The sequence below is a fragment of the Amia ocellicauda genome, chromosome 2 (assembly GCF_036373705.1).
Source record: "Amia ocellicauda isolate fAmiCal2 chromosome 2, fAmiCal2.hap1, whole genome shotgun sequence".
Taxonomy (NCBI): domain Eukaryota; kingdom Metazoa; phylum Chordata; class Actinopteri; order Amiiformes; family Amiidae; genus Amia; species Amia ocellicauda.
Window position 1 is genome coordinate 3,890,098 of NC_089851.1, and position 72,089 is coordinate 3,962,186.

Genomic DNA, 72,089 nt, shown 5'->3' on the forward strand with positions numbered 1-72,089 from the left:
TGTCGTGTGATTTGTTAGTTATATATATATAATGTGTGTGTGTTTGTGTACCTAGGTATACATACCTATCCTGACATTAAAACTAACTTTAAATTAGGACCATGGCCCTTTAAGTTAATGACCTGAGCACCACGTTAAATTGTTTAACAGAAGGTTGTGTTGTAAGTCGAGGGTATAGTCCATGATTATTAGAATAATAAGGTACTCAAAAAGTACTCAATTTAAAACAAAAATTGAGACAAATTAAAGGCACAAACTACAGATGCATATAAAGCGCTTTTAAGCAATTGCTTATCCCTAGTGCTGGTTCTGGGTCTTACACTAAATATTACTATGAATAACACTTACAGGTAGCTTAAAATATCTATTATTGATGCAAAGAAAATGCCAATATTATGACTTGTCATTTTCCCAGGAGTTCTAACCATGCTTCGATGATCTGGATTAAGTCTTAAATCAGACCATGCTGTTCAGATGTGTATTTTGACCCTTTTTATTTATACCGTAAAAGATTAATCGAATGATCCTGAATACAGTGACCTCATGGCATTTTGATTTTAATTTGAATACTCTTACACCTACTACAGTTTAATTACATTCATACAGACATTTTAAGAATAATATTTACAAAAACGCAACTGAATTATCCATCAAAAAGCTTGCACCCAACAGTCCTACTGGCAATATTACAGACAGCTCGATGAGTGGCGTCCTCATCCTGCACGCTCAGAGGTGGTTACCCACGAATACCTCCCATTGTGCTTGAAAAATTAATACACCGATTTGGAGCATAATCTGGTGGCTTGTTATTTTCCTGCACGGACAACCAGCACCAAAATATCTCGGCGATGTCAGGATGGAAGGCGTGCCTGAGTGAGTAAGAATAGCCCACAATGGGTGGCATGACTCCTGGACTCTTTTATCTGGTAGCAGTTGTCACTGTAAGAGGGGCAGACAAAGAGGTAAGAAAAGAAGCAGCATCTTTTCATGGGGGTGGGGGGCTTCCAGTAAGTAAGCCAATACTTATAGCCCAGGTTAGAAATAATGAAACTAGGCCAAAATACATACAGCACCTCTCTGCGTTTCTGCTACCTTGTGATTTTTAACCATCTTTTCATATGCACTCTTTGATTGTTCACCGGAAGTAAATTAATATTTGCACAGAGACCTAAAAAGCTCGGCTTGGGTGAACATCAAAGTCCGTCACCATGGGGCGATGGGACGCTCTGGATTTGATCTTCCTCACTCTCAACCGCAACATCACAATAGTAGGTATGTATTCGGATTGTGTTACACTGGTTGTATTTCATAATACTTTCTCCCGTCTAGATTTATTTTATTGATTGTATGATTCATCAAAAGAGAAAATAGTGGGGCTTATTTAAAGATAAAACTTACTAAAACAGTTATGAAAACACTATAGATAATAATTAAATTATTATAATTAAAGTACTTTAGAACTATATCTTAAAAGTACAATCTGATCCAGAGTTATTTATCTCACTCCTAGACAGACAGACATATATTTTAATCTTTCCAATAAACTGGAGCTAAATTATATACAAGCCTAATAGTTCTTTGTAGATCTTTTGGCATATTTTATACTTTATGGATATGCCTGTCCTTATATTTTATAATGGATTGGGTATCTCTGTCTTGACTAATTATATAACTTCTTACTTATAGTTGATCAAAAGCAGATAATTAGTTAAATGAATAATGTATAATTTTCAGATTTCATCAGGTCTGTACAGGTCTATAAAATGCTCAAAGTGAACATTGGTTGTGCAGAATGCTATTGACAAGAATAGTCATTTATATTAATTTGCATGTAAATAAATGCACACTCCTAGCAATAATAAGAAAAAGGAAAATTAGAGTAATTTTAAAAACATTATTGCTTTTTATAGTCATTATTTATACTCAAACAAGCAGCAAGCTCGGATTATTGTATTTTATTGCATTGTCTTTTGCAATAAAACTGAATGTTACAAAAACATACATAATCAATTGTGTGCTTTTATCAGTTTATTTGACATAAGAGACTGCTGAACCAAAGAAAATGTATAAACAGTCTCCTTTAGCATGGAAATGCATTATGAATGTACAATTCTGTTTTATTAAAAGTGGCATTTGAACCTTTTAAATGCTATAAATAGGGATAATTAAGCATGTGTTTATTTCCCAACTAAATGCAGAGTTGGCATTTATTTAAAGATTTCTGTTGTCTAGGAGCAGCAAATGTTTCGGTAATTAAATATGCAAAGTACCTTTGGAGGTCACTGGATATGTTCAGCTCATCTAGTTTGTTAATACGTGTAAAAGTACAGACCACGTGTCTCAATGCGGTAGGTAATGAATTATGCGTTTGTTTTTATTAGGTAATTGTTCCCTTTATGGATGATTACTGTAGAAGGTCTTTCCTCTTTATGATAGTGGCTGTCGGTTGGTGATACATATATTTTGGATCTGAGATGCAGAATATAATATAGAAATGCATTACAAATTACCATCTCCGTGGGCTTTGAAGGACACAATGACAAATTAAAATAGTGCCCCTCAAACTCCAAAAAGTATTAATTTTGAAGTCCTAAAATTGCAAATATAATGCTACCAAGTGGTTCTGCTTACATACTGTTCCAACCAGCATTCAACCCCTGCCCCCCCCCCCCCCAATGAAAATGTAGCTGTATCACTGCTGATTAGGAGAATGTTTAAAAGATTGTTGTTCTGATTTTGTTTAAATTATTGCTGTACCAAGTTCCCCAGGGGCAAAGATAAGAAGATCCATGCAACCTACAAAAAACAAACGCACAGGCTGTTTACATACAGAGAAACATTGCACGCAAATCCCAATTACTTCAATTATCTTTGTGACCGTGACACATCCAAAGCTCCATTGGAGTGTTTATGTGATATCACCACCTGCAGATCTATCAAATATTGTTATAATATTGTATATATGAATTCGTTCATGTTAATCAATTGTATTGCCTGGCTTTGACAAAAGATTTGTATTTTTATGTTATTTGAGGAAAGATCTGGTTAACCCTCATCCTCTTGCTGCGGCTCCTCTTTCTCCTGCTGGCTGGATATCCTCTGTACCAGGACGAGCAGGAGAGATTCGTCTGCAACACCATCCAGCCCGGCTGCTCCAACGTGTGCTACGACGTTTTCTCCCCTCTTTCCCACTTCAGATTCTGGGTGGTTCAGCTGATCGCCCTCTGTCTGCTGTATGTGATATTTGTTGTCTATGTGATCCACAAAGTAGCGGCAGCTGCCACCGATGAAAGCTGTGCTTCAAACCGAGCGACAGCCTCCTCCCTTTGTAAAATACATCAGGAACCAATCAGGAATGCCCCCAAGACTGCTTTTGAGGCCAAGCTACAGAAGATCCCCAACTTCTCAGGTGCTTACATCTTCCACTTGCTGCTGAGGATCATATTTGAAGCCGGCTTTGGTGCTGGTCAGTACTACCTATTTGGGTTTCTCATTCCAAAGAGATTCCTCTGCTATGAGACGCCGTGTACTAGCATGGTTGATTGCTATATCTCCAGACCCACGGAGAAGACCTTGATGCTCAATTTCATGTTCGGGGTCAGCGCCTGGTCTTTCTTGCTGAACATTGCTGACTTGATCTGTGTGATCAAGAGGTCTCTGAGGCAAAAGCGGCGGGATAAAGTGCTGATGGAGAAAATGTATGAGGAAGAGGAGTACTACCTCTCTCCGGCCAGCATAAACGTAGACTCGTGTGCCTCCGCTGCTTTCCACAAAAGGAGGAACAGTAAAGCCAGTGCAGACGAGGCAACGTCCATGCGCTTGGACGAGGCGGATCGGTTATCGACGCGCTCTGATGTTCTGTCCCCACACAGCGCTGAGTCCAACACGAACGGGAACAATGTCTACACCCAGGCCCAAGAGGAGCAGGTCGACCGGGAAGGCAGTGAAGTCGCTCTTTGCTTGAGTGAGTCGGCGGCGACGCCACGCCTGACCGGCAAATACTACAAACACAGATGCCTGAGAGCGCAGACGTCCTTGCTACGGGAAAAAGTCCCAGCAGGGGAAACGGAAGCCTCCGCGGGACTGTGTAGCAGGAGGATAGGGCAGTACACACTCGTGGAAATGACCGACCCCGATTTAAAGTCGAACTGTAGTGAGACTCGAGAGCGGAGATCCGAGTGGGTGTGAAAATGATCTCTTGACGTGGTTGACTCGGAGAAGCACGTCACCGGTGTAGATGTTCTGTGACGGGAGCACTGAGAGGTGCATTAAAACATAAGGACAGATGAACAAAATGACAGACTTTCGATCGCTTTCGTCGTTGGTCACATGTTTTGGAAGAAAGTCCCTTTAAGTTCAGATATTGTGTTACTTTCTGACATAGTAGTATAAGAGAGAGATTTCACAAATCCTGACATTCATTGTACTGTGCAAGTTAGAAACCCTGTCAGTACGTGGCTTAAGGAAGGGGGGTGTCCATTATTCTCAAGGACGAACTATAATTTACTAAGAACCAGAGAGAGAGCCATTTAAATTCCAGTGTAATGATTATTTGTGGGAATTGTTGGCCACGGACAAAAGGGGATTCAAATATACTGTTCAGACCTGTGTAATACCCAAAATAGTGTAAGAGGAGCCAGTGTGTTTTCTGGCCTTTAGTCTTTGGGATGCCAGTCATTTCAGAGTCAGATTACATTTGCATAAATTTAAACAGTCATTTTCTTAAATGGTTTTGCATTCAAAAATAAATCAACCATTACTTCTAGTTTCAGAATTCACAGATGGTGCTTCAATTAAGAGTTCCTTCATGTTTACCATTGTTTTTTTTAATGAGGGGGAAAAAAACTTTTACAACCCACTCAGTGAGGACAAAGTCTAGACATCATACTGAAGACAAATGACACTGAGTGAAGGACTAAATGACCTCCCTATCAGTACATCTTTTAAAATTGTTGTGTGAGTTAGTAACCTCATTTTGAGAGTGAGAAACAGCGTTAAGGATGAACGTGGTACGACGGCAATCTGCATATTTTTGGTGTATTCGATTTCAAAGCTTCCTTGGTGCCACATCAGTTTAATGTCTATACCAAATGCAAGCTGGTATGCAGTCTGGGACAAAGTAAATGCAATTTCTGACATCGGAGTGACTACTTAAAAGAGACGGATTTGTTTCTCCAGTATATCTATCTGGTGGTAATTGGTAAAGCAGGAAGATCAGTTTTCCCATTTATCTGCGTTTGTTCAAGAATGGAAACACGGTTCTTACATTCTTCCTTTGATAGCCCAAGCCTTTAATGTCAGAGTTTAAGCGTTGGCATTGAATGAGTGATATTTTTTGAAATTCTTGGCCGTGGTTTCTTTTTTAATGCCTTATAAAATTACAAATATCACAGCAGATGTGTAAAGTTACATTTGGGTTTGAATAGCTTTAATTTTGGAAGATTTATTCAATATGATAAGTTAAGCTAAAGGTCAAACTTTGATATAAAATATTCCCCGTTTCAAAACCTTTGTGATGTTTTGTGTGTTCAGGGTCTAACAGAGATTCAATCTCGAGCCGTTGATCACGCCTGTTGTAAGCTCAGGAGCACCACAGATTCGATCAGTGTGGCGATTGTGACGATGATTAAAGTCAAACACTTGTGAATTGTTCTTGTCTGTAAGGGGGTTTGATGTTGGTCTGGTGAATGTTGGCTTTAGTTTGTGTCCTTTAAAAATGTCACCATTCTGCGCCAAATCTAATAGTGACAATAATTATTTTGTAACTTATGATAATACTACATCGTAAAGTATGAATGAAAAACAGATCACTGATGCATCCTAAAGGACAAACTCTCTCAATATTGCTTGTTCTGCTGTTATACTGTATGATCATGTGGAGGTGGGACGGTAAACCTCTGGAAGTGTTAATGCTGTGCATTGGCTTCATATATTTGTAAACCAAGGTTTACCAACCTGTATACATTATACTTATGTAGTCGAATGCTGCCATCTGCTTATTCCATTTCAGTTTAAGTGTTTACATATACATAAATCATGACAAAATAGTCTCATGTTTTGTTTTTTCCTGGTAAGCAGAGAGATTTTGACCTTACATAGAAAGAGTGGCTGATTTGTGATGTATTTGCAGTGGTTACTTGAAAAACTATTATTTTCACCTGAGAAAGTGTTACTCTTGTTTTCATTTGATCAATGGAAGGGATTATTTTTTGTGTTTATGATGCCTTTCATCTGTTGGTTTTAACACACGGAAGTCTTCTAAGCAGTTTGTATTCATTATATGTGTGTATTGAAAGTGTATCTTGGTTAATAAAATTGTACATTCTTGGACAATAAGTAATATGAACTTATATCTGAACTTATTTTCTTGGTAACTGTTTCTGGTTATTATTATTATGATGTTAATTCTGCAGCTCTGAACTTTAAATTATCTCATGAGTGTGTGTATATGAAATATTGCATCGAAAAGTTATTTGTGCATAAACCCTAATAATAATTGTATTTGTGTTATATCAAGGTGACAATGTACTTTTAAATAAAAACCTCTAAAAAACAACAATACAACTAATCTATACATTCACGACAACAATATTTTTTTAAGGTGCTGGTTGAATTTAAAAGGACCTAATATGTGTAATTTAGGTGTCATCTATTTTTGTAGTAAAATGCTTCACAGTTCCTTTATTTTCATCCCTTCACAGTCTCTTCTTTGTCCATTTTTTTTTCTTGAAACTTGTGGATGTTATGTTGATGTCTCAGAATCCCTGCTTTGTAATTCATAGGACTGGTTTCCAGTTAAGGCAAACAGGAATGGCTTTTCATCCTCAGCTATATAGATCTGTTTAACTAAATGTTTAAATGAAAAAGGGTCAATTGAAAGATGCATAATACCACCTTTGTGACAAGTGCATATGATCTTCCTCACTGTATGATTTGTGCATTTTCATTTGTAAGAATAGCATGTTTTATATTTATTTCACATTCCCTCTTAAAGAAATCCATTCATTTGTATCGTTTTCTGGCAAAAGACATTTTGTGTTTCATTGCAGCTGCACTGCCGTCTCCGGGGAAAGTGTCGAAATTGCGCTCACCTTTGCTTTTCCACGCTTTATGTAAATTTGATTGACTTTACAAGATAAGTGAACACATGCTCGCATGAATACATATGATTTTATTCGCTATGTAATTATTTCTGACATGCATTTACACACAAGCAGAGATTTATGAAAACGCATTTCTTTAGGCTGGGACACAAGACCTTAATTTCAAGGTACACTGGCTGTGGAGGGATTTTATTGTTCTTTCATGTCTGTGACGCTTCTTATATTAGATCCACAGATTAAAAGCAAAAAGCGAGGCAGCGCATTTCTCCTGCATTGACAGCATTGATTGCATTGTATCATTCGTGATAAAATACCGGAGGGTTTATTTAACTCCCTGGAAAGAGAAGTTGCTGTAAAGGATGTTGTTAAGAGGATGATACCGCCATCTGTGTAGGATGCACAGGGCTGCACGAAGAAAGAGTAAAATTTATTAGGAATAGTACATCATAGTATCCATCCTATTACAAATACAATGATTGTTATGATTATTGGTTCTAAGAATGGTAGAAGTATGTTTAAAAAAATGACATTATTGCTATACACTCACCTAAAGGAATATTAGGAACACCTGTTCAATTTCTCATTAATGCAATTATCTAACCAACCAATCACATGGCAGTTGCTTCAATGCATTTAGGGGTGAGGTCCTGGTCAAGACAATCTCCTGAACTCCAAACTGAATGTCTGAATGGGAAAGAAAGGTGATTTAAGCAATTTTGAGCGTGGCATGGTTGTTGGTGCCAGACGGGCCGCTCTGAGTATTTCACAATGTGCTCAGTTACTGGGATTTTCACGCACAACCATTTCTAGGGTTTACAAAGAATGGTGTGAAAAGGGAAAAACATCCAGTATGCGGCAGTCCTGTGGGCGAAAATGCCTTGTTGATGCTAGAGGTCAGAGGAGAATGGGCCGACTGATTCAAGCTGATAGAAGAGCAACTTTGACTGAAATAACCACTCGTTACAACCGAGGTATGCAGCAAAGCATTTGTGAAGCCACAACACGTACAACCTTGAGGCGGATGGGCTACAACAGCAGAAGACCCCACCGGGTACCACTCATCTCCACTACAAATAGGAAAAAGAGGCTACAATTTGCACAAGCTCACCAAAATTGGACAGTTGAAGACTGGAAAAATGTTGCCTGGTCTGATGAGTCTCGATTTCTGTTGAGACATTCAGATGGTAGAGTCAGAATTTGGTGTAAACAGAATGAGAACATGGATCCATCATGCCTTGTTACCACTGTGCAGGCTGGTGGTGGTGGTGTAATGGTATGGGGGATGTTTTCTTGGCACACTTTAGGCCCCTTAGTGCCAATTGGGCATCGTTTAAATGCCACGGCCTACCTGAGCATTGTTTCTGACCATGTCCATCCCTTTATGACCACCATGTACCCATCCTCTGATGGCTACTTCCAGCAGGATAATGCACCATGTCACAAAGGTCCAATCATTTCAAATTGGTTTCTTGAACATGACAATGAGTTCACTGTACTAAACTGGCCCCCACAGTCACCAGATCTCAACCCAATAGAGCATCTTTGGGATGTGGTGGAACGGGAGCTTCGTGCCCTGGATGTGCATCCCACAAATCTCCATCAACTGCAAGATGCTATCCTATCAATATGGGCCAACATTTCTAAAGAATGCTTTCCGCACCTTGTTGAATCAATGCCACGTAGAATTAAGGCAGTTCTGAAGGCGAAAGGGGGTCAAACACAGTATTAGTATGGTGTTCCTAATAATCCTTTAGGTGAGTGTATAAGTGTAATGATGTACTTTTCATATTATCACTAATTCTATTCATTTTCGAATTGTTATGTTTGGAAGCATCGCTAAGACCAGTGCAATGGCTTTGTGATCTGTATGATTGTGCTAGTTCTGAGTTACACACTAGAAATGAGACCTGGTTTGCACTGAAATCTGTCCTGTCCTCCTCCGGCAGCTGCAGGGATGAGCGCGGGGTGGGAGACCCGGCAGGTCGGTCCTTTTGCTGGGAAAGTGGCGCTGGTGAGCCGGTAGGGGGCAGTATTTCCACTCGACAAGAAATGCAAACCCGAGTCTCAGATCCGCACTGAGGAAGCGGATACAGTCGCAGAAGCTGCCTTTTGTATGAGATATTAAGCCGCAGTTATATCCATCGTGTGGACTTTAAATGTAGCTTGTTTGCTGGGAACAGGAGTGTAAACCCTGCTGTCCTACCCAAATTCAACAAACCGGTCTCTATACATGTTATATTTATAGTATATGGTTTATGTTATGAATTCTATATTATCTGATCCTTAATTACAAATCACTTAAACACCTTAATAGGCATGTATCACTATTTTAACTTCTGCACAAATTAGTTTTAAAGTGTTGAACTTTTCCTTAATAATGCCTTTAAATAAGTTCCCCCGCCACCCAAACAAATGCACATAAAACCGATCTCCATTTATTAATAAGCACCTACATTAGAAACAAACATAACGATACACTTTAAATTCATTGATTTTATTTCCCTGTTTAAGGTTTTATTTATATATCTTGCTAACGTCGGTTTACTGCCCCCTTGTGGAGAATCTATGAAATACATTTTTTTAAATGAAGGTTTCATATTGTTATTTAATGTCAATTGAAATGCTAAAAGGTTGCTTAACCAATTCCCTCAGTGATAGAAATCACAGAAGTGTCCACCATCAGTGTCATTTCTTACTCCAGCCAAACCCCATGCCATCAAGGAATAATTATAGCACATTTACTACATACCTTTACTTTACACGTCATAGGATGTCAAGTCAGTGAGATCATCCAATGCCTATTAAAAATGTATCTGATGAAAATGAAGGAATATAAAAAAAAATGAATACATATATGTGTATATATATATATAATTGGTGAGTGATACACAACCACTTCCATCTTCTACTTAACTTTTTACTTTTACATATAATTTCACCAGGAGCAAAAGCATTACACATTGTTATCCACTGCAATTTAAAACAAATCTTCACGGGTTAGTGGCCGTTCTTATCTTCACAAAGGTATGCTGGGGGTAAATCTTAGACGATGATGGGGAGAAGTCTTTTCATTGTGTTCTTTAATGGCAAATTCGGAGCAGACAGTTTTATATTTCCTTTCAGTTGTTTTGCTCCTTTCACCTTGGCCATTGTTCTTGATTTTGTATGTATTAATTTCTTGGCAGACACCCTTCTCCAGCTTACACAAGCGTTACAAATGTACAGCAACACAGTTCAATACCAAATTCAAATTAGCATTAATCCCAAGTACAAAAGTACAGCTAATATAAAATACAAAGCATACATCCTAGTTCAAAGAGGTGACAAGTGCAGACTTGATGCAGGGAAGTCCTAGATCAGAGATGAAGGGAGGAGGCAGAGGAGAAATCACAGCGAACAGCAGGAGATCTAACAATGAACAAGTAAGCAGGAGCAAAGTGAAGCATAGTTATATAAAGTACAAAAATTACAAGAGCGCTGTAGCTCCGGGGAATAAGCTGCTATACTGCAAGTTCACTGTGAACAGATGTGTCAGGGTGGGAGGTGGTTTTTGCATAAAACTAAAAAATGTATTGATTTGTGGTCTGTAAAGCATTGGCTTTTCTTATATTTCCCCCACAAAAAGTACCTCTCCTTGTAAAGCACAGTACAGATATTTGATCAAAAGAGTTCATCTTGTTCTGTGGAAATGTGGCAACTTGCCATACAAGCCTAAAATACATTTTCATTGGGCAAACTAAGGTAAAATGTCAGTCAGCATCCCCACTATTATTTCTAATTTGGGCATTATAATCAGTTATAAGCAAATGTTGTAGGTATATTTTCCCCTCACAGTAATATTTAAGAACCCGTACTTTTCTCAGTCTGGGTGCACATACATCAATAAAGCCCTTTGATTTGATATTGACTTGTTGTTGAAATTCCACACCACGGCTCTCAGACTCGCTCAAGTCAATTTCCATCAATAAATGCTCGGCTGGAGTCTCTCTGCACTGGCGTGCGGCGTGTGGGCCCGTGTGCGAGTGCAGCTCATCGGCCTGTTCTCTGTGGCTACCCCTAAACGCAAGACCTTCGCATAATCCACAAGGACTCGTGTTGCTGTAAAACACTCTAATCATGTTCAGCGCAGGGTTGAAGGGGTGTGTTTATGATTTCCCAGTGGGTAATAGCTGATCAAAGAGACAGTTAGTCTTCTAAAGCACAGAACATGGTTTAAAAAGGCTTAGATGGGGAACAGAGTACACAGACTTTCAAATCCCTTTATAAATATAAATAGGCTTCCTGTGTGAGGTCTGAAGGGCTCTTTTCAGGGCTGCATTCCCCGCTGCATCACAGACTATTTCTTGTATCGATCTGTATAATGAATTCTCCATCATATGATGACATCGTAAATAGACAGCACATCCAAATACTTGTCGGAAGTTTTTAAACCAGGACTTCACTTCATATGTACCGAATTACGTTGTCATTCCAAACCGTTTTGCGCACCTTGGAACATCTAACTGCATAACCAGAAAGATTGACAAAACATGATCAGTCTGTTAGTAGCAAATAACCGATTATATATATATATATATCAATCCAAGTTCAATGACCGATACCACCCCTTCAAAAATGTATATTTCATGTTCACCTACACTTTATTTGCTAAATGTACAATTATGCACACTGAATCAAGGGCCTGATTACATTCGGAGGCCGTTATATATTTGAGTGCACCTTTCACAGAATTCCCTTGAAAACTGGTTATTAAGTGCAAGTTATTTGTTACACATTAGAGAATAACAAACATTTACACTGCATGAGCAAGATTTTCATGATAACATCCACAATGCACACATTTACTAGGTCAACACAGAATACACTCGCACCGCTGCTCATTCCACCGTGAGGCTCATTCCAGGGCCAGTTGTGTTACTGCCTTTAACGTCTCTTTGGGAATCTCTAATTAACCAATATAGCCTAATGTCACAGCCTGAACACAATCGGTAAAACATACATGATTTAATAATCGAAACACATTGAAGGGGTGTGTTTGTGACAAACCACGAGAGCAACCCACAGAATCACTTCTGTTCAACTTCCAAAGGCACAGATTCCCCTCAAATATCCACCAAATATAAAGAATCTCACATTACAAACGATACGACACCTGCATATATTTCCAGGTCGATATACATAAAAACAGATACCCACCCTATAGCACTTATACTCAAAACGGATGAAAGAGAGCTCAACACCCTGACGCCTAATCTCATTATGCATTCACCTGCCTATATAATGATCAGAGACCCAGTTGGCGCGTTTTCCTTTACTTGGCCTTCTAGCACTGTGCATAATATGATCTTCTCTCCCGAGCCTTCGGAGATGAAAACCACACGGGGCAGATGAATCAATAAAATGAATAGGCATAAACTACTGCCCCCGTCTCCAGGATTTCACTCCATCACATGTATTAATAATGGATGGCCAGCAATATCAGAACCTGTTTCTTAAAGTGAAAATATATATATGCTTCACTGCAAGGCTTGCTGCTTTGTAAAGACGAATCAATCGGCGCAATACAGGAGGAAGACACGGGCACTGCTGCAGACATCAGTCCACAAGTGAAACATGCCCAGCACACCGGCTACAGATGGACGCACTAGTTTACCCCCCTGCTCTGGGTCAACTTTAAATATCTTCCCTCACATCTGTCTGTCATGATCTTGGTTTTACAGTTTCTTAATTTGAATTGGGTTGTAGTCAGGTGTTTACACCCCTTTCATTCGGTGGAAATTGTGCTGTACATGTCTAATCAATGTGCTAATTACACCACCAGAGATGTGTTGAGTTGCCAGCTAAGGATCCATGGCTGATAAAAGCTTCCCTGGGCCAACAAGCGAACATCATGTCTGTAACAGCTGCCACAGAGCAGCCACACCTGTGGGGGAAAACTGCAGGATGCTACCTGGGTCAAGATCATTAGTTAGACGAGAATGTGAACACATACGCTTGCAGTTTACACGCCTTCTTTGATCCTCTGTGTTCTTCAGCAAGTTGTCACAACAGAATGGAGTGATTCAGGCGTTTTTAAACCGGAGAACAAACACAGGGAGAAAGGGATTTGCACACAGCGAGGAACGGAGTTAAACTAGAGTAATCTGAAAGCTCAGTCCAAAGAGATTTCAATTCATAATAATTAGAGTCCGACTAATAACTGACAAGTATTTGGACAACTGAAAGGTTGGTTAAATGTTTATAAATAGTGCTGGGGAGAGGAAGTCAGTGGGGGACGGTAATGAATGACACAGTTTTGTACTGTAGCACTGCTCTGTGCTTTCTGTTTACTGACCCCAGCCTCGCCTCCCTGGATGCTCGTTCAGTTGCTGTCACTGTGATGTAGTGAAGATTATTATCCTTTGCAGCTGATTTCCTCTATGAGCCAAATCCCGATTCTGCCAATAGGTTTCCCTGTGGGTCAAAACCACCGCAGCTGCCCGGGACAATACTTCACAGCCTGCAAGACTTACTTTGGCAATTATATGGTTATGGATGTGCTTTATACAGGGAGATGAGGATTTCCACTTTCACATTTTGCCTTTAAGAGTATTCCTCCTATCAGTAAGAGCCCTGGAGAAAACAACATGACGTATTACTGGTTCAGATTCATTACTTTCTGTGACGTCGATAAATCAACCATCAGATTAGTTTGACTATAAACTTCCCTGTGAAGGCTTTATTCTGAAGAAACTTAGAAATGCATAACAATAAACATAAATTGTAGCTTTTATCACAAAACAAATAGTCCAAGCCAAACAATGTTGTTTAGAATACATATAAAAGGATGACTATGTTACAATGTTCTGTTACATTCTTTTCAGCAGCTATAGTTTAATTATAGTCAAGACAAAATATAACATTGTATTATCGACTAGTTTAGATCTCTTTCGACATGGCCATAGTAAGATCTATAAGCACTTCTTAAATAACATTCAAAAGTACATGTCATATAGCCGTGGCCGCTAGGTGGCAGCCGTGACTACACTTTGCCCCGGCGGTGTGTTTGGTTATCACATTGTGAACAGTCTTCCTTCAGGCAACCTCTAGGCATACTGTACAGATGTGTTTGGATTTTAACACATGCAGTGTAATGAATCTAAACTTCTAATTAAACTCCCGTTGTCCCCAGTGGTGGGCCTGCAAGAACACAATGCTGACTTTCTTAGAGCCCCAGCTATAACCACACAAAGTCTACAATAAAGTGTGCAAGTCTGTAAAGAAATACAAAGGTTCTCCTCTCATTTTCTTTTTACCGCAGTGAGAAAAGTGTTGCAGTGAAACAAGGGTAAGACTCACATAGACTTCTAATTTAGGAAAAACGTCACATCCATGCTGCCCCGACCGTTTGTGCACAGAATGAAGGGATGAAAGTGCATTTGTTTTATTTAACGCAGCAACTCAGACACATGAACATGACGACGGTTGTAGTGAAAGGTTTACACAAGGACTGCAGTTACTGAGGAGCCAGTCGGAGTTTATGCTCCACATGAGAAGTTAACCTCACTGGTGAAGTGCTGAAGACAAGGGGATTACATCAGCGGATGTAAATCATAACACCCCAACCACATTCCCATTGTTTCTTTAAATCAGTGTTTTTGATGCCATTTATAACAGCTAAGACTGATCAAAAGCAAACAGAGTGCACTGGAACCCTCGCCTTTGTCTTTACACAGCCATTGTTCCTTTAATTGTATCTTCCAGAAGGAAAACACTGAATTAGGAGCTGAAGATTAAAGAAAAAGCTTTTGAAGAGGATTAGTACCAGAACCCAGTGAAATTAGTATCACAAACCCAGTGAAAGAGTTTTGTCCTCATCAATTTACAGCACAAAAAGCTGCCTGCCCAAGCCCAGGTGCATACGATCAAATTAAATCAATAAACAAGCCAGAAAGGATTTCATTAGAATGATTTACAGATCTGCTTACGTTGATGGAGGTTGTAGATCAACACTTTACACAAGCTATTTATTAAGTGCATCTAATATTAGTAATAGCTGGTCTACAAACAAGACATTTTGTGTGAGTTTACATCCTTATAGGCAACAAAATTACAGTTGGTTGCTTGATTTAAACAACTGTTGAACCAGAAAATTGGTAAACTCTTACACAGGAAAGAAACTCAACCAGAGAGCGATATTTATCTTTCCGAATCAGGACAGCGGACACGAATGTACTGGAACATGATACGTTAAGTAACAAAGACCAAGCGTTTTGTATACATTGCAGATCTTGTCATTGTTTGACTTGAACAGAACTGGATCACTTTGCATGGCTTCCGGTTTGCAGTCTTACATCTTTGAGGAGTTAAATCCAGTTGTGAAAAAGCCAATAAGCATCTGTTTTCTTATTTATGCACATTGTGGGAAAGACAACTAAAGCTAGGAACAGTACACTATCTGAATTAAACCCAGGAACAAAAGGAACAGAAAATCCCATATTGAAAAGACTAGGTGAGGGAAAAATAACAGCAATGCTCTGCTGCACTGGGTTTGAACGTGGTTCTCTCTTGCAAGAAAATAGTTGATTTTGGATGAAGCCTTTAATTACTCCAGACACACTATTAAATACTTCTGACACCTCAAGAAATAATCGCATATTTTCTGTCTTTTTGAGGTTGTTGAAACTGATGACTTCAGAACAACTGAAACCCATTTCAAAAATGTCCCTCGTGTGTTTTCTTCTAGGAAACAAGCATTTAGCACCGCAATCTCACACTGCAGGAGAATAATTACCCATTAGTAGGGGGTAACTGTCCACTTATCTTGACTGACACGTTAATAATCCTCCCTTGGGCATCTGTTGACAATCCTAGCCCAATCTCCACCATTACTTTTATAATGTTATCTTGGTTCAATTAAAAGACTGAAAGAAAATGAATCAAGGAGCCGAAATGGAAAGGAGAACAAACGCAGATAACGGCCCAGCTGGTACTATTTGTGTTTTATATGAACATATTGTAATATTCTGAAAGGAAAATGTATTATATTGCAGTTATTCATCAGTTTAATTAGGAGCAAAAAGACGACAGCTTTGTAATACAATTGTCTTGCAAAAGGGCTCCTTAAACGGTGGATTATGTGAACGGACCACCTGTAGGGCATTCATTGCCATTTCAATCATGTCCAGTCCCTGCCCTGCTGCCTGCAGTCTGGCCAACAATACTGAAAAAGCTGCTTAAAAGACCGGTCCCTGCTCTCCTCCCCTGTTCACTAACAGTTACAAGTGTCTCTCCCCTCCAAACCTTGCTGAAGGTCCCCAGGCCTCTTTATTCAGCACCGCACAGCTCCACGGTGGTCAATTGGGGCAAAAAATAAAAAGATGTGGAGCCAGCAAGAAGGAAAAAAAAAAAACACTACACGTCACATTTTGGGTTTTGTTTTGTTGTTAAAAGAAAAGATCAAAGCTGTGCAGATGAAAAGCCCATGCTGGCCACAGACGCACCCTATTCACTTCAAGACATTATGGAGTGAAGCCCTGGGCACAGATAGGTAAAAAGTTCAACCTTTAGCGCATTTTCTCCCACTTCAACCCATCTCCTGTGCATATAAAACAAAGCCTTTCTGGGCAATAAGAGACAACTGAACTCGCTGATAAATCCCTTCAACTTAAGCCACGGGTCTGAATAATTCAAAAGTAGTACAAAAATATAAATGTATCAAAAAGTTGTTTTATTGTCAAAATAAAGGTCCAATATTTCGCTCTCGCCAAGTGAAATCTACACTTTATACAAAAATGTACACTTGTTTATAAATTTCGATATATACACACATTTACAACTTTGTACACGGTATCAATAATTATATAAATACATTTTCTTTTGCAATAAAAAACCCGTAATAATAATAATAATAATATTTGGGTACTAAGACATTTAAGGCTTATTTTAAACCATCTTTGAGATTGTGATTGCAGTCAAATCACTCCCTGGCACAAAGTTTAGGTTAAACAATTAACTTAAATATAGGCCAAATCTCCTGCTAGGGACATTGAGATTGAAATCGGTTTAGGTTTCTTTGCTTGAAAGAATAAAAGACATGCCCAGTCTATACCTACAGCCTCCCATTGTGGGCCATGTGCATATATGCATATAAATAGGTAGGATTTAGCGGTGTTAATGCCAGGTACATTGTTTTTCCAACTCCTATCTAATAGAAGTGATTAGGAAGTCATTAAGATGCTAATGAAGAGCGCTGCCCCGTCAGTCCTTTCAGACCTGCGAGAGGGGCATCTGCTTGGGGCAGGACACCGAGCTGGCAGTGCCCGACCTCCACGTCAGGCCGGTGCTCACGTCGCTGTACATGGACCCGCTGGTGCCCTTACTGCCCCAGCAGCAGCGGGTACAGAAAGTCCGCCACGTCTCCAACGTTTTGCCCGACCAGATCCACACCCCCGAGGTGATGCCCACCAAAAGGCACATGAAGTATTTGAGCATGAACACGGCGTAGTCCGGCTTCTGGGGCTGCTGCTCCAGCAGGCAGGCGCAGTTGTGCGAGGTCTCCCAGCTCTGGCGGTTGTGCTGCTCGTAGAAGTAACAGGCCACGATGATGGTGGCCGGCACCGTGTAGAGCACCGTGAAGATGCCGATCCGGATCATCAGCTTCTCCAGCTTGTCCGTTTTCGTGCCCCCTTGCTTGATCACACTGCGGATCCTGAAGAGGGACACGAAGCCCGCCAGCAGGAACATGGTCCCGATGAACAGGTAGATCACCAGCGGCGCCAGCACGAAGCCCCGCAGGTTGTCCAGGTTCTGGTTGCCCACATAGCAGATCCCGGCCACCGGGTCGCCGTCCACCGAGCTCAGGGCCAGCACGGCGATGGACTTCATGCTGGGGATGAGCCAGGCGGCCAGGTGGAAGTACTGCGAGTAGCTGGCGATGGCCTCGTTGCCCCACTTCATGCCCGCGGCGAGGAACCAGGTCAGGGACAGGATGACCCACCAGATGGAGCTGGCCATGCCGAAGAAGTAGATGAGCAGGAAGACCACCGTGCACAGCGCGGGCCCGGTGGTCTCGTAGTGGATGTGCTCCAGGTCGTACTCCCGGTTGCAGGCGACTTTCTCATGCCCGGCGATGAGGCGCACGATGTAGCCCACCGACACGAACATGTAGCAGGCGGAGAGGAAGATGATGGGCCGCTCGGGGTACTTGAACCGCTCCATGTCGATGAGGAAAGTGGCCACCGTGGCGAAAGTGGACACAAAGCACAGCACCGACCACAGCCCTATCCAGAAGGCGGTGAAGGTCCTCTCGTCCGGGCTGAAGTAGGGGTTGTGGCAGGGCATGGCGCAGTTGGGCATCTGCCCCGTCCGCACCCGGTTGTACAGCGGGTGCCGCTCGCTGCTCACCTGCAGCATGGGCGGCCGGCACTGGCAGCCCGGCTCGCAGGGGGACCCGGGGGGCTTGTGCTTGCTGCCCGGCACGGCGGGGCGCAGGTGCCCGTTCTTGTTCTTGTGCGGCTTGCCCGGGTAGTGCGTGGGCTTGGGGAAGACCGGCGACACGGTGGTGGAGTCGGTCCTGTTGTAGTCCATGCAGAGGGTGTCCGGGTTGCCCTGCACCGGCAGCAGGTCGCACTTCATGCGGTCCGGCCAGGGGAAGCCGTACTGCCGCATGAGGGGCGCACAGCCGGCCCGGGCTCGCTCGCACACGCTCCGGCACGGCGGCAGCGGCTTCTTGTAGTCCTCCAGGCAGATGGGGGTGTACATGCTGCACAGGAAGAACTTCAGGTCCGGGGAGCACTGGATCTCCACCAGCGGCCAGAACTGGTGCACCTCCAGGCCGGCCTCGTCCTGCGTGTCGTGGTTGAACTGGTTGGGCATGTAGGTGTAGTTGTAGCCGATGCCTCGGCACAGGGGCACGGCGATCTCCTGGCAGGTGAGCTCCTTGGCGGTGGTGCAGCTGGATCTCTGCAGGGCGGCGAGGGCGAGGAGCAGGTAGACCTCCAACAGGTAGCCCCCCATCCTTCCCCGCAGACGAGACCTCCCTGCCGGGGCTGAAGTAGCGCCTCCTGGAAGAACGCGGTCCGATCAGAGCCCGACGTGCGACCTCATCCCGCCGCCTCTCCGGCTCGGAGTTGCAGCCAATTTGCAGACTTACAGCGGAGGGAGGGGAGCCTCCAGGCGGGCAGGCAAAATGGCTGAGGAAGTACCGGCGCCTCTTGTCGCCGGGGAGTTGTCCTGGTGTGGGGGGTCTTCGGCGGGGTAGCGGCGCTGCTCTCCCGGCCACCTGTCCCTCCGCGCTGGGGCTCAATCCGCTTTGAAGACGCAGCCGAAGTTGCACGTTTCTCCGCTGTTCAGCCGCCTCCGCAGCCCGTCCTGCGCTGCTGGAAATGCTCTGCCTGCTCCGGCGCTGGGGGGTATTTATGCGCCGGGCGCTGGAGTCCCGCCCCCGGCCCGCTGCTCCAATCGCCGGGCGGCAGGGCGGGGCGCTGGGACAAGTCAATCCGGTTCTCTTAAGGTGTTTTGTTACCCGGGCAGTTTGTGTTGCATTTGGTCGCTAATCTTTAATTGATTGATTGATTCTTTGCATTTTTATATCGTCCCCTAACGAGGTCAGGTTTAAGATGCCTCACTGTAATGACATCAATCACTTGGAGAATAAGGAGGCAATTGCATTAAGTCCACAGTACTGTGTATTAACCTTATTATATATAAAAAATACATTCATGGCAAAATGCATGTAAAACCAGTGAATTTTAGGACTGTTAGACATGTTTAATTGAAATATATGAAGCAGCCGAATAGACCTACAGTATATGTATTCAGTTGTGCGCAATTGTTATTATAACAAGGATGTATGACTTATATTTTCTTTTAACTGTATATTTTACAAACTGTGATTGTTGTATGCTTGATTTGTAATTTTGCACTGTATTATTGCACTCCTGTGTTGCTCTTGTAGTCTGTAAGTTACCCTGGATAAAAGTGCGTCTGCCAAGAAAGAAAGACAAAAAAAATGTCATGATCTCTTTGAATAGAAACGTAAATGTAAAGGATTAGGAAGAAGCTGAATAAAACAAACACTCATTTTTATGATATCAGGGGAATGCATGTGTGAAAAAAACATTTTTTATATTAAACGCATGTAGATGTAACAATTATTTTAAATAATAATAATACTAATAATAATAAGCAACGTTGCATGGCATACAAATCTACCTTTAAACGTTTCCAGTGTGGTGCAGGTTCATTCGCGCTTGTTAGGCCGTCGCGGGGGGTTGTCTTCACCCAGGATGGGGGGTTTATTGTCTAATTGAAGTGCTGATGTTTCGTTTAGCGCCTGTATAGGACTCACGCAGGGGATGTAATTACAGTAATGCCAGGAACAAGCATCGCACTTTGTAAACAGGTTGCAGTTGTCAAAAGTTTTTTTTCCTGCCAATCTTTTAATTGCGTTGGTTTCAGTAAACAGCACTGCTGCACAGAGCTGCTATGGGCGATCAGACCAAGAGGAGTGATATCAGAATCAGTTTGTTACACTGGGGTGGACATTTAAACAAGCTTAAACACCCCTCCTGCCCATTAAGAATAGAAGATAAGTTTTCATTTACATGGTTAATGTAATTGGTTTTTAAATAAACACTCTTCTTTATAATCAGATGAAAACACTACAGTAAAGAGTCTTTATCAACAGTGCTTAGATACTAGATACCATTTACATATAAAACATACAGCTGACTGTTAATGTTGTTCTGTTTGATACATGCACACACATGTCAGTTTGGGTGATAGAGCAGCTACTGGTACTGAATACCAGCAGTCCAGTTTCTTTAATTTGTCCCTTTTGTATTTATTTTGTCACATTCCTCTCCTGCTCTCAGCTGGTTGAATAACATGATCACGTGGGTTTTTTGTGGGTTTCTGAATTTCCTAGGGATGTTTCACGTTGTTTGTTCATTCTAATCAGAGGTTAATAATACACTGAAAACACCATGTGAGTCAGGGGCTGCTTATACTCCAAGCAGTTTCCAAAGCCTGAATATATTTGTTGCCTACTACACATAAACCACTAGAGAAACCCCCAACGACAGGTGTTCCGTCACAGGGCCATGAACAAGTATAAGACCGACAGATGAAAATGAGCATCAGTTACACTGATTGTGTCTATCAGTTCTACAACCGTATTGATTAACAGACAGATATGTATCCTTTCCAGCCACCAACTGTTGGAGCCTTAGCTATAATTTAGTTAGCTGGAGTTGGGTTACATACGACTACTGCCATTAAATATGTCCAAGAGTAGAAATGGAATTACTGCATCTGTTTAATGGATATTTCAGTTTCTGGACTACATTGCATGGCTTAAGACCCAACAGTATTGGTACATTTTAAAGGCGTAGACACACTTAACAGTCAATATATCAGTTGTTATTCTGTCAAAGCACAATTAAGCCAGTCACACACACACACACACCTATTCTATCTATGTATGCAATGTAAGCTATGCACAAGTATTGTTTGTATGTTTGAGGGCTCATTATAATTGTCTTTTCTCGTTAAAGAAATTAACACTATTTGTAAAATATGCAATATGCAAAAATGAAATTAAGACAAAAATTCTAGTGATTATATAATAGGCATATATTTAAATTTGATGCATCCATGATTTCAGCATTTTGTATTTTCAACAGTTCTTCTATAAATACAATGTAAGGTGTTGTGGCCTTCATTATAGAACAGAGAATGAAAGAGTATGCAAGTTAGTTGGTCACCAAAAATGCATAATTACCTCTCACAATCTGTAAATATAAAATTAAATAGATGGAAAATACTTGTTGTGCAAGCTGATTACCATTTCCTGTGGACTTATTAAAATATTACTTATACTTTTGTTGTCTTTGTGCTGTAATTAGTGTAGAATACATATACTGGGTTGAATTACATTGGGCTATAATGGGCTGAATTATATCAGCCCACTGTGGCATCAGTACATTTGATTAATTTATGCCTTGCATGAACACATTATTTTTGCAAAGTGATACTCAACCTGTTGATGCTATGTAAATGTGTCTCTTCATAAAGTTTGGGTCAGTGTAGAGTAGTTCAAAACAACTAAAATAATTTTAAAATCACAAAAAGTAATGCAATGTGAATGTCCCAATATCACCTTTTCGTCACTCTGATGCAATTAGTGTTATCTTGATATATTTGTCTTCAATCTGATCTTCATTAACTAAGTTAATGTACATATTTTTTCCAAGTAAATTGTATATTTAGTCCAAGTACAATTATACTAACACACTCTATTATGTCTATAGTAAGCCTGTCTATGTTGTAATTGATTGGTCATCTATAATTGAGATTTATTTTTTTATTCAGCCAGCGTGTATTCTTACAACAGTGTACTGCCAGCATTGATGGGTTTGAATGGTAATGTGAGCCTCTCTACCTGCACATTACAAAGCTGAAAGTGTAACACAGAGACGCAAGGAGAATACCATTGAACATGTCTCACTTCCAGCTCCCTGCCCTGACCTTTCACACGAGAATCCTACCAATGGGATAAACTGGAATGGCAAATCATGGAGAGAGAGCAATGCCTCTCACTGGACTAGAACTGGTGCAGGAAAGGACTCCTTTCTGAGTTATTATTTTACAGAATTCATGCTCATGGCTAAATGAGAAGAACTGCTCCTAAACACCCAAGAATAGAACATGGAATAATAACACAAAACATAAGTATTTACTTGTTCATGTTTATTCCCACAAGAAAAGCCAATAATGGTTAGCTGAGAGGCAGAGCATCATTACAAATTTATGACCGAGCTGCAGTTGCAGTTGCATGAGACATTTGAAAGTTATGTAACACTTGCCCACTAAAACGCAATTGACCACAATATCGAGCTCCGGCAAATTAAGTGGTGGTTCAAAGCCAATCATCATTTCTGAAAAGAGATAAATAAGAAAGATAGAAGTACATTAATTATTTAATCTCAGTTATTAACTGGTTTCACACAATCCCCAGAGACCCAATTTGAAATGCATTCTTAAATGTTCCAGAATTCTGCACACTGACATTTTTATAATCATGCACAATGTAATAAATGCAAATAAATCTACATATAAAAACTTTAGAAATGCCCAACACAATACATTGGCAACACAATAAATGTTATGCAACACAAAATACAAAAAGTTCTGGGTGGCAAAAAATAGTGACTGAGTCATATAGTAGTGTACTTACCTTTAATAGTAATAGTGATATACTTGTTATGTTTTTTTGACAAATAACAGATTAATTAAAGTGTGCAAAACACCAAAATATGAATCCAAATATGATTAATTAAACATAATTATGATATTCCTAAACTCTAGCCCACATTCATAAGAAACTGTATATATTAAAACACTTAAAAAGCTTAAAATAATTTGTTTTGGTCATCATCTGCTTATTTTTGCTTCTTTCTTGCTAGGAGGACATTTTCCCTGCCCCCATCTAAACCAGTACCCAACCCCCTCCGTTGTTATTTGTTCAAAGATTGTCACCTAATCACTCTCAGGTGGAGTTGCGATTCTGGCCCCCCCACCTCTTTCAGTACCCTGAGGTGACAAAGCGTGTACCTTGTGAATTACTTCACCTTCAGCTCATTACATTGACAAACAAGGTCTGCCCCTTAAATCAGCCTACTGCTGAGACGGGATTGGGCAGGAAATCCTGTCTTGAATTGAATTGTCAGCCTGCTCTGACAAAACCAACTTTCTTTCTGGGAGGAGCAGGGTATCTGAGTGGCTACAATCTAAATGTTACAACAACATAGCAGCTACTGAAAAATAGAAAAGGAGATGAGTGCAAAGGGTTCAACAGTCTGTGGAGCAGTCTGGCCAATGTCTGAAGATCAACAGAAAAAAAAATCCTTCTACTGTGTGTATAAAGTTCAGTATTGCACACTAACGTTCGTGAATGTTAGAGAAACAACAGAGTATCTTATTTATTTTACATCATTATTGTTCACATTTTAAGTTAATATTGTTTTCAAATAACACTTTTTTTTTTAGAAATCTTTTTAAGAATATCAAGATTATCTACCTTTACAGGGACTAAGACCTTTTCACTGTAAATAGTCATGTTTCCTATATCAGTTAAAGGATTTAAGTCACTGAGTAAGTGAATTTAGAATTGCAGCAATACTCAGAATCAAGTTGCTCAAGAAACAAGGTATTAGTTCACTGTAGGAAATACAAATATTAGCATTTTTATTTTATTTAATTTCCCTACTCAGTTTTATGTACCTAGTCCCTGTAAGATGTGATTTTAAAGCAGTATTTTTAGCAACACAAAGTTAAATACATGTTAACGAATGCTCTGAAAAAAAAGCTTGTTTTTATTTGTTGATTTACTTTCGGAAAATTAGCTAATACTACACAGAGTGTATTATGTGAAAACATTGCATTGATACTCGTTTGCAAAATGTTAATAACCCTTCGTGCACTGGGGCCTTTTCCATGAAACAACTAGCAACATTCATGCCATGCTTATAATTGTGCTCTTTCTCCTCATGTTTAATTGCGGTCTTGCCTAAATAAACATATTCATTCATGGACCCTAAAATGTGGCATCATTAGTGATTTGAGACAAAATTAACATGGTACTCTATTCAGGAACAAATTTGATTATAAATACTTGTTTTTGTTGTTTTATCTAGTACATATACTAAACTAAAGTCCAAGAAATATTCTTTTCTACTTTGTAATGTAAAGCTGCCTGAATCGACACTCACTGTGGAGAGTGAAGCTGATTTAGGTTCACATTTGCAGCTAGTGAAATAATCAAATTCTTTTAAACATCAATGCCACAGTAAATTATTGAGAGGGTTTTAAATAGATGATAGCAGAATTACATAAATCTGATAAGCTTGCATTGGCTGGCAAACCTGTCGTTATGAGGAGTGAAAAGGACATTTATAGTCTAACAAGTCTAAAGATTGCTTATAGGTGCCCAACGTCACCCATCATAAGGTGGTGATAAGGTGAAGATTGTAGTGGTGTTCAGTTTGAGCTCGAAAAAACTTGTGTTCTGGGTGGTTTTCAGAGGTGATCTAGCACTGATGTGGTACTATATAATGTTATGGTAATTTTATGTAATTTACAATTTTAACTGAGTGTTTAAAGCATGCCTAACCCAACTTTTGTTCATTGTAATTTAATCTAATCCATTTTTTAAGGATGTTATATATTTTTAAATGATTATTCCTTTGCATTTACCACAAATCATATCCAAAACATTCTTTATGGGTAAAATAGAAATTCATTTTTTTTTTTAATGAGAGATGAAATACAGTGTATACAAGTAAAAGTTGAAACAGTGGAAGAATGGTAATTGGTAATGAAATAAATAAATAACTCAATCAGTTTCCTGAAGCAAGGATTAGTTACAGAGGGATTCTGTTTCTCTTCCAAATCAACCCTTGAGTTAATCATTACCCTTCCATGATACAATTAACAAGTGAATCCAATTGCTTGTTAAACAGCCTGTTGGGTGGTATGCAATCCTGACATTTAGTTTATTGTGGTCCTTGTAAAACAACATTTTCCTTGTAAATTTGTTCTTGAAATTGATCGCACGCAGTGAGGTTTCTCTTTTCAGGAAATGCACGCCACCAAGTCTTAACTCCAGCTGTAATTTAATATGAGTCATGATTGACACAATGAGTTGCTAAACATGGGGGAAACCTTTTGGCGTTTGACAGGTAGAACTGACATCTGGTAGCAACATATGGGAAATTCAAACCACAGAGATGCCAGCACGATAATTCAATTTTCCCTCTCATTTGCTCTTGTTTTCCTGCAAATGAACATCTTGCCATTAATATTCTACTAGAGTAACTGGTGAAATGACTCAGGTCTTGGTAAGAACTGACACTTCACAATGTATAATGACTCAACTGGGTGACGCCTCTTCACAAATCAACAGAGCTGTGTACATTGATTTTCATCAGGGCTGTTTTGGAAAGACTAGCGGTGAACCTTTTTTCTTTCTAGCAGAAACAGAAGACTTCTCCGGTTTTCTGTGGACAATTTGAAACTCACTCAACCAGCAGGAAATCAGATATGCCCTGCTTTAATTTGTCCGCATATCAGAGAACCAAATATCAAAAGCCACAGGTATCCATCTCTCCAATTTAGGTGCCAAAACTTCCAAAATTAACTAACATGTTTTAGAACAACAAACAATTCAGGAAAGACAAGACAAATAGCAATAACAAACCACCAAAACACACCGGTTTCTTTCTACAGTTTTAATGGAGAGTGGGAAGCCTTAAATGTCAAAGCTATGTTTGCCAATATTAATGTCTCCAGAGCAACCCAGCGTACAATGTACACGTTACTGTCACAAATCAAACATGACGTGTATTCATTCCACATACTTACCAAAACCTTGACTGAGATTACACCTCAGATGCAGCCCAGCCACTGTAAACGCTGTCTCTGGTGCCGACACATGACTTACAACCAATTGATTCTTTTAATGGGATGGATTTAGCTACATTAAGCACTTTTCTTGCCTAGTTTATGTCATTTATGCATACACTATACATTTGGTCTTCTACAGTAACGCAGCATTGATGAAAAAAAGGTTTTAATATACGTCACATAATTACACCAGAAAAATTACACCTGGCTAAGATCCTCTGAAATAGGTGTTAACAAAACATGTATATATATATATAATATTTTACTTTAATAGGTGTATTTATTGGTTTCAAATAAGTTAAAACACAACCGTTGTTATGAATAAATATTTTTGGGCTGCTGTGTGTGGCTAGTCATTATTCTTTGTTGTTCATGATTCTGTTCTTAACATATTCCATAATTATTAATCATATCCATTTTGTACATGCCGTGCCATGTTTGTAAGAGGATGCATGGCGATAAATGTGTAATACCAGCGTGCGCACATGGTGGGCGTGCAGCTGTGACATTGTGTACTCTCAAAATGTATCATGCAGGACCACCATGAGCCGAGGTGCAGAGAAGCCTTCTTATTGTACGCAAGGAATTAAAAATACATTGGATTTGTGCATGTTTGTGGCACACCTGTTCATATAAAGCCCATGCATAAATAATAATACAATGATTTTGACCCCCTTTGTGTGTCAGGTACGGAGCAGATGGTGGAGAGAGGCCAGCAGACTGAAGGAGCTGCTTTTAGATCATATCAGTGCATCTTTGCAAATCTGAGCCTTTTCTGAAAAAAGACAGCCAGTGTTATTTGAAAAATAATGTGAAAACTGTAACAATTGCCAACAACATCTTTCTTTCTTTCTTTCTTTCTTTCTTTCTTTCTTTCTTTCTTTCTTTCTTTCTTTCTTTCTTTAACAACCAAGCTATTGCAATAAACAGACCTTTCTAATTGGTCCTGAATGAAAGCAATTGTCAAAGTCCTCATACAAACATCTGCACTGAGGCCGCAGTGAATCTCTTGGGTGACAATCACAGAGGTCGGAGGCATAAAGCACAAAACCTCATCCTTCCTCAAGCATGCAGAACCGCTCTCAGGGATAGCAATCAGCAGACATAACATGATTACAAGCTTCAGTCGGAGCCAAAGCACTTTTATAATGTGCACAATGTAGTCAGTTATGTGAGGGTCAGCACTCTTAAGTTAAGCTTTGAGCATTTCAAGAGAAGCTATGTCATGTGTGCTTATAGTTTAATTGTTGCATTTTTTTTAATGTATGTATATATCAGCACCAGGTGTAAGATAAAGAATAATGTATAATTGTGAGTATAATTATTAAAACACATGCACACACACACACACACAGGCACACACACATATGTTAGAGGGTCAAAATATGGAGTTTGATGCTTTTTAATAATACATACTTTTATCACAGTCAAAATAACTGAATTTTTGCATTATCATTGCCACGTGTTCAATGTAAATAATTATAATTATACAGGCATATATGTATGCCACCTGGTGTGTGAAGGTAAGTAAATAAACAGCTGACTTACAATTGAAACAGTCCTTTCTAGTGGCAGAGGAGGGTACAACTTCAGATAAACATGCTGCAAATAGGAGCTTCACAGGAAAAAGTGAATGTGAAAGCGGTGCTTATTTGATAGATGGGAAAGACCAGTCAATGTACTTTTTTCTGATCAGGCAGCTGTTTGAGCAGCAGTTGTATACCAGTGTAGAAACACAGATATATTCAGTGAGTCTTTGCCAAGCCATGACGCAGTGTGCCAGTCTTGCTGACAGGTAGAAAATTTGTCAAGGGTCTCTAGGAGGTGTTTCTGCCTCTATATGCAGGATAAGCAGGGCAGAGTGTGTTTATGAGAGGTTGTGCCCCTGGCTCACACAACTAGGGAAAAAAAGGAGAAAAGAAAGCCAGGACAACACAGCTGGACTTACAAGTCTAAATATATATATATACATACATATATATATATATATATATATATATATATATATACATACATATACATATATACATATATATATACATACATATACATATATACATATATATATACATACATATACATATATACATATATATATACATATACATATATATATATACACATCGGTATATATTTTCAAGCTAGTTTCTTTCTTTCTTTTTTTTCCAATCTTCCTCTCCCTGTGTGAAATCCTTGGAAACCTGAGCTAGGTCCCAGAGTACTTCATTCAAGGACATTTTAATGATGTAATAGTATAACCTTGGCCAGTCCAAGCAACATATTCCCTAACACAATCTTTACATATGAATATCGTGCTTTAAAAAAATATCCTGGCTGTTGTACCACTGAAAAACAGATAATTAATGTCTAAGTACTTCCTCTCTTGTGGTATACACCCTAAAGTAAGTGGCAACCTGGTATTTAAAGTCTTAGCCACATGGCTGTTTATTTTGCTGCATGTCGACACAAAGATGTGCGATACATTCCAGTCAGCGACAAGTGCCATCAGAAAGGTTTGAACCCTCAGTTTACTTTGAGCGAATCTTTCTGTTCCAGCTCACATCCCTCGAAACGACGTCTCTTTGGAGGAATTAGAACCTTATTATTATTCAAAAGGTGAGACGACAGGAGAAGTTTATTAAGATTATAGTTCCGCAGCGCTAGGTATTTAAACAACAAATCCATGCAAAGAAACCTCTCTTAAGATGTATGGTCAGAAACACAGAGAGGACAGTGTGTTGCAAAAGGGTGATAATTACAGATGGTAGTCAAATTAAAAAAGAAAGTAGCAGAAATTAATAATATATATAAAAGATCACAAAACTGCTTAATGCAGAGAGATGGTTTCCCACCTCCAAAATAAGGTGGCATGCTGTTGAATAATTGTAAAATTGTAAATGCCACAATTCTAAAAATCCTTGATGTATTTCTGAGCCTATTAAGAGCATAATTAAGGGCACTGAACTCTAAAATACATGCTGGATTATGAGAAATTAAAATAAGTGACTTTGGAAGCTTGAATAGGTACTTTGTCATGCAAATTGGTAGGTTGTTTCAGTTAGACAAGCATGCAATTTAATGGGAACTGGTGATATATTCGATTAGTACAATAATACAGGAAATAGAAAGGTGTTCATACAATTTGCTTTCTAATTTGGATTTGGGAGACAGCAAATGTGTCTGACTATGCATACATTTTTATCTGGCATTTAAAATATTTCTGTAGATAGCAGAGAAACATGTTCAAATTTGATATTTATTTTTCAATTGCAATAGTGCCTAATGAAGGAACTTATCCAAGAAGAACATATGGCTAGTTTACAAGTTAAATGCCCTGAAGTAAACCTAGAGACAAAAAATAAAACAAAACAAAACACAAAGCAAAAATTGATGGGGCTGATATTTATAGCAAATAATTCAATTATATAAATTAAGGCGCACACCCCAATCCATATTAATTATAAGGAGTGGTGCCGTACATAATAATAATAATTACAGTTTGTATCTTTAAAACAACAAGGGCTTACAGTCAGAGTGTGTAATTTATATAATTATAAACGAATTCCCTATGTTTACTGCAAGGTGTTGCTAATTAAAAGTGTGTGGATTCAGACTTTGAAATTAGCTGTCTGACAACCAGTTACCCATCTCTGCTTAAACACAAGGGTTGTGTGTGTGCAAGGTCCACAAAAGAAAGAGAACGATTTGAAAGGGCAGCTTTCCTAGCACAGGAAGGTCGACACGCTGTTATTTCCTTGGAGTTCTTAATAGATACCAGTTCTGATTCACTACTGTTTCAAAACCTAAAGGTGCAAGAAAAAAGGATTTTAGCGGATGTGTATCAGTACAGTGGTTCCATGCTTTTGTTTGTTATGTTCTTTCTTTTCCATCAACCTCCCTAAATGTCTCTATTATCTACAGGCCTAAATGGAACTGTTGATATATTAATTTATTTAGTGTAGTATTACATTTACAGTCTGATACTGGCTTAACAATACATATTCAAAGGTATAGACCGATGTTAAAACACAAGTAAAATGGGAGGAAGAAACTTTTCTATGGCAAACGAGCCCAATTAGAATAAAAGACTATTGAATCACAGGAAGCATATGTCGAGAACCACGATGCAGTCTATTCTTTGCAAAGCTGATCCATTGTAGAGACACAGAAAGGGTAGGATAACCACAACAACCTGATCCACGGCAGTGTGGTCATGTGCCACATTGTGTGGGGAAGATGATATTGCACATCTTGAATATGGGCTCATGATTGACTCAGAACTTAATGTATCCACCCAAGTTCTGACCCTGCCCTACTTAGCATCTGAAATTCGATAAGATCAGCATCCAGAGTACTTTGGCTGCGGGCTCTAACCTGCCGCTAAAGAGGGTCAGCGAGTAACAAAGGGCATTCAAGCAGAGGCAGAGACATGCACAGAGACAAAAGGCAGCCACACACTAATGTACATGTGTTTGCATTGTAAGAATAGCAGACTTAGAAGAAAAAGAACCGTTGTAAGGAGGGATGTTTGTTCTTTCTTTTGCAAATCTCACAAAGCAGGACGATTTCTCACAGCGTAATAGTTAAATTACTTGTCTATTCAAATTACACCCAGAAGACAATAAAACATATAGATAGACAATTCAACATACAAAAAAACAAACAAAATGACAACAATAACTTTGTCAGTGGGGACGTGTTCCACTGTTTTAGTCTCTGTTGTACTGGAGAACGGGCTGTGCAGCACTAATAAAAGCAGTAATCCCCTTCATACAGCTCAACTTCAAACTTTTTTTATTTATTTCAGGTTTACAAAAACAAATGGTTATCCAAAATACCCCATATTTTATTATCATTGTTATACTACAATGGTATGATACCAGATATGGTAGCGTCACAGGCAATACTACCTTTGAACCCATAAATTGACTACGCCGCCTTGTTTTGATGAGTAGGGGAACCTCCCTTTGCCACAGCCTGCGAGGAGATGGGGCCTCCACTTCAGCACAGGAAAACAATACAAAAAGGGCAGGGAAGCGACAGGAACCCACACACTGGCAACCAAAACAAACCAGTAGCAGGGGCCGCTCGGCCAACTCTACTGGGAAATGAAGACACTAAAACACTGAAAAAGGGGGCAGAGGCCAGCAAGTGTTTGCACACTACCAGTCAGCCACACCAGAAGCAGGGCTACTGTGCCAGGCTCCACTTTAAAATGAAGGATAAACTGAGAAAAGGGAGGGTAGGGATCAACAGATGCCCACACATCACCAAGAGTACAAACCCAGGAGCTGGGGTCTAAGGCCAGAGCCACGAGGCCTTGCTCAACGAGGATGTGCAGACAGAGTCTGGCAGACAGGTGCAAAAACAATGTAACGTGGAGTCTCGCTTCTCAACCGCCAACAGAATTAGAGTCCAGAAGCATGTGCCACATAGGATTTCCAACAGAGTGAGCCGGGCCTGTCACATAGTCTCTAGAACTGAATTAAAATGTACGGCGAAGCCCAGCTTGCAGCCTCGCAGATGTCAGTCAAGGGGCACCTTACAAAGGGCCCAGGACACTTCTTGGGAACTGGGATGCATACAGACTCATAGGCCTACATTAAGGTTCAAACATGTAGAGAAAGAGAGGGAAGAGGGCGGAGCCTAAGTGTGCCCTTGAAGAACTGGGAGGCAAGGAAATGGGTCCCAGGCGACTCACCATCAATAAGGACATGACAAGCAGAAATGGCCACTAGGTAGACCTTGAGCATGGTGACTAGCCAGCATTCAACAGCTCCTGCAGAAGCTGTAGAAACCTGTAGAGCAGGTGACTGGGTCACATCCTTTGTCCTGACACCATGTCTGGAAAGCCTGCCATTGATAAGAATTATGAAACCTCATAGAGACAGCTCTCACTGATGGAACCGGGTCCACAACTGCATCAGACACACACACAAGGCTGTGAGGAGTTCCCGTTCAGGGGCCAGACCCAGAGCTGCAGGAGGTCTGCTTTCGGATGTCACAGCCTGCCCCGAGCTTGAGACAGAAGATCTGTCTAAGGAGGAAACTGTCAAAGATCTCCACCCAACAGGGGGATGAGGTTCGAGAACCAAGCCCTACGTGGCCACCAGGGAGGGAGCAGCAACACCGTCGCTCCCTGGAGAAGCACAGTGGGCGGTGGACTCTAGTGAAGACGTCTATATCTACCCTGCCAAAGCAGCTCCATGTGCACTGCACCAGCTACAGGTGGAGACACCACTCCGAGGCCAGGGGACTTCCTCTGGAGAGGAGGCTACTGTGTCTGACAGGAAACTGCAAGTTGGGGCGGGTGGACAATTAAATTCACAATTACTGATTTATACTGCCGTGTGATTAAATTGGGAAGAAGAGAGTTATCTAATATGAAAGTTGTTTTCTGTTAGTCCAATATTCAGATTAGATCTTTTTTAGCATATTCAAGTCAACTCACATCTTTCAATGAATTAATTAAAATGAATGTATTGCTGAACTATAGCTAATTAAGAGAAATTCAACCAGACAACATTTAGGAATTATGACTGTAATTGCTTTTCAGCATTAGCCATGCTTAATGGGACCCAGCAACTGAAACTTAAACATCTAGTGGGATTTGTACCATAATTCAAATTGTGCAAGTTGTGTTTTTATAATTACCAGAAGCTACACAATGGAAATGTATTAAAAATTCGTACCATGATTATTTTATAGTTACTGCTGTGAATGTGCGGCAAATGCCAGTGCAGAATGGCTGATTCTCATTCATTTGTGCCCAGAGCTCAAAAGACTTGAGAATCCCTGCTTCCTTCACTGCGCTTCAAGCAAAAACAATGCATTCCCACGTGAACACTGCCGTGGTTTTCCAAGTCCAATCCCAAAGATCCCTTTCACTTATCGTCAACATCCTTTTCACATCCAGTCACACTTCAAAAAACAGAACATACCACAATTAACGCGTATTTATTCTTCACCGTTTTATTAAGAAACATCAAAGTCTTTTCTGTGGCCTTTACCAATCTTTATTTTTCTGATGGTCTTGGTTTAGCCCCCCCTCCCCCTTCTCTCCCTCTCCCTCTCTCTCTCTCTCTCTCTCTCTCTCTCCATATCTGAAATGTCATTCTTCTGCTTTTGTATCTATAGGCTTTTTACTATTGAATGTTGGTTTCCAGCTCCTTACCTCTCTTCCCCCTTCTCTCTCTCTCCCTCTCTCCCTCTCTGGGGCCTAATTATGAAGCAGCTTCAAATAAATACATTTATTTTACAAAAACTGCACAGCCCTTTTTTTTGACAATGGGCTGAATTTTCTCTCTTTTCTCAGCAAGCTCTTATTCAGTCGGGGCACTTAGGAATTGGACAGGCCTGAGATTTCAGGGCGCAGTAATTGTGTCTCATTAATTCTTACAGTAATGTAGGGGAGCTATACAGGCCCTGCAATTAGCAGTCGGTGCTCTGAATAGAGCAGTTAATCAGAGGACAAAGGCTGGGGCTCAGAACCCATTAGGCCTAAAGGAAGTGTTGCCATTGTCAAAGACACAAGGAATGCACGCAGAGATGCCTTCATTTAGGACAAATTGGAAAGGAGTAGAATTACAAGTTTTCTTTGCCTTAACCAAACTTCCTGCTTTTCCTGTGTCTCAAATAATATGTTTGTGAAAGCCAGGCCTCGCTTTTTAAGCTGTTTTTACACAGAGATTGCTTATTTTTGAAAATGTTTTTTCTCTCCCCTGGTTTTCAGTAAGAGAGGAACATATACGGGACTGTGTCTTCTTTAAATTACTTGTGCCTATTTTTTTTTCTCGATAGTAATTATTTCTTTGCAAAGTTTTTTTGTTTAAATAACATAGACGTATTGTGTTAATCCACGTCTACCATATGTAGCCTTATTATGAACCGAGTTAGACATATAGTAATCTTTCCACATTATTCAAAAAGGGCTAGGATGCAAATATATATAAACCACAATTACAGTTATCCAGAGATAATATACCTTATATTTAACTAAATCATTAACCAATTACAAAATGCCAGATCTCAGTGGATAAATGTGGGGGTTTATAAAAATATACTTTATACGTTTGAGTATGGAAAAATCAAAAGAACTCTCTAGCAGCAAAAAAACATAAACATGTTTTTTCATGACTATATGTAACTGCACTTGGAATAAAATTGTAAGGGTGAAATTAGCAAAGATCATATTTAAAAGGAGCTTTCATGGGGGCTGTGTTAGCTCCCACACTCAGTTGCTCAAAAAAAATACATCTTCAGTTTTTAACAACCTAATTTCTCTCTCTCTCTCTCTCTCTCTCTCTCTCTCTCTCTCTCTCTCTCTCTCTCTCTCTCTCTCTCTCTCTCACTCTGACTGCCCACTAGAGCTTCAGCACAAACTTGAATCTGTTGACTCAGGAGTCTCATGGTCCCTGTCTTAGAAAGAAGAGGAAGAAAAAAAAAAAGAATAGCAGATCCTGCATTATCTTCCCCTCCCTTTCTCTCCCCGTAGCTTTATCTTTCATCCTTGCTAATCACATCGGCAGCCAGCTTCGCTTGAAAATAAATGAACTCTCCTGGTCATTAAAATTAAGCATTGAATTATTGACACGTAATTAGCTTGCTTTTTTGTGTAAAACACTGAAAACTTTCCCCGCAGTGAAGCAAAATAATACTACTGCCGTAGTCATCAGAACTAAAAAAACGCCTTAAACCCTTATTCGGAAAATCCTATTTATCAAATAATAAGAGCAATAAGCCTGGTTCCATCTCATTTATCTGAATTTTATTCCCATAAGAAATAGTGTCTTCCCTTCGTTATCTCACAGAGTGAAAGCAGAGCCTCTTTGGATTATGCAGTGGATTATGCAAATATGCTGAAATATATGCATGTACCAAACTTTAGGTTAGTAGGTGCTTGTGCCCTAATACTATGAATTCTAACATTCTCAGTGGTTTGCTGTGTTATTTTATTTCACATCTCTTTACAATACATTTCCAATGCTCCTCTTGCCTGAAAGTCTTTTTAATTTACATTTTACAGTTGCCCATTTATCAGTCCTTAATAAAAATAATATAATACATTTAAGGACAGTCTAACTTTAACATTGCAGCATTGTATTAATAGATTTCCATAAATGAAATATTTTCAGTGGGGATACCTAGTGCACTGAAACAAATGCTTGTTAACTTTGTTTACAGACCAGCAATACTAAATGACTTCTTCATTCAAATAAGGTTTAAAGCTCCTTTTAGTAGCGAGAATCTAACGTTTGACAGGCTGTTTACATTAAGCCTAAGTAAGTCAGAAAAATGAATGCACTTTCACATTAATCTCATTTTGTTTACTGAAAGCACTGTGGAAATTAGCATTTGATTGCCACTACCTTAATTTGTATGTTTTAGTGCAACAGCTTTCGATTTAAGCCCTGCATCATCCTTCAATATGAGACTAGAATACTCTACATTGTGACAGAATTTAAACTAATTTGAATTGAGAGACTGTTGATATGAAAAGTGATCACCATCTAGAAAATATGACTTTAGAATATTTAACAGTCATTGGTCTACCTACACCAGGCATTTACTTTAAACAGGGGGGTTTAATTGTATTATTTTTTGAAAGATTTAATTTTACAATTATGTCAAAATGTCAGGCTTTTATTTTAACTAGATAGTATCAGCATTGGAAAAAAGGTATTGGTAATCTGATTTATTTCTGATTAGCAAATTATCTGCCAGGAATGCACCACCATTCTCTTCAGAACATTGGAAAGGCAAGCAATGGAATGAGTCATGTGGTCTTTCTGATTCTAGCAGTGTATTGGTGATTAGACATTAATCTATACATTTTACCTAAAGTCCTAGTCTATCTGTAGAGATTATAATAAATATTGTCTTCAAAATATATATATTTCTAACATAAAGTATCTGAAAGAAAGTCTTGGATTAGAAGTATTTGTGTATTCATTGTTTGGCCATGTATTATAATAGCTCATTATTATTTGCAGCGTGCTATTGTTATAAACACACACCAGCCAAAGCGAAAGGATGGCGATATACATATATTGTCTGAAAAGTGTATCATTAAACCACTAACTTCATCTCACGGTCTGAGTCTCCAACAAAAATAGCAGGGCTGTTGTCTCAGACACAACTCTGATGACAATGCCACAAACTGTCTGACCAATGATAGGTGTCTGTGGTATGTGGTGAGCGAAGGACCTGCCAGCAGCTCCAACCCAACCAAGCTCCTGGCATGATTTAGGTCTTAATCTGACTGTCCTGACAGACAGGACAGACATGACAGTCCAGAAAGGCATTTTCTTTTTTTGCCTTTTTCTGGATTTTTTCCCCCCAGAGCATTAAAATTATGGACTATCTATATGATATTGCATTAGGTAACTTTACAGATGTGTGAAATATGAATTTTACCGAACAATCCTGCTTTTTTAATTGCCCTCCCGTGGCCTCTCCCCAGTGGAATAAGGACAATGATGAGTTCTGATTGCTTCAAATAGTCATACAGCCACAGACATATAATGTGGAGTCTGTTATGTTTGATATGTTTTTTTTTCCTATATATGTATTTTTTCTGTCTTTCCTTCTTTCTTTCTTTTGTTTTACAAAAAATAATGTATTTTCTTTAACAATCTGCAAAGGTTTGAGGTCTTTGAAAAATAAACTCCTCTGGACACAGTCATAGTGACTCATAGAAGTGATGAGAGTGGGAGAACGTCGTTTCAGTTCTGGAGAGCAACAGGTGGCCTTTTCCTTGTTCCCTCCACAACTTTAATTTTCTAATTAAGATAAAATAGCTTTGTGGTGACGCCGGTGATCTAAAGAATTACCAGAGATTGTGGACCATTTTTTGGTAGAAATGCACATTGCAAGAAGATGCAGAAAATCAGATTTGAAAGCAGAATCACTTAGGCTGATCTAAGATATAATGTTGGGCCAGTTAAGTAACAATGCAATTAATTTATTGCTGAGGTAATGAAAATGAGAAGACTCTCTGGCTATTTAAATCTATAATTATAAGTTCCAAAGCATGATTTTTTTTGTATTCAGCAGAACAACGGACTTCCCTCACTGCTGAGTAATTGTGTCTACTGACAAACCTGGCAAACTGAATATCGTGGTTCAAGCTCTTGCCAAATTGAGGCCAAACTAAAACTCTGGTCAGTGAAATATGTTGTGTATGATACACTCTTCCCTGTTTCCTGTCCCCACGAAGCAAAGAGCTCTATTGAAACAGAACCCCCACCTTTACGAGGCAGATTTTTTTAAGCAATGTAATTGTACCAATTAAATACTTTCAACAGCTTTTAAATATAATCAACAACATTTCCTGTTCTAATTGCAGGTGATAATGATTGTTTGGCACCCAATTAACACAAATAATTAACATATGTGTGCTAACAAATAGCCTGATGTGATGCTTTTCAAACTATTTCCATTGTCTTGTTAATAGCTCTTAGTGTAAGCAGATTGCCTGACATGTTTTCCATTTACACTAAAAGCTGTTCCAACCCCACTGAGCAAATAGCTGATCATCAGGGATATTTACCCTCTCAGCACCTGTTTCCAAGACAATTTAGCATCAACAAAAGAACAATTGTAAACTTGTGAAATGATTTGAAAAGGTTAACATTGCTGTTACACTTGTTGCACGTGTCAGTCAGCCATTAGAAAGAGAAACAAAATAGTCTACAACAAGGACAAAGGTGTGTTGCATGAAAAAGTTCTGTATCAGTGAATGTGTCACAATATCTCCTGCGTCACTTATAACCTTGTATCATGACACAATTAGGTAAAATATTAATGGTAAGTTATAAAGGTATCAAATTCATTTTATGAGTTTTTGTTGACTGACCTATTTAGCAACCATTACAGAATACCTATTTTTCCAGGTTGTATTTCAATTTAAAACCTACCCTTTTACGCATACCAGTTGATAAAGATTATTCTCTATGATCAGATATTATGTTATGTAAAATCAACATGTTGTGGAGCTTTATGCAAAATAAAACACTACTGTGCTAACAATTGTTTTCAGCATGTAAGTCAGTACTGACAGTTATTGTCACATGTATGTACCGAAGTGACATGTTTTATAAATAAATGTATAATTATTTTATTATTTTATTTTTAGATGTGAAATGTGTTTCTCCTGGATGTTGCCACTTTGGGAACACACAGAGAGAGTTACAATTCAGTCACAGTCTGTTGTTCCACTTGCTAAACAACTGTACAAAATGCAAAGAAACAAGTTTCAGAATAAAACAGCAATTAGCCCTACACTCCTTCATTGATAAATGGCATTGTTACAAAAAAGATGAGACCAGATGTGAGCCTCATGTCCATTTGGACCTTTGATTAATTTTTAAATTTTTGCTTTCATGTTGTGTCCTAATTCTTTATGCAAAACCAATTTCAGAGTACACAGCTGAATTCCTGCAGTTAGTTAAATATTAATATGAGCTGTCAATGTTTGAGCATTATGTTACTTTTTAACAGAGCATTCTGTTAAATATTCAATCTCAGGAAAGCAAACACTTGATTATTTACCTGAGTTTCTTGGCTTGCATTTCATTTTCTCTAATGCAAAGTTTTTTGTGAGTGTTTTTGTTCCCCTCAGCAAGAGTCAGGTTTGTATATAAACAACTGCAGTTAAAACAAATCTCTGGTTCATTTAATAGACGTATTTGCATTGTATTTATTTCCTCTCTTAAACTCTCTTTTGCTCACCTCCTTTTATTTAAGAAATGCTGCATCTACTCAAAACAGTTTCTATAAAAACTGTCTGACAGGGAAAAAAACATGAATCGCCTTATTTATAGGCTGACTTGGAGACCAATTAAAGGTCATTGGATTAATATATTAATATTCTCTTGAATTGTTACTAATAGTCTAATAGTTCCCATTGGATTTTATATACCTGAATCAAATATATAAAACATATATGGTGAAAACACCCACACAGACATATTTATATATGCAGCATACCCATAATGAATAGTACTTAAGTAGCAAGAAACATCAGTATTGGTTTATACATTGAAACTATAATTAAATCATTGTAAGCCTCAATACATGTAAACATTATATACATATATTTTGAAATACACAATAATCACCTTTTTTCAAACCACAGCAATATTTTGTGATTCCACTCTGGCTTTGATAACATCGAGGAGGCACTTCCTGTAGCCTTAGTTTCAGCAGGAGGGATATTTGACAACTTCTCCAAGTAGAAGCTCCTGCCCCTGCGCTTGGTTTACACTTGGGGACTTCTTTTCATTCTATCTTTCTATGGCACTGATTCATGGAGACTGTGATAGCCAATCAAGAACATTTCGTGCTTTCTTAACTGTTCATCGTGGACTTGGGTGTGAGTTTTGGATTGGTACTATGTTGGATAGTCCGTTTGGGATCGGTTTGGTTTATCAGTTTGGGTGCAATATATTTTGAGGCAATGTATAAAATGTAACCTTGATTTCAGTTTTACCAGTCCATACGAACATGTGCTATGTTGAACTAATTTGTTTAATAAAGTTTATTGCAGATTATTATTTATATTTTAGCATGATATAATTAATGTATTGGTTTATTTATTTACTTACTTGCTTATGCATGTACTTGTTTGTTTATTTATTTATGGGAAGCACAGTTGGGGATCTTCATATGAATATGATATGAATTTGAAAGTTTTGACTTGCATGATCTTGCATGATTTCACTTCCAGACCAATTTAAATGAACTAGTGTTTACAAGGAGCTTCTACAGTCAAACGTCTTTTTTGTTTTCTGTTAGTGTGGGTAATTTGCACATTGAAAGATAACAAAATGTGGATAAAATCCCTTCAGGTTGTAAAAACCAATTAAGCGTAATATTACATTTAACCATCACAACATATCCAGCGGAGATGTAATGGAATCATACAGCTTTCTAGGTCACACATGTCCCACTGAGAAGTCTAAATTTACAAATAGCTTCTAAAACCGTGCGTGCTTAAGTGAATGCAGTTTTATGATTAATGCCATCATGATATCCAGCCACAGATGTTTACTAGTGGCTGCCTGGTTAATTATTTCCTTCTAGATAATATATAAGGTAACGTGGAAGGACTGGTGATTGATTAGGAGATTATTTGATGGCTGACTCTTAGGATGGATTGCGTAAACTGAGACTGAGATCGGCTCAAATGTAGGATTCACCGATCTAAGATGGAATCTCGGATTTATTCCTGTTGTGCATATTAAGATTGGCTCTCTGAATTCGATTTTCATTCTATGATTCAACGCTCTGTCCTGGATCACCGCCAGTATTTGGTTAGCGCATCATCAGTATGGCAGCCTCAAAGATGGCCTCGTTTTCCATTTATAAAAAATCATGGTGGTCTGAAGCCTCTCAGAATAATTGGATGCTGGCAGCCTCACACAACCTCTGTGCCATATTTTAGACAAACTGGGAAAGGCCTCCTACTGCCTCACAGGTCACATCACCAAACACCAGCACTGGCTTGAGTTTACTATATTATTATAAACAAATATCTGTTCAGTTTACTACCTAGTTGACAAGATGGATCATTGGATGACTCATAGGAGTTCATAAAGAATGAAGTTGGGGAAAAAGCAAGAGGCCCTGGTCCTAGCAAGCACATTAGCACTCCTTTAAAAGGTCAGATCATGGATGACAACTGCCAACATAAGCATACATAGATTAGACAAGAAAGTGCATGTGTGACACCAGTATATTTTAATACAAATAAATACAACAGTAATGGATTGTATGGCTATATCAATTCTATATGCATCAAACGCAAATGTGTTCGAAAAGGTTAAATGTATTGTTTTAAATAACATCTTTAGATGTAATAGATTATCCATCAAGACAGAAAGAGTGAAGTCACTCACTGCCAAATACCATGTCGGGTGCAGTATCTGATGGGAAAGAACCTTTTGTTGGAACATGTTTGGAACACAACTAGAACTTTGAAATGTCCAACGCAACATCTGCATTTGTAAGTATCCTGTTAATGTCTATGACAATACCTGTACAGACGGTAAACGCACTGCATGGATTAGTTAGCGATGGGGGGGTGTTTACACGCACACAGCGTTTCTACCTTGCGACGTGACGACACATGCGCACGTCTTGCCCGAAATCTCGCGAGAATCAGGTTTGTGGCCAAAATGAGCAGCCAGAGGACAGTCATTCCCAATTACTGCAGTAAAGGATGTACAAATGACGCAAGCAAGGGGGGAACACGCCGATTTCCACATGTAAAACCACATTTTACGAAATGCTACTGAGACATATTAATCCTTAAATGACCGAATTATAAAAGTGCAATACAAGTGGTCACTTTATTGTGGGTTGTAAGGTAAAATAAGTTGCTGATGGACGTTTCCTGGTTGGCGATGGTGTATTTCAGGTAAGAAAAGTATAATGCAGAAAGCAGTTATTTATTTTCCCTATGCTCTGTATATTGTTGTGCACTGTGCAGATCTGCACATCGAGCTGCAATCCTGACTCTTAAACGCGCCTGCGCACTCGCTGTAACACGTGGTCGCATGATTGACAGCCGCGGGTTTGGTGACGTCAGCGGTTCTCGCGCGTGTAAACCAGGCTTTACGTCATTTTTCTGCAAAGACAGCGCGAGAACTGCACGTAGAGCTAATCTACATATTCATTAAATGCTTTGCAATTAATTTGCATGACGGCGGGTAACCAGCAGCTCGTCCCAGTGCAATCAACTCACACCACGCAAATCCCGAGAGACAGAGGGGCATTTATTTTCATATTGCCTATTCCTAATCCAGTCACAATAGTTCAGTAAAATCTACGTTTTCAACCAAAAAAAGTTATTATCAGTCTACTGTCACACCTGAATTGCCTTTTCTATGTGATCTATGCCTAAATATACTGTAATATACTTATTAGAACTAAACCAGCAATATCTGACAGCCTGAAACATACACCTGACGTCATGTGGTTACATTCTGGGTTCAGAAGGTTATCTTCTTGTCAGAATCTGGGAAATCTTTCAAAGTCATCACCCCTGTTGTACTTGATCAATGAGTCGGATCTGTGCCTGTTGTGTGACTAAGGATAGATCTTATTCGATCCCCTGAGTGCTGTGAGGAAGTCTTTCAGAGTCTACATTGAGTCACGTATATATATTTCTCCCAAACAAAGAATTGTACTTGAATTGTACTAATTGCACATCTAGCTATAGAAATGACTGTTCCTTAATTGCAATGCCACCAATTCAATCCAAAACAACATGGTATATTAGTAGGAAAAGGCTCTACAGGTTGCTTGTCTTCCTATAGAAAAATGTCCTTTTTTTCTTTTAAATGAGTTTATTTGACCCTAATCAGGATGTTGCGTAATCGGCACTAGAGATAAAGCGTCTATTACCTCAGCACATACAGGGGTTATCACAGTGTTCTGCAACCGTTCTGTATTCTGAAATATTGAAATGCTCTGCACACAGGGTTATGCACAGTTCAACTCAGAGCTGCACATAGACCGCGCTGTTATGAGGGAAATTTGCAGCGGGTTCAAAAGACACTCTGGTTTCCAACCCACTTAATTCGGTGGGTTCTCCTCAATTGCTGTGGGGCAGTGGAGTATTTGCCCTGTGGAAAACAAAACATATTCACTTGTTTTGAGACTTTCTGGACTGCCAGTTCGCTACTAACCAAGGCACAAATAGGCCTCTAGATTGCCCGCAGTCATTTAAAGCCCAGCAAACCAGTTGGAGTCAATATGGCTCGAGGCGAAGACTGTGGCTGCCTGGTCTCTCTGAAAGAACAACTCAGCTTGACTGCAGCAGTAAGTGTAACACTCATTCGGTCTGACCAAGTTCGTCTCTTCTTGATAATAAGAGTTGAACCTAATTTTGGTCTCCAGCCTGACATCGTGGAAATATATACCTATTAATTATGAGTCCACATCCTCCAAAGAATAAGCAAGTACCGGGTGTTAAATAATTTTAAATACATTAAAACTGAAGACAAGATATGCAAATCGCAAATCAAATGCATTTTATGCTGCCAGTCAGTGACGGCTGCAAACGCTTAACTGGACCATCTTTAAAGTTGAAATTTCAAATTCAGTGTAAAAGAAAGGAAAAAAGAAAAGATGAATCATGCCCCCAGTCCTTCAGTGATTATACAGGAAGCACAGAGCAATATCACACCCACACATATAACTATTTAAGATTTCAGAGCTGTAATTTCACAAATATGTAATTTCCCTAAAACTAGAAAACAAATCCTTTACATTATACAAGTAACATATGCAATTTAATAGGACAGGTGCATTTTACAATGTGCTAGAAGTTAATGCATTGGAATTTAATAACTGCTCTCAAAGTGAAATGCTAGGCTGAGCATAGAGGTATAGGGACAAATTATATACTGTGGGGAAATAAATTGTAGGCCTTGAAAATTAATCATATTCACAGTGCAAGATATTGAAATATATTTCCTTTCCTGTTGAATTTTTCATTTAATTTGGTTCTGTTTTCTCACCATTCTCTTTTAAATTCTTTGTATAGTAAAGAAAATACATTATTAGTATTAATATTAATATTAATAATCAAATACTGTCTAGATGGGGAGTCATTGAGGCATTTAAATGACAATAGTCTAATTCATTTCCTATTAGTATTTATGTTCGCTGCATTCACCGCGGATGACCTTGCAACTTCATAATTGTAGTCTGCTCCAGTACAGGAAAACTGGTATTTAAATGTGTTATCTTCAAATATTTAAAGCGAGACACAAAAGCCACAATTAAATCCCTTTCGTAGCAGATTCAGGCTCTGGAAAAACAAAAAAAACAAACTCGGTTTAACTTCTCCAGGTATTATGAAAAATGCCAAGATGCTGTCAAATGCTGGCTTGTTTTCCCCCCCCTTTTCTTTGCAAATATCATTAACACATGCAAAAATACAGAACATCACATATATTTTGACAGGATATTTTTCTTTTTAAACTCCTGAAGTTGATTGATTAAAAAAACACCAGGGTTTATTCTAGTGGGCTCTCAAGTATAAATATGTAAAACCTATTATCAGCATTCAGCTTCATTTTCCCCAAGAATAAAGCCTGTGTTCAAATTCCCCTCAACCAAACCTGTAAAACAACAAACAATAAACATTTTAATACGGCAGAAACTGACTGCCCTCTTGCTTTAAAACAGGGCATGCATTTAGTTGAATGCTGTCTTCTACGAATATAAGCAAAATTGTTAATGTAATTAAAATACAATGACACACTGTACATGCTTCATGGTTATGGCACCCCAGTGAATCCTGAAGGATGTGAGCCAGACATTTGGAATTTTTTTGCAAACACTGTGGTAAATATATTTTCCAGTTTGCACTGTTACAGTTTAATTTCCTCTTGCACGGGTTGCTTTCAGCCCTTCAGAATATATCGTTTGTGCTTAAAGATGTTATTTTTTAAAATAAATAAATTGAGACTACTGTCATCTCTTCATTCTTTCTGTGAGATTAACAGATTTTAGAGCGGTTCAAGATTAGTTTTATGTTGCTGTCTGTCCTCCACTTTGCTCCTGTTTATTCCTGTCATCCTGCATCAACAAGAACTACACTTCGACTAGCAAATACATTCCTCAAGGCAGACTGTTGGACGTTGTGGATTCATTAAAACACTGCAGTATAAATAGAAAAGAGGAGTCACGCAGTACACATACTGAGTTCAGCAAGAATGCAGGCTGGATGATCCGATCAGTTATACAGCTGACTTTTGCAGGACTCGTTGTGTGCACGAGTATTTACAGTTATGTCACTCGCCGGGACACGGAAGTCATACCCATCCCAGTGGCAGGGGGGTGAGGTTTTGGCATGGTCGTTTCTTTTGCTGGTCTGGGGCTGTGTGGATCTGGTGTTCAGAAGTGTGTCTGCTGGTTCCAGCTGCTGCCTGCCATTCAGTAGTGACCAGCAATTATTTTTTATGAAGTCACGCTATAAGCAACATCTAGGGCCATCTAAGGTCCACGATTCCTTGATTTAATTAAAAATATAAATGCAACATGCAACAATTTATAAGATTTTACTGAGTTCCAGTTGATATAAGGAAATCGGTCAATTTAAATACATGCGTGAGGCCCTAATCTATGGATTTCAGGTCTCCAGTTTGAGGGCGCTTGTGATTGGCTGCTGACTGCAGGAATGTCCACCAGAGCTGCCGTCGGGTCAGGACCCTGGTGAGTACAACGAGCTGCAGAGGAGCTTCTCTGAGACGCTTTCTGACCGTTTGTGCAGAAATTCTCCGGTTGTGCAAACCCAGTTTCATCAGCTGCCCGGGTGGCTGGTCTCAGACAATCCCGCAGGTGAAGAAGCCGGATGTGGAGTCCTGGGCTGGCGTGGTACACGTGGTCTGCGGTCGGACATACAGCCAAATTCTATAAAACAACGTTGGAGGCGGCTTACGGTAGATACATTCTGTGGCACAGCTCTGGTGGACATTCCTGCAGTCAGCATGCCAATTGCACACTTCGTCAAAACCTGAGACATCTGTGCATTGTGCTCAACTGCACATTTCAGAGCAGCCTGTTATTGTCCCCAGCACAAGGTGCACCTGTGCAATGATCCTGCTGTTTAAACAGCTTGTTGATCTGCCACACCTGTCAGGTGGATGGATTATCTTGGCAAAGCAGAAATGATCACTAAAAGGGATGTAAACAAATTTGTGCACATTTGAGAGAAATACGTTTTTTGTGCGAATGGAAAATTACTGGGATTTTTAATTTCAGCTCATGAAATATGGGACCAACACTTGTTGCGTTCATAATTTTGTTCAGTATATGTACCAGACAACATACTTATAAATGTTCACCATTGTTGCAATCCCAGGACTTATATAGGAAACCACACCATGGCTTTTTGACATTGTGCAAAATATTAAATATGGTTATTATTCCCAGTTAAAATAAATCAAATATTATCATTAATTTAGTTTGAGATTATTACTCTCAAAATGTATTTTTTTTAGATCGTAGTTTGGTCTGAGGCTTTAATTTTGACAGGCGATTGTGATTTGTAAAGAACACACATTCAAACCGAGGCAATTTTTACTTGGAATATAAAATGAACCCATGGAAGTACCTTGAAACATTCATGATAATAAATAAATACAAATCTTAAATTGGATGTCACTTAGAGCACTGGAGGGCACGCATAAAATGCCAGTGCAGATTATTTAAATGTGGCTGGCACATTTTCTCATTTAATGCTAAGCGCGCAGATAGTCTCAGAGATATGGTTCAGAACAAAATGACATTTCGTGTAGACTGTCAAAGGGAAAACTGTTTTTCAAAAACACTCAGAATGACAAGACCAAGAAGACTAAATAAGACGAGTGGAAACCATTCGCAGCAAACAAAACAGCATGTATCTCAGCAGAGCATCTGAGTTAGAATAATCCACATGACAATTTCCTACATCACAGTTTAGATTTACCTCTTTAAAAATCTGTGCATAATTAAGTGATTCATTACATTAATTAAAATATTTTAAGCAGTAAGGGTGTCTGATTTGAAATAGTTGACAGTAGCCAATATGTTTGATGTAGCAACTGTGTGATCATTTTGAAACACTCTTATTTAATGTAATTACACAGAAGTTGTGAGAAAGAGTTCAAAAGGTAATACGGCTCAAGGCAACTAAAGGGAGTACCTAATCTGGAGCTGTAAACAGTTTTAATATTCTATAGGAACGGAAGTAAAATGTGTCGTGTTGTAACAGCATCTGCAAGTTAATCGGGTTAATCTCTATTGTGGGAAAGTTTAGTTACTATACTATACCTAGTTACTATACCTACTATATGTAGTCACAGCATGTCAGGATATTAACGAGTGAAACAAGAAAAAACAGCATAAGAATATAGTATTGTACTTATAGAGACCCATTAAAAGGTCACTTTACATACTTCAGATCCATCACAGTCAACTTATTTCTTATTTACATACTGGAAAAGTATGTGCAGTAAAATATTTTAAAAGAAAGCAAAATCTGTACATGTTGCTGCATGTAGGTTCATTAATTTGAAATGAGTATATTATACCTAAAAAAAAATGTCCACATGAATTTCACATGCTAATGGTATTAATACGCGTATTAAGTGCAATGCCATGGAGACAAAGAGAGGAATTGTAACACGCGTCACAAACTGAAATATGACTGTGATCACCACGGGTGGACATGGGGCATTGTGAGCTGAGCGTACGGGATCTGCCTGTGCTTGGATTGACTGGACAGGGCCTTCCTCAGAGCACCTCTCAGCCCATTTTAAAACCCCAATCAACAGCTTTGGGGGTTGTTAATATGCAGCATTGATCTGGAATACAGAAGTCAATAATTCAGAAAACGCCAGATGCTGTACGCATTTTAAGACATTTCTATGGCAACGATCAGGACAGATACATTTATTTGCAGAGCTGTGACTGAACACAGCGATTGAGAAACCTGCTGTGAAACTGTTAAATTAACTTTCTCTAATGTTCCTCAAATAGATTTCCACATTGTCTGGTAGAAGATGTTCTACTTTTGTAATTAAATTGAAAATTATATATAAAATGTGCTGTCGTTTTAACTCATAGGTACATACACAGTTTTCATGTAATTATTTGAGTATTTATATACATTACAAAAACCCAATAGTTTATCTGAGCAGGCTGTGTGATGGAATTGTAGGTTTGTGATCTGTGTCAGCATTTAAACTCAACTTTAATTACCCTGGCATAATATATAAATATATATATATATATATATATACATATTTATATATTATGCCATATATATTGCTTTGTTTAATTTGTGAATTGGTTGTGAATTGGTTATCAGTAAACTTCAATTTATGTTGTCACTGTATGACTTGTGGTTGCAGGCTATATTTTTTTAAATGTCAGTTGCTTTATTTTGCCAAATGGCAGGCTTCCATATGTCATAAATCAGTTTTTTTTTTTCTCACGTAGGAAAGGTGATAAAGTCCATTTTCTAACTAAGATGATTTACAAGGGGACGTGGAACTGAACTTGGAGGTCAAATATTTTAAAAGCTGTAAATACCATGAAAGCGCCAAGAGAATATCCAACAAACAAATAAACAGAATCCCAGAAGAAATTCTGGTAAGTACTTTTCTTGCACACTATCTTCAAGACTTCAAACTTGAAATATATCTTTAGCATTGCATAATAATAAGAAAAAGTATCTTACTGCAGGGTAAAAGTGGCTGCACATATTTCAATAAACTGAGAGGTTTATGTTTAATCATGTGCTGCAAACAGTTTGACTGATTTAATATGGAACATGGCTAATGAGTTACCATAATTATGTACTTGAACATTGTGGCACTATGAACTCCAGACTGATAACAGAATGGTAATAAAGACATTTGGAAACTTCTTGTCATTATACTTGCAGCTCAACGTATTATAAAACCAGCGAGGGTGTGTCTTGTAAACCAAATACTTGGAAACTAAATACATTGTAATCCCTGAACAAAAAACACATTCTGTTTTAAATTGTGCATAATAGTTACAAAAATCACAATATTATTTCAGCCCCTCAGGTTAGTATCCTTCCAGAATATCTGAACAGAACGTTTCCTGTATATTTTACTCAAGAACGGTATTTCCTGGTAACAATATGGGCCTAAAAGGGGTGCAGTTCATTGCAACTTTTTATTTTTATGAGGTTGTATTAAATATGGTGGATGTATTGAGATTTAAGTCTGTTTAATGCTGTTTTCTCTCCATGTACATTTGATTCATTAGCTTTTTTTTTTTAAAGAGGCAGACCACTTTCATATATTTGTAAACTTGCATTGGTTCAGTCAATCCAATGCCAAACCTGAAAAAATCGAAAACTGAAATCTGTATGCATCACATTTCTCCAATCACCCTTTTTTATGCTTTAACTTTTTCATGTTTAGAAAATGAACAAGTAGATGGTAGTCGCTCTGAAAAAAAAGAAAAAAAAATCAAAGAAAAAAAAGAGAATGCTTACTTTCTTAGACTGCGGCACAGTTGAACTGAGCACGACCATCTCTTGTGAAAAGAAATAGAAACCGCCTGAATGCAAATGAAATCCCCCTCATTCCTGCAAATATTGTCTTATCCATTAGTAAGAGCTGACAAAAAAGGAATGGTTTCTCATTGTTGGCTGGCAGGGAGAAGTCAGGAGAAGAATTCCATTCAGCCAAGTCTTGGGGGCTCAGTGCACTTGGGTTTTGTTTGGCACCATTCAGATGCCGTAGACCGTGGTAACAAAGAGAGCTTTCACCGCGCCTCACTGTAAAAGCATGCACAGAAAAAAAAGGTTAGACCAGAGGCTGCTGGAAAAGTTTAGGTGAAGCCCTGAGAGAGGCAGGCTGTGTGTTTTATGTTCCTGTTTATTTTGCACTGTAAGACACTGGAGGGCTTCACGGGGGCATTGTGGCACATTATACCTTCCCTGAGTAAACAGTTCATAAGCGGCATTTCCAGTCTGGCTTCCTCTCGCACCGAGGGAGGCACAGGCGGAGGATGAAGTGTGAGGGTCCGCCGGGAGGTTAAGATGTAAAATACTATTTATGTGTGACATTCAGAGAAGGGAATACATGGACACAAGGGGGTGGGGGGGGGACTGACAAAAGTTCAGTTTTGTTTCCAACTGCATTTTGTTGATTAACTCTGTTGTCACCGCGTGCCAGACTTTTTTATTTTATTTTTTATTTGTAAACTCTACTTTGGCATTAAAATGAAATGATCCTGATTATTTAGATTTATTATTCTGATTATGACGATGCTTATCATGTCAAAAGTTTAGAAATAATCTGTTTAAAATCTGTTCAGTTAAGTCTAAATAAACACTTTCATTCATTAGCCATTTACTAACCTCCCTTAGATAATTTGGCGGTGACCTTCACAGAATGTGGGTCACATCCAAGACAGATTTCAATATCTCATTTCCAATTAAGTTAACTGTGTAGTAAATTACAGTAAACTACTTTTCATCCTTTGGAAACTATATTTGAAAGTAAGCCTAGTGATGAGTATCTATGCCAAAGTAAAAACTAAAGTTGCATGGAAGTTGATCCTATCACATTTTGTATCTTAGCTTTTCCTCCATACAAAGTTGCTATGGATATTTGTATTTGTTCTTGCATCTCTCCTCTTGAGACATTTAGTTATTTTTTGTTCTTGTATAGCCAACACAATGCACTGAAAGAAGAACTGATTTAATCAAGATATGCACTGATTGATTTTTTGTTGAGGTTTTCAGTAGTGACAGGTTTGTGCCTGTCTATTGGTTATTATTTGTATTACTACTACACTACTACTACAGTGCTACTACTACTACTACACTTTTTATTATTACTTTACATTTTAGAACTACAAGAATGCATGAAGTTATTGGACTTGGCTGAATGCAAAAAAAGTACATTTGCACTGATTATTTATTTCTGTAACAATGGCTTTGGGCCAGCCAGCTGTATAATCATACTGTTGATTTATACTGTATTGACATATGCTACTCTAGAGTTGGAAATAATTAAAATGATTATCAAACCTCTGGGAAAGATTACATTGCAAAGCACTGTAATAAATCGCATGGACAGCTTTGTTACTTTTGGACCATCAATACACCGGAAGCACGGCAATTAGTATACTATAGCAAAACATTCTTCTTTTGTGTGTTTTCTATGAAGGCAAATGTCAACAGTCAGAGATAATACAGTAAAAATAAACCTGGGCTACAAAAATACTTAACTGGAGAGAATAAAAAGGATCTATTAATGCATATACCTTTAGGGCCATTTTTTTCTTCTCAATCCCTTTTTAAGTCCCCTCTTTTGTTGCAGACTAAACATAGGGGTCTGAGAGAGAATGGAAGAGCATTATGTGAAACACCTACCTAATCTCTATGACAGGAAACAAGAGTGAATCACCAGGTAACACCCAGCCTCCTTCTGGAACGCCTGAAGGTGCTCAGCAACTGCTGCGGCTTTTTTACGGACAGACAGTACAATACATGATTATGAATGCACGCTGCAGTCTGCTAAGCTTGGGTAAAATGGGTGTGAACTATTACATTTCATTGCAGTTATATCTTCACACACATTTCTATTTAGTCTGCTCTGTGAACCAGATCTCTGTATACATTTTTGACCATAGTTACTGTAAGCCCGAAAGTCACATTTGCTCTAGTTTCGTCACAATTATGCAATTTATACATTAATAGTGCTCCCTCGAATGGTTAAAATCCACTGTAATGTACTGTATTATTATTTATTGTTTACTGTAGTATTGTCAAACTTGCTCACACAGTTTATTTGAAAGAACAGTATTTGGTGATTCATGAAGTTTTTCTAAAGTCTAATTCATCCTGGAGGAATCTATTAAGACATTGGGTGTGCAAACGTTTAACTGCCACTCTTGATTTCTATGCTATATTTGTTCAATATGATTAATCACTGATTAACATTGTTTCAGATGAAGGGTGTGAGTACTTCTGACTACAGCTGTAAGTGAATATCACAAATTATGCTGTGTCACAGAGTTCATATTAACTCTTGGAAAGCAATCTAAGTATTGCACAAAGAGTATTTTTACAATTTCACAAGTTAACATGAAATATAATCTACCCTATAGATCTGTAAAAAAATTGTGATAAGCTGGATCTTAAAGTTTTTGTTAATATATGTTTTATTGGCTACATGAAAACAGGGCCATCTGCTGTCGCATACAGAATACACTGAAGGTCAAACAAAGATACGTCAGCTTCTCCTAAAAACAGCGTTTTTTCTCTTTTTCAATGCATAATTTCCAGTCTTGACTCATAGTGTCATATAGAATAGCACCATGGAGTCTTCCATAGCAGCCTCAAATAGAGAGTGATTTCAGAGAAAATGACCAGATGCACTTTTTGTTTGTATTTGGTCAGTGTATGTCATCCACAAAATACTCCCATGAATTAAAGGAAGCAGAGAGTGCCAAGATAATCTCAGGAGAAAGACTTCTGGTGACAGTTGGAATTGAGTAGTTGACTTCTTTATTTTAAGAACCTTATTTTCTTGACATTGGCAGACTGTCATTCTATACTGTGTATTGTTATAGGCAGCGTATATATACGAATAGTTTAGGTGAAAATTGCAGGATGTCAAATTTGGCAATTCTGTAAAATAATTCTGCAGCTTTTACAATAGTGTTATGGGACTGAATGCTATTTAAGACAGGAAAATAATATATATTTGTACTCAAATTACTCTACTGCTTGCTATATCATACTCTTTGTTAATAATATTTTGAATAAACACCTGCGATGTATTGATGACCTTGGAAATGAGGGGTTACCATGATAGCCACCCACCCTCACCTCCAACACCCGGACAATCCAAGTTCTTTACATGAAATATAATTAAATACACTTTACAGTGAGGACTACATGACAATTGCAAGACATATGATTTAAACAATATGAGCTTTCACATGATATATCTAATTAAAAAGCACAATAAAGGAATATATCTACAAGTCGCAATTAAATACAAATGTTTTGCATGGTCATGCTATTGTAAGCTTTTGAGCAGATTTGCAAAAAACAATCAAACAAATGTTAGAAGGAACCAGATACTCTTACTTAAATGTCTAGCTAAGAGTATTATTTGTGAAAATAAGTATCTAACTTGCTTTATTTTTCTCCTGGTTTGCTACTGATTGGTGTAAAACTGGGGGCTGTTCCAACACTGACAGCTTAGGTCTTCAATGGTCCATTGTATGTCTTTCACTGCGTTCCCATAGCAGTTTCTCACTATGCTTGTGTGTATATTTATGAGTTGTAAACTCTTATATCTGGAAATAATATACTGCAGTAATACCAAGTGGTAAAATATTATCTACATGAGGCTGTTCTCTCTGCACACTCCTGAAACTCTCTCGGGACTAAACCACAAGTCACTGGCTTTAGCTTATAATCTTGTAACTATTCTGTTCATATCCAGTCTTGTCCAGCAAATACCGTATTGCTTAAGCGGCATTCAGAGATGAGACTGAGTCATCATATTAAGAGTAACTTAATAGAAATTGGTCAGTCGTTCCTCTAACTAGCACAGACAAGAGTGTCTGAACAGAGGGATTGAACAGGGGGTGCGGTGTGGAGAGTTTCATCACATCATTTGATTGGTCTTATCTGATGCAACTCAGAATTGCACATCTTCTGGCCAGGAACTGCGCCCATGACTGTCCTCTTTTCAACAGCCCACTGATTGGGAATTGGGATAAATCGTGATTTGCACTTCCAAAAATGATATCAGTTAATTCATTCAAATTCCTTATGAAAACCATGTTTATGTATGTCTTTTACTTTCATTTGGAAAACTATTTTAAAATCACCAACTTACCCAGAGCTGCATCATTAGATAATTATTTTAAAACATAGGAACGCTTTCTTTATGTTTTCCTTTAAAAGTATATCTCAGATAATGTATTATTATTATTATTTTTTCGTATTTCTTGGCAGACGCCCTTATCCAGGGCAACTTACAAAATATAAGAGCCATACAAAGTGCAAGAATACAGTTCAGTACAAATTCAAATTTACATTATACAAAGCAATTTAAAGCATAATACATTTTACAGCTTCCAATTTACACAATTAAATACAATAAGTGAGGTGATACATCCTGGAAAGTAAAAGCTAAGTACTGTCAAGATGTGTATATATATATATATATATATATATATATATATATATATACACTCACCTAAAGGATTATTAGGAACACCTGTTCAATTTCTCATTAATGCAATTAACTAACCAACCAATCACATGGCAGTTGCTTCAATGTATTTAGGGGTGTGGTCCTGATAACCACTCGTTACAACCGAGGTATGCAGCAAAGCATTTGTGAAGCCACAACACGTACAACCTTGAGGCGGATGGGCTACAACAGCAGAAGACCCCACCGGGTACCACTCATCTCCACTACAAATAGGAAAAAGAGGCTACAATTTGCACAAGCTCACCAAAATTGGACAGTTGAAGACTGGAAAAATGTTGCCTGGTCTGATGAGTCTTGATTTCTGTTGAGACATTCAGATGGTAGAGTCAGAATTTGGCGTAAACAGAATGAGAACATGGATCCATCATGCCTTGTTACCACTGTGCAGGCTGGTGGTGGTGGTGTAATGGTGTGGTGGATGTTTTCTTGGCACACTTTAGGCCCCTTAGTGCCAATTGGGCATCGTTTAAATGCCACGGCCTACCTGAGCATTGTTTCTGACCATGTCCATCCCTTTATGACCATCATGTACCCATCCTCTGATGGCTACTTCCAGCAGGATAATGCACCATGTCACAAAGGTCCAATCATTTCAAATTGGTTTCTTGAACATGACAATGAGTTCACTGTACTAAACTGGCCCCCACAGTCACCAGATCTCAACCCAATAGAGCATCATTGGGATGTGGTGGAACGGGAGCTTCGTGCCCTGGATGTGCATCCCACAAATCTCCATCAACTGCAAGATGCTACCCTATCAATATGGGCCAACATTTCTAAAGAATGCTTTCAGCACCTTGTTGAATCAATGCCACGTAGAATTAAGGCAGTTCTGAAGGCGAAAGGGGGTCAAACACAGTATTAGTATGGTGTTCCTAATAATCCTTTAGGTGAGTGTATATATATATAATATAAAAATCACATGGCTACATCTTTTCATTACATATATTTAAATTGTTAATATAATCTGAAACAGCAATAGAAAATCACACAGGAAACATTGCATAAATGGTAAGAAATGAAGTTATAGAAAAGTGCAGGGACATGTTAATAACATGTTAGCATTTTAGGTTCATACTCCTCATGTGTTAAGATTTTTGGGGTCTCCTATATTAATGAGGTGCATAATAATATCCACCAAAGTTTGGCACTTTTCCACAATTGTAATTTGGCAGAAGGAGTTCTGCCCGGGCTTTGTTTCCTTTATCGGCTCTAGCACCTGAAGACAGCACTCCAATTGTGGGAACCAGCCAGGATCCCAAATTAGTGCTTATTTCTGTCTAGGTATTTCTTTCTTTCACAAGCCCTGTATTATTTAGGTCATCTGCTACTCTCCTTCTCTCTGGCTGCTTTCTACCACACAATTTCCCCTGAAGCGATGATAGGATTATGTCAGATATGTCAAAGGAAGTGGCTTTGGCAGTTGATAGGAGGTAGGTAATAAAACAATTGCAGGCTTGAGTCAGTAACCTTGTCCCAGGCAGGTCTGACTGGATATATGTCAAACCTGAGCCGAAAATAATCTCTGTGTTAAATGAAGCGGTTAAGGAACGTTTCAGCATTAACTCAGTTATCATTAAAGGTGTCGTAAAGAGAACAGGCATGCAAAGAGTTAGTAAACCGATGAGAGTTTCTACATCTGATTGGCTTACGAGTGGGTCGTCTTTTAAACCCGACTTAAAGACGCGGATACGACAACACGGCTGTTACAATGGTGGAGGAGCTGAAGAAAAAACAAAAAAAGGCGTTGAGCAGTTGAAATTGCAGACATTGTAATTGCGTATATCTATAGGGAAAATGTCTATGCTACATCCTGTGCTTTTAGCAGAATTTGTTCTAGAGATAAGCAAAATGACATTAAGTGAAGTAGCTAGACTTGCTCAAGGCTCAGTGTACCTGTTTTCAAGTTAGCATGTTCTAACAGATTATATGACTGCTTTCCTGGGGGGGGTTCTTGAAGAAAGTACTGTGCTCAGACAACGTCCCTGCTTAGGAAGCTGTACATGAAAGTACGGATTGTGAATTAAAATTATGTAAATAAACACATATAAGGAATTGTATGACTACACTCCATGTTAATTCGAGATATTCAGACAATGAATACCAGACACAGAGGCTCGGCTCAGAGGATCCCTGAAAATGTATATCTATCAAATCCAGACATGAGGAGAACAAACTTATATGTACAATATTACCACAAGGCATTCAATGATGTGACACATCATTAAATGGATGAATATAGTTTTTAATGGGAACTGTCAATTGCTCAGAATCTGAATAAAACTGATTGAGTAACTTAAATATAGAAAAAGTCTGTAGAATTTATTTTATCATCTTTAGGATCCATTTGCGTTAACATAGTTTTCCATGTGTGAAATCTAAATTTAATATGAAGCCAAACTAATTGGAGAACTATGTATCCAAATAACTGTTTTTCATTGTTTAATTTACCATAACTGAAAAAATGAAATCAATGAACTGAAATAATTTAAACTAGAAACAAAAAAATAGATTCTGCAAAATATAATTGAAGATCGTGAGTGTACAAGCTGTAACTATGTTGCTGGTATTATCTTGGATATATGGTGGCCTGTGACTTGCACTTCTGATTCTAAATAATTCTGATATCACTGACTTTATTCCCAGCTGTTTTTAAAAATAAACTAGACCACAGTTTCTGTATAGCTACAGAAAATTAATGATGCACAGTATTTGGAGTAGAAGAGATTAACTGGACACTTAAGAAGTGAATCACATTTCAAACATACTGCTCTTAAAATAGTTGTGTGGTTTTCCGTAGAATTAATCTGAAATTCCCTAGAACACCGAGATTCAAGGCTATTCAGGAACAAACTGGATTCTCATAATAGTTAACAATGTGTCCAAAGCAAAAAACAAGTAACCATTTGTACAACCTGTTCAAAGTTACACAGTTACTTTCCTAAACTACCATGAAGACTGTATATGTTTGTGTGAAAATAACTGCATTGTACTGTGAATATTTCTATCTTTCCTCTGGAGGAAATGGTTAAAAGTCTGCAAACAGATTTGAAAGTTGATGCCTGCGGTATCTGCATATGGATCTTTGAGAATGTGCGCTACTTTTTTTTTAGTTTTGTAGTATAGATGAAGCTGTCAGTAAAGTATTAGCTTGAGGCAGAGGTAAACTTTAAAGTCTATTATGGTTCTTTAATGTAAATCCAGAACTTCTTATATATAACAAAATCTGATATAAATGTACTGTTTCTTAAATTCAGTAAATAAAGCAATCTGTACAAATATATATATATATATATGTATAATATTTTGAATATATTTTAAACACCAGTTTGCAGTGCATTGTATAACAATACCTTGGCTTTATGTAACTGTAAACAAAGATTACTTAAGCTGTAATGTTAAAGCATGAGAAAGTAAAACATATTCAATATTCAAAATATTCATCTGGTAATGGATTGACAAAGGCTGCTGCTGGTGATAATGAATATCTCTCTATCCCTCTCATATATATATATTCATCATCATCATCATCAGACCTGTGTGGATCCACTGCTGGGTGAAGGCCTCCCTAAGATGTTTCAATCTTTTTTTGATCTACAGCTTCCCTTTTCCATGTCACGCCTGTAAGGTTTATTATTTCGTCTTCCCATCTTGTATATGGTCTTCCTCCAGGTCTTTTTTCAGCTCTTGGGATCCATTTGATAGATTCCTTTGTCCATCTTTGATCTGTTCTTCTTGCAGTGTGTCCGGCTCACTGCCATTTTAACGTTTTTGCTCTATCTAGCTATCTGTCTGTATACACTCTCACACACACATTATGTTATATATGTAACAGGACCATTTTGTGTGGAAGTGAACATCTTTCAGTTTTGGGTTCACTTTAAAAGCCTATTCCATCCTCTTAAGGACTTTACAATATTAAATACTAGTCAATAAATATAACATATTTAAAAAATACATATAAATCTGAGGCCATGATCCTGTAAGTAGTTAAGTATTGCAGATGACAGAAAATGATACACAAAGTCAGTTTTCTGCTCTGCTGTGTGCTGGTGTTTATAGAAAGGGAGTCACTGCCAGGGCTTGCTCAGTTTGAGTCCCAGTTCAGCCACTGGCTGGCTGTGTGGTCTGGGTGTGTCATCTGATCTCCTTCTGTTTCACGGCCCGGCCAGACGGAGAGCTAGCAAGAAGCAGGAGAGGCGATAAGGACTGGAAATAAAGGGTTTCTGAGAGAGGGTCACCACAATTAATAATAGTCAGAACTATATTGCACTGTGGAGTAACTATTTACTTTAACGCTGTTTCATATCACACACAATATCAAAACGGACATTTATTTCTGTGTATCACAATTAATTGAAACAGCTCTCATGCTTTTTGGTATTGTTAGCATGTATACAGCTGCACTCCTCCACCTTTCGGCCTTTAGGACACACAATACTATTTTTATCAGTCAGTCATATTTCAGGTTGAAATCTCCTGACCTTTATTTCGCAGTGTGTTGTTGTCAATCGCCACTGGAAATCAGTAATGAAGACAGACACATATAAAATAAAATAATTATTTATGATTACATAATTATATATACAGTATATATATATATATATATATCCCTTTTTTTCAGACATCTAAATTAAATCATGGCTTTTAATGGCGGCTTACATGAAATTCAGTAGTTGTTAACTGTCTTGTGGTTAGTTGAACCCTATTATTTCCAGGTTTAGTTTTTCTTTGCTACAGTAATTCAAGGGACACGAATACAAGAAGACTACTATCACTGTTAACATTTTTGTTTTACTTTTAAAATGAGTAATTTCAGTGCATGACATTTCTGAGTCTCCTTTAGGAGCAAGACTATCACATGTAGGTCTTCTTGGTCATAAAAGCCAGAATAGAGACGCCTTCTGATAATTGCTGTTACATGATGTGTAAAAATGCTATATAAGGACAAAAATTGAAATATTTTTCAACAAGAAAACTTATTTTACATCACTGTTTCATTGCAGAACTCTTGGAAGGACTGTCTAATGTAGAGACAGTGGAAGTTACTACTATAAATATAGTGTGGTCAGTGTATTCTTTACATATAAATACAATGAATTACTATGAAAGGAAAATTTACCATATTACATTGTACACAACAGTTAAAATGCTTATTCAGTTAAAAGCCTACAATCATATGTTTTTCTTCCTACTTGTATTCAAAAGCAAACAACTGCTTTTGCAATGCATTTAAACTCAATTTTTAATGCTTCAGACCTTTTTTCCCCCTTAGAACGTTTTTTCTCATGCAGAGAAATTATTCGAGAGCGTTCGTTACCATTTTAATGATTAAATCGGTGGCTTAACCAACCAGAGAGATGGGCAGCGAGAGGATGTTTCTCAAACTGCCCTGTGCCCTGAATCAGAAATAATGATTGCCAGGGTTCCTCAAAGCTTGAGCAGTGAATGAAAAGGACGCTATCCAAACACCGCCTAACAGTCTCAGATGCCTGCCATCCAGGGACTACATTGTTTTTAACAATTGCTATTAATTTGCCATCTGGTTAAGGCTTCTTTGTTATTTCAATTTAGAGCATTGTGCTTGAGTCATTAAGGGGGCCTTTCAGTGCTTTCTCTTGTGAAAAGACAGGGTTTTGCACGGTGGAATGCCTTAAAGGTTAGAAATACACGGAGCTCCTGCCGCTAGCCCCTTTACAAACTAAAGGGAGTGCTTTATGATGTCACTGAACCTGAACAGCTAACAAAGCAGCAGTGTCTCTCACAAAAAAGAAGCCCCCCCCTCCCCTGCACATTTATTCAGGCAGCTCTAAGCAGATGAGTAACAGTTACAGTATACTTAACAATCCACAGGCATCTTTTACCTGTTTTGAGGGCTGCTGTGCCAGAACAACATTATCTAGGTGTTGCAGGGAGAGAAGACCCCAGAGGTATTCTGTTGTGATGCATAATTGATGTGTGTGTCACAGCGAGCAGATGCACACTTGGTCTTAAAATAGTATTTGAGCTGCTGTTGTGAAACTGACCATGGGTGAATGTTATACCTTATAGCCTCAGCTCGAGCCTGGCATTGAAAATAATACTTAAAAAATATAAACTAAAGCAAGTGAGTGACAGACTTAGGTAATAGGTAATCATATTTTTTTCTTCTACTAATTTTATCCAAAGAAATAAGGAAAGGCAACTCTGAAATGGAAAACTGCATTATATTTACAATATCTATCTGTCTGTCTGTCCATCCATCTATAGGGCTGTGCACATTTGGCCGAGTGCCAAGGTGGAAGGAAGGCAGCTGCAGACATCTGTGACTCCTCAGGCGTCTACAGGTTTTCTGATTGGTGTGATTGATGGACGGGCAGCAGGCATTCTGGGGCTAAAGTACGCAAAATTGTGGATGGCTTTGATGACGTATGGGACTCCATGGGCTCTCCTCTCATGAAGAAGTGCTGAAGTCTCATGAAGCTGAGTAAGGCCAGTGAGGCGATCCCAAATTGGGGGTGAAAAAGGGTGTGAAATTTGATCCTCTCTGTGAGGCATGGGGGCAGATCTGTTTAGCTTTGGGTCACTGTTGCATCCTCCAGTTCTGGTAGCTTTAATATTATCGATTATTGCCTAATTTTTGCAAATACTCACAATCCCCTTCCTGTAAGAAGTATCCAGGTGAAAAAGTTATGATTTAAGCTCAAGTTGTCCTAAATACCGTCTTGATATTGACGGGTTGCCAGGAAAATAAATTAGAATGATATATGAAAAGGGATTGGCTTATTTAACGAGAACGGGACAATTAAAATCCAGATTTTTTAATCTCATTTGATAGGATTACCCCAGAGGAGTAAGAAAGATGGTCTGTCCACTCAGCTCCTTCACAGTGCCTGGTCTCTCACCACTTAGCATAACCCCCAGTTGATTCAAGATTAATTATTGAGCAAAGGCAGTATATCCACTCTATCAGGAATAAAACAGCTTATAATATAAATAAATCAAAACATCCATTTGCTAAAACAAATGCATTTAATTATTTATTCTACAAAATACCAAATGGAGGAAGCAGTATTCAGGGTTATAAAAATCTTATAATCTCATGTATTAAAGTGCTCTTGTATAAGGTGTTTGTATTAAAAAACAAAAAGACCAAACACTTTGGTTTCTGAAATGATAAATACTTAATGTTCACATTTTGCAAAATGCATGAATCACTTTGTGTAAATGAATTATATAATGAGTGAAACATAGCTTGGAAAATAAACTTCGACTATTAAAATTGTTTAGTAACGAAAATTAGCCTTTGGTCATTCCAATTACTCCATAGACTAAACACAGAATGTGGGTGGTAGGAAAGATTAAGGGGCATCGTCACTTAGATAAATAATTATGAAGTAGGCTGGGATGCTTACTGATTCAAACTAGTAATCAAAAGAAAAAAGAATGCCAGGGTAGGAAAGATAATGAAAAATGAAACCGTTAATAAAAATGGTCACAACACAGCGCACAAGCAGAAACATTGTCTTTGAACTGTTCAATTTTAATTGAAATGCATATCAAATACAAACACACATAAGCATACATATATTAGTATGTCTCTGTATGTACTGCTTCTGTTATTTAGGTTTTGTTTGATAATATGTGTACAAAGGTATTACAATGCTTCTGTACATGTTTTAACATTTCTCTCTATAAGTAATGGGTTGAAGCATACAAATTACTATACATTTTCAAACTAAAAGAAACAAAAACAATGAAAACATGGTATGTTCTATATATATATATATATATATATATATATTAATTATTCAAACTTAAATTTTATAATTACCTTTTTGTCTTTTGATTAAATATAAAATATGTTTCTATTGAAGTATATGTCCTACATTAAAATGAAAGGTAAATAACAGGAATCAACATACACTTTAGTTCAAGTTTCTGTACAAAATAGTTTTCTGCAATCATCAGTAATTCCAGTATCACGGGTCAGGAAGTTTTGTTTTCTTGTGACTGAAGGAGTTGGCCAGAAGTTTATAAATGTTTTTAAAGCGACAGCTATACAAATATAAGCTATGCAATGCTTATTGGTTGTTCCACATGATTGCAACCTGAATAAGTGTAGGGGAAAAAATCTATTTATATGTCTTAATTCAAATATATATGAACCAGTCTTTAAAATAAGCAATTATACAGCACACTTTTTCTGTCTTCCCTTTTTTGTAAGTGTGCAGCCTGCAATTAATGCTGAAATCTCCTGCTCCAAACAATATGCTGATGTCATCATCATTGTGATCTCCTTTCTGACTTACAGTAATATTTCATGTTAAAACTTCAGGAATAAAAACTTAAAGCTCCCTTATGCGTCACAGAAAGACATGAGTACAGTTTATTTTTTAAAACAAGCTAATTTAAATATTTTGCATGAACATTACAATTGTTGTATATAGTTCAGTCATTTTGTACTTGGGGTGAGGTGTATAATAATGAAAAATAGTGTGTCTACCCATCTGTCTGTATTGTGCGTGCATAGCGGGCTGTGTATAGCAAGCCAAATCTCAACTAATTACATTTCAAGATATCTCAAATTTAATAAAATTTTAGATATTTCAAATTCAATTAGAGAGAGTGCAAATATAACAGGAAGTCAATATGAGATAATTCGAATTGACTTCCTGTGAAAATGCAGTATGTTTTGTATGGACTTCCTGTCTATTTCAAAATATCTCAAATACAACATGAAGTCAGTTTGAGATATCTGAAATCAATTAGAGATATCTTGAAAGTAGGGTTAATTTGAGATATCTTGAAATGGAGCTTTAATCGGGATATTTCAAATTGAATTCCTGTCCTTTTTGAGATATCTCAAATTGACTTCCTGTTTTATTTGCGATATCTTGAAATAGTCCATATAATACGTACAGCATTTTCACAGGAAGTCTAATATGGGTACAAATAACAAATAAATAATAATCTCACATGCAAGGTGTTTGGGTGTTTCTACTGAGCAACACTAAGGACATGCATGCTTGTGTTGATATTATAGCAGCCTTTGGTGCCTGTCAATAGATACAGAATATCAAGCCCTCAGGAATACCTTCCTTCAGTTTTCTCCCATTATTATTATTATTTTTATTTCTTGGCAGATGCCCTTATCCAGGGCGACTTACAGAGAAGTACAAGGCATCAATCATTACAAATTCAACTTAGCTAAAACATAGCAATTCAAAATAATACATTTTACAAATTCCAATTTACAATTTACACAAGTACAGTAAGAGACTTCCTACATCCTGGACGGTGAAAGCTAAGTGCTGTCAAGATGTAGGGTTACAGACGAGGGCTACGGGAAAGGGAGCAAGGAGGAAAGCAATCAAGAACGCGAGGAGCATAATAAGCTGAAGTGCTATCTAGCAGGGATAGAGGACTAATATTACAAGTGCTGTCGGAAGAGATGCGTCTTGAGTAAGCGCCGGAATGAGGTCAAGGACTCTGCTGTTTTGACTTCGGTGGGCAGGTCGTTCCACCACTTAGGGGCCAGGGATGAGAAGGAGCAGCTCTGGAAGAAGAGGAGTGGAGAGGAGGCAGAGTTAGCTTTCTGGCACTGGAGGAGCACAGTGGTCTGGAGGGGATGTATGGAGAGACGAGTGACTGAAGGTAACTTGGTGCAGTGTGGTCGAGACAGCGGTAGGTGAGGGTCAAAGTCTTGAACTGAATGCGTGCCGCTATCGGGAGCCAGTGGAGGAAGCGGAGCAGTGGAGTAGCGTGTGCGAATCGTGGCAGAGAGAATACCAGATGAGCCGGTGGTGGTGGTGCGAGTGCATCCAGGCGGAAATGGCAGACAAGCAGGAAGAGATGCGTGAGGGGATGAGAGGGTCAGAAGAGGGAATAAATAGGAAAATCTGGGCATCATCAGTGTAGAAGTGGTAGGAGAAACCATGGGAAGCGATGAGGGGGCCCAGGTAGCGAGTGTAGAGAGAGAACAGGAGCGGGCCCAGGATGGAGCCTTGGGGAACACCTGTGAGGAGAGGTTGGGGGGTGGATGAGGAGCCTCGCCATGTCACTTGGTAGGACCGGTAGGAGGAGAACCAGGTGAGAGCAGTCCCAGAGATCCCAAGGTCAGCGAGCCATTACAGTCACACCTAGAGCTATGATGCACAGGCATGTATTCCTATAAAGAGCAGCCCCTCACTTCTTCCTACGAATACTGGAAATCCTGTCAGGAGTCTTTTTATTTTATATCTATATTAAAATTATATCTTTCCAGCAAATCCCACTGCATATGTGTCTTTTTGTTTAGTTTTCTTTATCTTTTTAATTTGCAATATTGAAATTGTCAGCACCCTCTCACACCCCCCCACTTCACAAAGAAGACTTTCATTCCCCAAGATGTTTTGAAAGTTTTTACTTTGTATTTTATGAATATTTATGGAGAGGGGATTTTTTTTTTGATGAATATCAGTTAACAAATACAAATACCTACGAATGTCACTCATAAGGATAGCCGACAATAGTGGAAAGGAAGAATACAAAATTGCAATCTAAATGTCATTTTCACTTAAATTGGCAGATAGAAACCTAACATGATCCGTGACAGCTTTCATTACAGAAGCCTTAGATCTGGATTTTGACATCTATTTGCTGCTACAGAATGTAACATCTGTTTTTTTTCTTCTTTTTTCTGCTGGCGTTATTGTTATTTTGGGGGTTGAGAGCTAATAAGGAGTTTCACATGTAATTGCACGCTTGGATGTTTGTGGGATTGTATGAAATGATGGAGAGATTTATTGCCTGGCATTTGAGAAGACAGGTTAGAGAAGCTTTAAACATGTGAGACGAATGGTTACATCTGCGTGTCAGTACTTTTTATCTGATGTCATCAACACGTCGCAAAGGCAAGAATAGGGTGAAATCCCATTGCGTTTAATGACTACTGAAGCAAAACAGACAAAAACAAACAAACAAAACACTTCTGTAGGGATATACCCCAGGGATGTGCCGCATAGTCTACTGTACTATCGGTTGTAAATGTCTGTTTCTGAGTGAACTAAGCATATTCATTAAAATAGCAAGAAATGTTTTCCAATGATTTTAAACACTGAATTGCATACCCTAATAACCTAGAACATTTTCTCACCTGGTTCTATATTAACGTTTATTTTATTCATGTTTTGTGCAATGAAATATACATTTTCAGGTTGGGCTCTACACAATAGTGTTAATAAACATGATATTTTATATTTCTTTCTATCTATATTGATATACATATTTGTATGAAAAGTCAATAGTATGTGGCGGCATATATACAGCAGTATATAATGGAATATAGTGGGGTTTATTACTGAATAATACTGAAAATGGAAACTTGTGCACAAGGATGGAAAGTTTACAGAGGTGTCATCGCCTACTGCTGTCATACAAGGAAGTCCATAAACCTGAGGTTTCTTTATAACAACCAGTCAGGTAGCAATACACATATATAGGAACCTGTTCTGCTCTATACTGTAAGAAATGGAAGAAAATGAGAAAGCAAAGGCTTGAACTCATCACCACAGCCTGTGAGAAGGTTCTTTCTTGTAATTACTGTGAAATATATCCAGATTTCTATAAATTTTTAGCCTACATGAAACATTTCTGTCTTTAATTGTGTCAGTTAGGCAAGGCGTATAATATGGTACAATGCATCAGGTCTCCATGATTTTATTGTATGATGCTAAGATGCCTGCACTGTTAGACACTGTCAAATGACACAAGGAGAGCACAACAAAGAATGACAGTCTAAAACAACTTCTAGATTAAGTAAATGGTTTTAAAACGCATTGTAAATAGCATACACTGCCTGTTTTAGAACACCTCAATTTTTCATTAATTTTACATGAATGTCTCAATGTACTCTGGAAATAAAGCATTGAATAAATATCAAATCTGTGAGCTTCTCTTTAATCCCATGTGTGCTCTTCACTGTTGTGTTGTTTGCCAAGTGTTTGGTATCCCATGAAAGTTGAGAGTCGCAGCTTTCTAACGATGTGAAGCATTCTCTGATGTGAACAATTTTATATAATGGGGGGTGGGGGGATACTTGATTAGGAATACAAAATCTCAGAAAATATTGACAATGATGACATATTCTGGAACCAGACAGTCTACTGATCAAAACGAGACCATCCACATTTTGGTAGAAGCAACACATGCCAGTAGAGAGCTCAGAATGTCAAGATGGAAAACTGTGTACTAATACACTCTGTGTTTGATAGAACATCAAATACTATAATATACTTGATTAATCGATAGGTTGTTCTGAACAAAACAAGCCTATTTGCAAAGAAATCCGATCGAAACTGAGTGATCTGTGACCGTCTGAATGAGACCCCCCCGGAGCAGGTATGGAGCGTGTTTACCCCCCGGGCTCTGAATGACGGCAGCCGACACAGAAACTGTAAACTGTAAATGTGTTTGAGAATGAAACGCGCTGGTATCCAAGAGAGTAAGCTTTCAAATGATGTGCGCATTGTAGGAATACAGTGTAACTTCTATGCACAGGAGCTGCGCGTCATACTGCCAAATAATGCTTAAGAGGGTGTAGCAACACAGTATATAACTCGGAAATGTACATTATTTTTCAGTTGTTGGCAACCTAAACTTTTTTTTTTAACCTCTGGTAGTTTACTGCTTACCTTTCTACCATTTCAGGTTATTCACTGGACTTGAACTGCTTCCATTTCAATAAAAACTGGAAAAATGGGGGTGTTCTAAAACATTTGACCGATAGTGTACCTGCAATTTCCACTTCCATAGTTAACATCCCAGCCATTTTATTTCATGGTACCTTATGCCCTTTCTAAGTAGTTTGCTTTCACTAGAGGTGGTAGCCGTGTGAACCCCAACCCTGTTTTGGCATTTGACCAATTCCAGGATATAACTAAATAGAACAAGTGCCGTGGTTTATTTTCATTGCCACATCTGGTAACACAGAAATAACAAGCTATGATTTCACCAGCAACAGAGAAGCCAAAGGAATCGTTGTATTATTATTTCAATCGTTCTTCTGGAAGGGGTCAGTTGGCACACCAGAGGAGCATGCCATGACCTTCATGCCCTAACCATGGTGTGTAACCATGCCATAACCATGGTGCTATCTATCCTGACAAATAAGTACTGTTTAATTAAAGTAAACAAATCACTGAATAATGTTGTTTCAAATGCTGGTTATGAATACTACAACAGTATACATTTTCCTTTATCGGTGCAGTTAATTTTATTGTAGGAAAAAAATATATATCTTAGTAGTAGTACGTTATCAAACATCATTCTTAACATTATAGCTAAATCATCATTGTCATCATCATAAAACTGAGACTAATCAATGTTTTTATTAAAAGGATGACTGATTACAAAGCTACAATTGCATTTAGTGTATAGTTACATATTTAAGGTTAAAACATTACACAGACATTAGATTAAGTAGACCAAAGTCTTATACCAAGAGAGCATGACTTAAACACTCCACCTTAAATATTTATTATTATTAATAATAATAAAGTCTCCACCTTAAATAATGTAACACGTTGCAAAGCAAAACAGGGTGTCATCTGAGACAGCGGTCAGGTGTGTATGGGGATGATGTATCAAGACATACAAAATAAGTGTTATCTAACGAGAGCAATATTCATATTTTCCATTAGAAAATGTATGCATTGCATCAGCTCATTCAAAAGGACTCTCAACAGGCCAATACATGTCTACAAGGCTGTTCTGTGTAAACTCATGTTATACTCCCATCTTCATGGCACACAGCATGATTTTTAAAGTGGCAAGATAGGAAGTTGGTCAGATATATATTACCACATCATTTTATGTATTTTTTATCCTCCAGAAAACCACTCTGATAGTGTGGGAGGCCTAAGAAATGCATCACACTGTTTTCTAGTTTTTGTTACTCATTTATTCATCGATAGTGCTCTGAACTTCTAACAAACAACAATATATGAACATAAGCATCTTTAAATTCATCTTTGCTGCTGCTCTAGAGAAGCTTGCATTCAAATATGTTTGTTGCGACTTTCTGTCCTTAAATGGGAGCAACGTTTACGAATCATATGTTGTTTATTGCATCTCAGTATAAAGATAATTGCATTATTTCAGTCTTTCTCTTCAGGGAGCCTAGACTAAAAGCTCAGGTCACTAGTAAAATTAATTTACTGCAGCTGAAGTCCCAGTGGGTCTTAGTTTACATCAGTATTAGAGCCACATGGTTTTATCACTGTGTCTTGGTAAGTGTTCAACATTTCCATGAAGGAGGATGCTAATTTCAAGAGAGTGTGCTTGAAAGGAAGCAGTAATTACGTGTGTTGGCACCTCGCCTGTCTACACCCAGAGTTTGCCCCACACCTTTTAACACTTCAATCCAAATGTGATTCTAGCAGTCAAAAAATAAATCTAATCAAGTATAAAACAAGATGACACTTCCCTTCAACTCACCCAGAAAGGCTCTTTGTGAAGAAACGTCCTTACCTATTGGTCCCAGGACCACACACTAGCCAGGCCTGTTTCCTGGAGAAGAGTTTCTAATCCCTCCAGTGGTCTGCACATAATTATCTGAAAAGGAAATCAATACATTAAGCCCTTTACACTTAAGTAATAACTCCATTCAAATGCCTGCTTTCCTTTAAAACACAGTGTATTAAATTTGTTTATGGTCCATTTACATTCAAAGGTGTAAATTGAGGATTAGGGGCCCATTTGCTAATGAACAAGTAAAGATAGAATTTGTCTTCTGGGTCAGACTGGAGATTTCAAATTGGGTACTAACAACAACACCAAATAGTTGACACAAAGCCTACAGTAATCCTGCTTTTTCTGCTTAACTCCTAAATTGTTGTCAATCTTAGATTCCATTCTATGCAAATGAAGCCCTACTTAAACATAATTTAAAAGACAAGCAATGCCAGAGGCTAAAATGGCCCAGTGTTCGGCAATTAGTAAGCAAATATCAGAAAGTTGATCCCTTCTTGTAGGGGTAATCTTCTTTGTTTTGCAAACGTACACACCCAGGATTCTGGACAATTTATCAGGTTTAAAATAATAACAGGTTTAACCTGAATCATATTTTACCTGAATTTTAAGGTGTGATGTGCAAGGTTTACAGCAAACCACGTATTGTTTCTGTGCCTTCAAAACTACCATATGCTCTTCATTGTGATTTCCCATTTCATTGAAAATGTTTTTTCCCTGAGATTTAATTTTTCCAGACACTGACATTGCATTTCAAAATCCCATTAATGATACATTTCTGCAGGAAATGTCAAAATATAGTCATTAATTACAGTATTGCCATTAAGTACTACATACTTTTCACCACTTGCAATTGAACTGGTAAGACAACTCTGATAACAAGATGAAGAGGAAAGATATTAATAAGTGCATTCTTGTCTGTTAATAATGCAGATGAGCTTCACTACTTGGGTGATTTAAATATATTCTAATGTTATAAACTTTTTTAAATTGAATTAAATTGCTGCCAACTGTTAACTTGACTTTAGAAGAGTTTTGCCAGCAGTTAGTTAACGGAGTGAATGGGGCTCCATTAATTACCCTTTATTTTGATTAACTTTGTAAAATAGTACCACTGCCTAATTAGATGAAACAGAATGCAATCTAGAAGGCAGAAGACTGTCCATGGAAATCAAGATCAATTTGTAACTCCCAGTGTTTGTGGAGTTGTTCTGTACCTTATATTTAGGGGTTCTGATTTCTGGGTGTTTTTGTTTTTAAATTTTATGTCCAGCATTTTGAAACTGGAGTAGACTTTTATAATAAAACTTGTTTGAAATTGTTTTTTTTTATGATCACAGAAAGATTGGTATTCAGGATTAAATTTGATTTAATATATAAGATACATTTTAGAAACTATCCACAAGAAATACAAGTTGGGGATAGAGAAGTTTATTGGTCTAGTTTTGCAAAGGGTTTGCAAACGAAACAAACATATTCTTAAACACCAACCAAATCTGTAATGCTGTCTGCTTTCTCAGCTTAAAGCTATATTACTATATTTCTAACAAGCAGCCTTCGCCGGTTCCAGCTCTGTACTGTTGCATTTGAATCACAGACAGCCGTCCACGTGTTTATGCGTCTATAGTTTTCTGCCTAGTTTTGTGATTAGCATTTGGGGTTGTGAGGCAAAATTGGGTTAAATCAGGTAAAACTCAAAAATCTGGACCTATAATGTTAATATTTTAATATAATCAGGCTACACTGAAGATCAAAGATAAGGAGAATGTAAAATAGTAAAACAAATGATAAACAGATACAGAAATAAGTCCTGAAGGAAAGACTGCAGCTTTAAGTCCTGAAAGGGTTAAAGAAGCCTTGCTGTGTGAAAGCAAGGAGTCGATGTTAATTGGCATCCTGTTCCCACTGGCTGAAGTTGCCCTCCTGGCCCACAGAGGCAGCCGAATGCCACATTCCTCCAATCAATTATCTGCACTGTAAACAGCCCCAGTGGCCCATGGAGCACTTTCCTGCAACCTGTCCCCTCCGGGGGGGGTTGTTTATACAGCGGTGATTGGGAGCACCCCTCTTCAGTCGCAGCCAGCTCTGCTTCCACCGGCTCCTCCGCTGAATGCACAGCAGTCTCAGCGGAAGCGCGGAATTGAAAATGTAAATCAGTCGTGTTTTTTAAAAGCTTTCATTGAGAAATCTGAGGGCTCTTGGGCATTAAGAGCTAAAGCAGCAGTGGCCTTCCCGGATCTGAGCAATTTATGAAAGAAATGACTTTTGTGCAGGGGTGGCAGTGCTTTTAAAGTCACAGTTCTCCTGTTTAAAGGCTTACTTTTTAAAACCGGTGATTTATTTTTTAACTAAAATAAGAACACAAAAGCATAGGCATGACATGAAATGACATTATTTAGTAGGCTGCTCACTTTTTCCAACTTTCCTTTGCTCACATTCCCCGCATGATTGCAGTTAATTATCAGAATTACAGTAAGGTACCACACCCTGCAGTATTTCCGATGCTCTTAGGCTTGTTTTGTATGACTGAGACAGAAAAACAAGACATAAATCCACATCCAGTCTCATGTACAGTTACATCCATCAGACTATAAATGTATCTAATGTGTCTTACATTTCTTGTTTTTTCTTACACCACTAGCAATTTAAAAGCAGTCAGTGTGACACTGTTAACCATTTAACATAAACAAATAAAAACTACACATAATAAGTGTGTCTGTCCAGTTATTCCGTGCCTATAGAAAGTCTACACCCCCTTTAAATATTGTCACTTTTTGTTGCCTTCCAGCCTGGAATTAAAATGGAATTAGCCTTTAATCAATTGAACTACACACCTGTAATAGTGTTGTGGGTAGCTTGGTCTTTAACTAAGTGAAGCCCTGGTGAACTTTCAAAAACTAAACTAAACTAAATTAAACTAATATCTAGTGAACATGCCAACCAAGCTGTGATACACCATAGGCACTCTCTAAACCCGACGATTCCCTGTGGAATAGATGCTCTTTAGCCCAGATCCCTTTTATCCTCTTTATCATCTCAGCAATAATCTGCAATGAATGCAACATTGTTATTAAATTAAATAAGGATACATTTTATACCATAAATTAATACCTAAATCTATTATTTTTAATGATGATGTGTGTGTGTGTGTGTGTGTGTATGTATATATATATATATATATATATATATATATATATAGACTTCAGAGTGTGTTTCTGATGTCTGGGTATGGAGCTCCAGCTGTTCCAGGGCTTTCACAACT

The 72,089-nt window shown here is 38.3% G+C and overlaps 2 protein-coding genes across 2 annotated transcripts; one reads left to right on the forward strand and one right to left on the reverse strand.

Annotated features, from left to right (window-relative positions):
• Nucleotides 1-751: 751 nt before the first annotated feature.
• On the forward strand, nucleotides 752-6,558 carry gjd4 (gap junction protein delta 4). The gene is made up of 3 exons (XM_066716424.1): nucleotides 752-962; nucleotides 1,165-1,272; nucleotides 3,035-6,558. The coding sequence occupies exons 2-3, from the start codon at nucleotides 1,209-1,211 to the stop codon at nucleotides 4,186-4,188; spliced, it is 1,218 nt and encodes a 405-aa protein (XP_066572521.1). The 5' UTR covers nucleotides 752-962; nucleotides 1,165-1,208; the 3' UTR covers nucleotides 4,189-6,558.
• Nucleotides 6,559-16,791: 10,233 nt separating this feature from the next.
• fzd8a (frizzled class receptor 8a) lies at nucleotides 16,792-19,251 on the reverse strand. Its single transcript, XM_066716437.1, has one exon. It carries the CDS (start codon nucleotides 19,098-19,100, stop codon nucleotides 17,352-17,354), a length of 1,749 nt encoding a protein of 582 aa, XP_066572534.1. The 5' UTR covers nucleotides 19,101-19,251; the 3' UTR covers nucleotides 16,792-17,351.
• Between the last annotated feature and the right edge of the window lie 52,838 nt (nucleotides 19,252-72,089).

Coding starts and splice junctions, on each gene's coding strand:
- gjd4 (XM_066716424.1), top strand. CDS start 1,209: ATGGGGCGATGGGACGCTCTGGATTTGATCTTCCTCACTCTCAACCGC. Junction 1,273..3,034: donor CCGCAACATCACAATAGTAG/GTATGTATTCGG, acceptor ATGTTATTTGAG/GAAAGATCTGGTTAACCCTC.
- fzd8a (XM_066716437.1), bottom strand. CDS start 19,100: ATGGGGGGCTACCTGTTGGAGGTCTACCTGCTCCTCGCCCTCGCCGCC.